This window comes from Phaseolus vulgaris, chromosome 3, assembly GCF_051622355.1.
Source record: "Phaseolus vulgaris cultivar YP4 chromosome 3, ASM5162235v1, whole genome shotgun sequence".
In the NCBI taxonomy this organism is placed as follows: domain Eukaryota; kingdom Viridiplantae; phylum Streptophyta; class Magnoliopsida; order Fabales; family Fabaceae; genus Phaseolus; species Phaseolus vulgaris.
Window position 1 is genome coordinate 31,516,139 of NC_143500.1, and position 72,089 is coordinate 31,588,227.

General features: G+C 32.0%; 3 protein-coding genes, 1 long non-coding RNA gene and 3 other non-coding genes across 8 annotated transcripts; 3 read left to right on the top strand and 4 right to left on the bottom strand.

Annotated features, from left to right (window-relative positions):
* Positions 1–20,650: 20,650 nt before the first annotated feature.
* LOC137807020 (Protein phosphatase 2C family protein) lies at positions 20,651–24,971 on the top strand. Of its 2 annotated transcripts, XM_068607439.1 has the most exons (5): positions 20,651–21,490; positions 22,136–22,506; positions 23,527–23,769; positions 24,413–24,505; positions 24,574–24,971. In XM_068607439.1, exons 1-5 carry the CDS (start codon positions 21,172–21,174, stop codon positions 24,676–24,678), a joined length of 1,131 nt encoding a protein of 376 aa, XP_068463540.1. In that variant the 5' UTR covers positions 20,651–21,171; the 3' UTR covers positions 24,679–24,971. The 2 variants fall into 2 exon arrangements, with proteins under 2 accessions (XP_068463540.1, XP_068463539.1); XM_068607438.1 differs by having other exon boundaries at positions 24,413–24,971.
* A 3,483-nt stretch (positions 24,972–28,454) lies between these two features.
* LOC137807022 (uncharacterized) lies at positions 28,455–36,769 on the top strand. Its single transcript, XM_068607440.1, has 15 exons — positions 28,455–29,092; positions 29,178–29,372; positions 30,295–30,369; positions 30,457–30,624; positions 30,887–31,050; positions 31,211–31,429; positions 33,036–33,162; positions 33,300–33,488; positions 33,860–34,101; positions 34,751–34,870; positions 35,370–35,595; positions 35,676–35,735; positions 35,811–35,984; positions 36,070–36,179; positions 36,307–36,769. The coding sequence occupies exons 1-15, from the start codon at positions 28,916–28,918 to the stop codon at positions 36,470–36,472; spliced, it is 2,412 nt and encodes an 803-aa protein (XP_068463541.1). The 5' UTR covers positions 28,455–28,915; the 3' UTR covers positions 36,473–36,769.
* A 2,137-nt stretch (positions 36,770–38,906) lies between these two features.
* LOC137808843 (small nucleolar RNA snoR118) lies at positions 38,907–39,000 on the bottom strand. Its single transcript, XR_011080742.1, has one exon. It is a non-coding gene; the product is annotated as a small nucleolar RNA snoR118 (small nucleolar RNA).
* Positions 39,001–39,102: 102 nt separating this feature from the next.
* Positions 39,103–39,175, bottom strand: LOC137808893 (small nucleolar RNA R66). The gene has a single exon (XR_011080766.1). It is a non-coding gene; the product is annotated as a small nucleolar RNA R66 (small nucleolar RNA).
* Positions 39,176–47,811: 8,636 nt separating this feature from the next.
* On the bottom strand, positions 47,812–49,567 carry LOC137805523 (uncharacterized). Its single transcript, XR_016519425.1, has 5 exons — positions 49,093–49,567; positions 48,814–49,021; positions 48,475–48,735; positions 48,260–48,392; positions 47,812–48,204 (listed from the first exon to the last, which is right to left on the bottom strand). It is a non-coding gene; the product is annotated as an uncharacterized LOC137805523 (transcript).
* An 8,883-nt stretch (positions 49,568–58,450) lies between these two features.
* LOC137807023 (calcium-binding protein CP1) lies at positions 58,451–59,143 on the top strand. The gene has a single exon (XM_068607441.2). It carries the CDS (start codon positions 58,544–58,546, stop codon positions 59,027–59,029), a length of 486 nt encoding a protein of 161 aa, XP_068463542.1. The 5' UTR covers positions 58,451–58,543; the 3' UTR covers positions 59,030–59,143.
* Positions 59,144–66,575: 7,432 nt separating this feature from the next.
* On the bottom strand, positions 66,576–67,290 carry LOC137807024 (uncharacterized). Its single transcript, XR_016519590.1, has 2 exons — positions 67,113–67,290; positions 66,576–66,910 (listed from the first exon to the last, which is right to left on the bottom strand). It is a non-coding gene; the product is annotated as an uncharacterized LOC137807024 (long non-coding RNA).
* Positions 67,291–72,089: the final 4,799 nt, after the last annotated feature.

Below are 72,089 nucleotides of genomic sequence, written 5' to 3' on the forward strand. Positions count from 1 at the left end.
AGAACTTCCGTAAAATATCATGATTCGAGGAAACAACCGATTGTTTGTTTTGGTACCATAACAGAAAAATTGTTTTATCTTTGACTGAGCTTTAAATGCTTTAAATGATTTAACTGTTTACGCTTCATTCTTTAAATGCTTTGACCAATCATTAAATGCAATGAATAAGTTTGTTAAGATTTGATAACAAACAACATCTTTGAATAAATTCAGAAAAACAGATTTGAGTAACAATATATTTAACAAGTTTTTGAATACAGATTTTGAGTTTTTTCAAAAGAGCTGAGATTGCTTAGAGTTTGTGATTGATTAAAGTGTGTGGAATAGGATTCTGCTTGTATTGATTTCAGATTATCTTCTGTAACAAGTTTAATCCTTGTACTCTGTTGAACAAGTTTCGTTTGTGTGTTTGCTGAGATTTGTTGTGTGTTCTTGAGGGGATCAAGATCAGAAATCTTAGTGTTGGTGTGTTGGCCAAGAGAAGTGTGTGTCTTGAGGAGATCAAGGTCACTTTCTTGGTTTTGGTGTAAGTGATCAAGGTGTGGTTGCTTAGTGGATTTCCTCAGTGGTTTCTGAGAAGACTGGATGTAGCTCTGGGTTTAGAGTGAACCAGTATAAACATCTGTGTGCAATCTCTCTATCCTTAATCTCTTTAAATTCAGTTTTGATTTTGTTTGTTGGTATAAACAACCGATTGTTTCAGCGAAACAACCGATTGTTTTTCTGGTACTGCTGTTTTTGCTTGCTGTTTTTGGCAAACTGGATTCCTTATCAATTGTTTCTTGAGATAATTTCATTCTTGACTTAAAATTTTGCGAAAACCCTCTTTAAACAATTCACCCCCCTCTAGTTTAAAGCCATCCATTCTAACAAATTTGTCCAACATCTATTTCTATATTGTGTTTGGTTTCTTTGTTTCAAGTGGATAGGCATCTTGATGGTACAAAACAAGGACATGAGGAAGCATTTTGAGAACTTTCATTTAGTTCGCATGTCTGATAAGCAGAATCAGATTTGGAGAGGAATGTGGGTAGCAATAGTTTGAAGTATTTGGGAGCAAAGGAATAAGGTTCTGTTCAAGCAAGGGGTCCCTGATGTAGGAGAAATTTCTCAATCGGCTCAACTCCTTTCTTGGCAATGGCTGAAACACAGGGTGAGACCTTTTTCATATGCATTTTCTGATTGGCAATTGAATCCTACTCAATGCCTTCTTAGTGTTCGATAAAAGGAATGCTAGTAAGGGTACATGGGGTTTAATTCTGGGTTTGCAGGTGAATAAGGGACTAGGAATGTGCTGAAACACAGGGTGAGACCTTTTTCATATGCGTTTTCTGATTGGCAATTGAATCCTACTCAATGCCTTCTTAGTGTTCGATAAAAGGAATGCTAGTAAGGGTACATGGGGTTTAATTCTGGGTTTGCAGGTGAATAAGGGACTAGGAATGTCTCGATTATTGCAAGAACCTTCTAGTGGATTGGGTAGTTTTGTGTTGATGCTGTAAAATAAAACATGATGGTGAATACATGGGTTTTGAAGGGCACGAACAGTTGCCGCAAATTGGCTTTGTTCCATTGCTGGCTGGAATAATAGTGTATCTCGACAATTGTTTCAATTTTTAAACAAAAGAAGGGAAATGTTATGTTGGTTCTAGAGTTGGTGGATTGGTTGTTTTTGGATGGCCTTGTGGCAGCTAAGGTTGTGGGCTTTGTAAGGTAGCTTGAAGATTTCTGTATGTTGATCTTTGGTAGCACATATATCTGAAGTTAGTGTATGCATTGGTTGCTGAAGGCTATGCAGACACAAATATGGTTTGTTGTCATGTGAGAACCTATCTTGATATAATCCAAGCCAGCAAGGATATGACCAAGGACTCACATGACCATTCACACTATGAGAAGTCATCTCAACTTTCAAATGAAGACCCCGCCAAGGATCTAGCAGACCTCACCAAAAGAAGAAATGGGCAAAGACCAGAACATCAAATGTTCTTTCTTCTGTTCTTCTTAAAAATAAAACATGTTCTAAATAATTTGGGCTCACTTTAGGGGTCCAAATAGCAAGATAGACTAGAATAACGTGCCTTTAGCATAATAGGGGGTGTAGTTATCATTTTAGTTTGTTTCTAGCCCTTTATGAAGGAAAACTGACCTAGTTTCTAGAACATTAAGCCTAGGGTGCGTTTTTCACTTAGTCAAACCCTAAAGGCAGTCCCTCACACATTTACCATCCTATCATTGCTCATCTTGTTTTCCAAGGCACTCATTCCTATAAATAAGGTGTTTTACTCCATGTATTTTCATGTTGAATTTGAATAGAAAAGTTACTCTACACAAATTGTGTGAGGTGTTTGTGAGGCTTGTTTTCTCTTAGCATTAGGTCTCATCTTGAGTGATTTGGAGAGCTCTCAAGTGGCGGTCATCTCACTTATCTTGGAGGAAGACCACACTCCAAGTGGCTTGACCAAATCGCTTCCATCTCATAAGCATTTCCTTTCTTCATCTCTTCCATTTTTTCATTACTCCATTTATCTTTGTGTTCTTATTTTTCTTCATTGTCAATTCGGTTTCCATCATGCTTTTATGTTTCCTTCCATGTTCATTTAATTTTCACCCTTCATCATCAATCACCATATACTTGTATTTTTCCTTTACCCTCTAGAAGTGAACATTCACACTTACTTAGCCACTTGGTTAAGTTCGTGTCTAGTGGGGATCTTCTTTGGCTTCTCACCTATAATTGATAAAAGTCTCAATCCTAAGTAAAGTGTCACATATAAAATGCCTAAATTTAAAATCAACTCACATCATGTGGTATCCAGAGCTTAGGTTCTTGAGCTTATTTTGCTTTGAGTTGATTTGGCACTTTATTTTTCTTGCACCTTTAATTCCTTGTCTTTACATTCAAGCACCTTTAGTTTCTTATCTTTACATTCAAGCACGTTTAATTTCAGCCTTTTACTTTCTTGCTTTTCAATTCGATCTTATTGTTATTCAATAACTTTGTTCACCTTTTGAATGTTCTTTTGTGTCTTTTATTGTTCTTGCCTCTTTTGCCTTGAGCCATATGTTCTTTAGTGTTCTAGGAGTCCTTCTATTTTGATTCTATTTTCTTTGCTTTTAATTGTGAAAGTTTAAAAGTATTTGGAAGTTTGTTTTAGTAGAAGTAGATTTAAGTTCCAAACAAAAGATTTCAAGTGATCAATTAATTTGAATCCCAAACTTTTTGTGATAATTGGAGGTAAATGAAAATATGCATGACAAAAATTATGGACATCTTATTTCCATAAACCAAAAACAAGTATAAAAAAAAAGTTGCGCAAATTGTTTGTTCCAATCTTTTCAAGAGCAACATTTCCAAAAATAGTGGATTCGTTTTATTTGGCAATTGATTTCAACCTTGTGCAATTTTTATCCTTTTGCTTTGACAATTTCTAAAGAAAAGAAAACTTCATTGTTAAAGGTTTAGTAAGTGTCTTAGAGTCTTTTTGTGTGCTTTTCTTTCTTGTCTTTCTTTAAAGTTTTGTCATCATCTCTTTTTTTATCTTGGTTTAGCTTTTTTGTTTTGAGCTTTTCTTGTTTGTCTTTTAAAATTCTTTAGTTTTGTTGTGGTTGTTTTGAGATCAAGTGTTAAGGGCTTTTTCCTTTTTCATTTGAGAGCTTGCAACACTAAGATAGACCTTTATTGAGAGAAATTTCTTTTTGAGTGCTATGTTCAATTCTCTTCTTTGCTACACAAAAGAGTGCCACAAGTGAGGACAGAGTTATTAACTTTTCTTTCACTAATTGTTTGTTCTCTTTGTGCAATTTTTATGGCTAATCTTTCTTCGAGGGAATCATCCAAACCTGAATCTCCCCAAAAGGCCTTTCTTATGGGTGAGCTTGCAGCAACCAAAAGAGCATTAGCCCAAAAAGAAGAAGACATGCGACAATTGGAAGAGAGATTGCAAAGGTTTGAAACGGCACAAACAAGACAACCAAGAGGAAGGAGGTGGGAGCAAAGGAGAGCCTTAAGGAGTTACTCCCATTATGATAGCCAAGAAGAAGAGCAAGAGTGGAGGATGCACCAATATGATGAAAGGTGCCACCCACACCAACCATCCAAGCCATCTTTCCCTTTTAATAAATTGCCAATTTTTAATGGGGAAAGTGATCCCAATGTATATCTAGGATGGGAAGCTACGGTAGAACAAATTTTCAATGTGTATGAGGTCCAAGATGACCAAAATGTTAGGTTATTTTCCCTAGAGTTTTTAGACTATGCCAGGCAATGGTGGCACAAAATTTTAATGGACATTGGACTAAACAAGAGGCCAACTGTGGTCTCTTGGGACGATTTAAAATTATGCATGCACGCGTGGTTTGTTCCTCCTCACTATAAGAAGGAACTCTTGTTGAAGCTCCAACAGCTTCAACAAGGACCTAGAAGTGTAGACGAGTACTTTAAGATCTTGAAACTACTTTAACTAAAATTGACATGCATGAAAGTGAAGAGTCTAAAATAGCTAGATTTGTAAGTGGATTAAGGAGAGAAATCAAAGATGTGGTAGAACTGTATGAGTATTCCTCATTGGAAAAATTGGTTAACCTAGCCATCAAGGTTGAATCTCAACTTTCAAAGAAAACTCATTTCAAAACCACTCATAATGATGGCTTCTACAAATCATCTTGGAAAGACAAAAACAAAGTTTCTTCAAAAACTTTTCCTTCAAATTTTGTGAAAGATTCCACTTACAATCCTAGAAATTCTAAACCCTCCACTTATACACCTAAGTCATCCACCAAAACCTCCAATCAAAAAAGTTTTAAGTGTCTAGCTTTTAGGCATATTGCAGCCAATTGTCCTTCTAAGAGAAATATGATGGTTAAAGAGAGGGCTGTCATGAGTGATCATAACTCTCAAAGGTCTAGGTCCCCTACCACTTCTAGGAACCAAAGTGAGGAAGAGTGTGAAATTCCATGTGAGGGAGACTTGTTAGTAGTGAGGCGCATGCTTAGCCAAGTCCAACAACCTTTTGATGAAAGTCAAAGAGAAAACATTTTTCACACTAGGTGTCTCATTAATTACAAGTTGTGTTCCTTAATTGTGGATGAGGGTAGTTGTACAAATGTGGCAAGCACAAGAGTGGTGGACAAGCTTGGGTTACCCACCATCTCTCATGCAAATCCCTACAAGCTTCAATGGCTAAGTGAAGAGGGGGGGGGGAAATAGTAAATAAACAAGTCCTCATAGCCTTCTCAATTGGTAAGTACAAGGATGAGGTCTTGTGTGATGTTTGTACCTATTGAAGCCACACACATTCTTTTAGGTAGGCCATGGCAATTTGATAGGAAAACTTTACATGATGGCCTTACCAACAAAATCTCTTTTACCTTCCATGGGCATAAGGTCACACTAAAATCTCTCTCACCAAAAGAGGTCCATGAGGACCAAATAAAAATGAAAAACAAAAGAGAAAATGAAAAAGAGAAAGAAAGAAAAGATAAATCGGGTCACAACATATCATCTTACACAACTAAATCAATCATGTTGACTCGTGCCATGCTACCAACTGCACCTTCAAGGTGTCCTTCTTCCTTATCTTTTTCATTACCAAATAAAACTAATTATTTGACATCTTGGACAAAGAAATATTGAGATGAACATCAAACACCTCCTAAAGGAATCCACCTTTTGAGAGGATTTATATCACCAAGTCCTTTCATCCCCAATTATTTTTTCCCAAAATGGCTTGTATGTAGAGATTCTCCTTTTGAACTCCCCAAGCTTAAAGAACATAAGTTTGTTTCACTTTCCACACCTTGCACTCTTTTATATGTGAACAAAATAACTACGTTATTTGCAGGAGTTCTAAATTCGAGGTTGGATTCTCAAAAACCTAGGGGGCATGATACAATCCAAGCCAACAAGGATATGACCAAGGACTCACATGACCATTCACACTATGAGAAGTCATCTCAACTTTCAAATGAAGACCCCACCAAGGATCTAGCAGACCTCACCAGAAGAAGAAATGGGCAAAGACCAGAACATCAAATGTTCTTTCTTCTAGTCTTCTTAAAATTAAAACATGTTGTAAATAATTTGGACTCACTTTATAGGTCCAAATAGCAAGATAGACTAGAATAACGTGCCTTTAGCATAATAAGGGGTGTAGTTATCATTTTAGCTTGTTTCTATCCCTTTAGGAAGGGAAATTGGCCTCGTTTGTAGAACATTAAGCCTATGATGCATTTTTTACTTAGTCAAACCCTAAAGGCAGCCCCTCACACATTTACCATCCTATCCTTGCTCCTCTTGTTTTCCAAGGCACTCATTCCTATAAATAAGGTGTCTTACTCCATGTATTTTCATGTTCAATTTGAATAGAAAAGTTACTCTGAACAAATTATGTGAGGTATTTGTGGGGCTTGTTTCCTCTTAGCATTAGGTCTCATCTTGAGTGATTGGAGAGCTCTCAAGTGGCAGTCATCTCACTTATCTTGGAGGAAGACCACACTCCAAGTGGCGTGACCAAATCGCTTCCATCTCATAAGCATTTCCTTCCTTCATCTCTTCCATTTTTCCATTACTCCATTTATCTTTGTGTTCTTATGTTCTTATTTTCTTCCATTGTCAATTCGGTTTCCATCATGCTTTTATGTTTCCTTCCATGTTCATTTAATTTTCGCCCTTCATCATCAATCACCATATACTTTTATTTTTCCTTTGCCCTCTAGAAGTGAACCTTCACACTTACTTAACCACTTGGTTAAGTTTGTTGTAAAACAGAATCTCTATTTGTAAAACAGATTCTATAATATTGCAAAACAGAAAACCTAGAAACAAAGTATGTGCAGAAACGGAAATCTGAGTGAGCGCACAAACCTCCAAAACCTTTGTTCGTAGAGGACCAACGTTCGAAACCCTCGTTTCGCAGAGGTTCAACATGGGATAGAGTCCCAATGTTCCGCAACCTAAGGGGACCTCCAATAACGGTTCCTACCTTGAATGGGTCTCTCAGAACGTGCGTGCTCTCAACAAACCCAGATCTGCTCCGCACTCTCCGGGAAGGCGTAGTCTTTCTCTCAGCAACAGCTCGGAACCGCCTTGACCGTGGGAAGCAGAGTTGCTCATGTAGTGGGATGCAGTTACTTTCTTCATCTATAAAAGCCGCAACCCTTTGCTTCATAAATGACACAACTCTCACTCACCTTCTTCATCTTCTTCACCCAACACCATCGTGAAACCCCTCTTCCTATCTCCTTTAAATTTTTAGTTTTCTCTCTCCTCATTATTTTATTATTATAATATTTCTGGGTTCTATTTGGTATTACTCTTTTAAAGAGAAACTTGCTAGTTCTGATCTTCGGAAATTACCGAGAAGTTCCTGTTGTATCCTGGGGGACTTGCGTAATACACCGCGGATAAGTCCTTATGGACAGTGATTACTCACGCCTCGGGAAATCTTTTTGTTCGTTTTAAAGCCTAAATTACTACAATCGTAAGGACTTATGGCTGAAAATACGAACGACAACAACAACGTTGCTCAGGGAACATCAAATGTTGTTTCCACAACGCAAACCATTTTTGTGAAACCATTTCCGGATGTCTCCAAAATTGAAGTCCTCACCGGTCAGAATTTCCGACGTTGGCAGGAACGCGTGTCCACCTTATTGGACATGTACGGAGTTGCTCTTGCACTTACAACTGCCAAACCCGACTCAACCACGGCTGCGAAACAAGTTGACGACTAGATCCATGCAAATAAGGTATGTCGTCACACTTTACTTAGTGTGTTATCTAACGATTTATTCGATGTTTATGCTTCTTATAAGAATGCAAAATATATTTGGGATTCTCTTATCCTCAAATATACTGTCGCAGACATCGTCAGACAAAGGTTCATAATTGCAAACTACTACCGCTGGGAGATGATCGAAGGCAAAGACATCAAAATCCAAATAAACGAATATCACAAGCTGATTGAAGATATCAAAACTGAAAGCATAACCTTGCCGGATGAATTCGTGTCCGAACTCTTGATCGAAAAGCTCCCACAATCTTGGACGGATTACAAACAACAACTGAAGCACAGACAGAAACATATGTCTCTATCAGATCTGATCACCCACATCATCATCAAAGACACAAACAGGAAGGAATGCGCTGCTGCAAAGGCCAAAGCTTTGTCTGCCAAAGCAAACGTGATAGAAGACAAATCAGCTCCAAAAAGGTACGAGAAAAAATTTGATCACAAAAAGAAACCTAATAACAAATTCTCTCGTCCTAGTGGAACTAACCCCACTTTCAAGAAAAAGGGTAATTGCTTTGTTTGTGGAAAGTCAGGCCATCATGCACCTCAGTGCAGACATAGGGCCAAAAACGACTATCCTCCTAAGGCAAATCTAGTCGAAGGGGAAGATACTATTGTGGCAGTCGTTTCACAAGTAAACCTTGTGACAAATGTGAGCAAATGGGTGGTAGACTCTGGGGCTACCAGACACATCTGTGCAAACAGAAATGTGTTTACCTCCTACACAAGTGTGGGGGATGGAGAAGAATAAGTATATCTCAGTGACTCCAGGACAACTCTTGTCCTAGGAAAAGGAAAAGTTCTTCTGAAGCTCACATCTGGAAAAACTCTAGCTTTGAATGATGTGCTACATGTGCCATCAATTAGAGTTAATTTGATCTCTGTGGCATTGCTAAGCAAAGTTGGGGTTAAAGTGTCATTTGAATCTAACAAAATTGTTATGACAAAAAACAATGTTTTTGTGGGAAAGGGATATTGTGATCAAGGCCTTTTTGTATTAAACATTTCTGAAATTATGAATGAATCTAAATCTTCTGCTTATATTGTTGACTTTGTATGATATATGGCATGCTAGATTAGGACATGTGAATTCTTCATATGTTATAAAATTGCATCGACTAGGATTAATCAAAATGCATGGCAAACAAAGTAGTAAATGTGATGTATGCGTAGAATCTAAAATAACGAAGAAAACATGTCACTTTGTAGAACGTCAAACTGAAATACTTGGTTTAATTCATACCGACCTTGCTGATTTAAAACAAACCATGTCTAGAGGTGGTAAAAATTATTTTGTAACTTTTATAGATGATTTTTCTAGATACACCAAAGTGTATTTAATTAAACATAAGGATGAAGCTTTTGACATGTTCTTAACTTATAAAGCGGAAGTAGAAAATCAACTGAATAAGAAAATTAAAAGAATTAGATCAGATAGAGGTGGTGAATATGTTTTATTTAATGATTATTGTGTAAAAGAAGGTATTATTCATGAAGTAACTCCACCGTATTCACCTGAGTCTAATGGAGTAGCTGAAAGGAAAAATAGGACTCTTAAAGAAATGATGAATGTCATGCTTATTAGTTCTAATGCTCCTGATAATTTATGGGCGTGAATCTCTTCTTACTGCGTGTTTTTGGCAAAATAGGATACCACATAGGAAAACTAGTAAAACACCCTATGAGTTGTGGAAAGGTTATCAACCTAATTTGAAATACCTAAGAGTGTGAGGGTGTTTAGCTAAAGTGATGTTACCTGATCCTAAGAAAAGGAAAATAGGCTCTAAAACATCTAATTGTATGTTCTTAGGATATGCAGAACATAGTGCTACCTATAGGTTTTTAGTTCTTAATAGTGATATAATTGAACGTAACACTATAGTAGACACGAAAAACGTTGAGTTCTTTGAACACATCTTTCCTTTAAAGAGTAGTGGTACATCTGAACAACCTATAGATAGTGCTAGTGATGCCTTGAGTGAGGATGTTAGGAGAAGTAAAAGACAGAGAAAGGAAACCTCATTTGGAGATGACTTTTACACTTATCTAGTTGAAAATGATCCAATAAGTTTTTTAGAAGCTACTTGTGCTCCTAATGCTAAACATTGGGATAAGGCCATTAAAACTGAGCTTGATTCAATTAAGAAAAATAATACATGGACCTTAGTAGATCTGCCTAAAGGAGCAAAACCCATTGCTTGTAAGTGGATCTTTAAGAAAAAGTACCATCCTGATGGATCCATAGAAAAATATAAGGCAAGATTAGTTGCTAAAGGTTTTTTACTCAAAAACATAACATAGATTACTTTGATACTTTTGCACCTGTTACTAGGATTTCCTCTATCTGTGTGTTGCTAGCATTAGCATCAATCCATAAGTTAGTAATTCATCAAATGGATGTTAAAACAACCTTTTTGAATGGTGAATTAGAAGAGGAAATTTATATGACTCAACCTAAAGGTTGTGTAGTCCCAGGTCAAAAGGAAAAAGTATGCAAACTTTTAAAATCTTTGTATGGTTTGAAACAAGCACCAAAACAATGGCATGAAAAACTTGATAATGTTTTACTTTGTGAAGGTTTTTCTACCAATGATGTTGATAAATGTGTGTATTCTAGAACTGAAAATGGTGAATATGTCATTATATGTTTGTATGTAGACGACATGCTAATTTTTTGGTACATGCAATGATATAGTTTTTCAAACAAAATTGTTTCTTGGATCTAAGTTTGAGATGAAAGACATGGGTGAAGCAAGTGTGATTCTAGGAGTTAAAATCATAAGGAAGGGAGATAGTATATTACTATCCCAAGAAAAATACACTGAGAAACTTCTTAAGAAGTTTGGTTACTATGACTTTAAGTCAGTGAGTACCCCTTATGATGCTAATTCTAAATTAAAGAAGAACCAAGGAGAATCTATTTCTCAAACTCAGTATGCCCAGATAATTGGGAGCTTATTGCATTTAATGAGCTTTTCTAGACCAGATATTGCTTATGCAGTAGGTAGATTGAGTAGATACACTCAATGTCCTAGTCAGGATCATTGAGATGCTCTTGCGAGACTCATGAAATATTTGAGAGGTACAATGGATTATGCCATTGAATATAGTGGATTTCCCGCTGTGCTGGAAGGGTACAGTGATGCTAATTGGATCTCTGATTCGGATGAGACAAAATCCACTAGTGGTTATGTATTTACACTTGGGGGTGGTGCAGTTACATGGAGGTCAGCCAAGCAAACTATTATTGCAAGATCAACAATGGAATCTGAGTTTGTTGCTCTAGAAATGGCTGGTAGTGAAGTTGAGTGGTTGAAAAACTTCTTATCAAACATTCCTTTAGGAATGAAACCAACCCCATCAGTATCAATGCATTGTGATTGCCAATTGGCAATAGCTATACCTAAAAATAAAAACTACAATGGAAAGAATAGACATATAAAATTGAGACACAATTTGGTGAAACAACTGTTAAAGAGTGGAACGATTTCTATTGACTATGTCAAGTCAGAACAGAATCTGGCAGATCCTCTGACAAAACCCTTAGGGAGAAAAATGATTTTAGAAACATCGAGGGGAATGGGACTTAAGCCACTTGCAAACAAACAAGTGATGGAAACCCAACCTTTGTGATTGGAGATCCCATGAATAAGGTTCATATGGATAAAAACAAGTCACTTGTTAGTTCTGCTAGCACTGATATTGATTTAAAATCAATTTTGTCCATTCCTATGGTGTGTGTGAAAGTGCTAGTTACTGCATTATCGAAAGGATAAACTTTGTGGTTAAAATTTAAAGGTAAAAGAGTTTTAACGATTTACAAAGTTTTAATGATTTTCATATCCCTTATGGGTGGTATATGATTTGCAGCATACACTTGATGAAATCACTTATATGAGTGTCAAGTGGGGCCACTTGCATGAGATCTTGGCAAGATCTCTATAGCACTCATGAATACCGGGCACGTGCATGGCCTAGTAGCGCAACACACCGAAAACAACAAGTAATGTTGGGGTGTATTGTGATTGATAAACCTCTAACACATACTAAGTGTCTTGGTTCATATAGCTTGCTATACCAACTACACTATGTGTTACGTTCATCAATTTAAGACTGGTTCTTATAACTTGCTATACCAGATCTGATGCATTACATCTTAGATGAACCCAGAAATTTATTTTCCTTTTCTCTTTATCTTTTGCAATATGTGGAGGATTGTTGTAAAACAGAATTTGTATTTGTAAAACAGATTTTATAATATTGCAAAACATAAAACCTAGAAACAAAGTATGTGCAGAAACGGAAATCTGAGTGAGCGCACAAACCTCTGAAACCCTCGTTCGTAGAGGACCAACGTTCGAAACCCTCGTTTCGCAGAGGTTGAACGTGGGATAGAGTCCCAATGTTCCGCAACCTAAGGGGACCTCCAATAACGGTTCCTACCTTGAATGGGTCTCTCAGAACGTGCGTGCTCTCAACAAACCCAGATCTGCTCTGCACTCTCCGGGAAGACGTAGTCTTTCTCTCCGCAACAGCTTGGAACCGCCTTGACCGTGGGAAGCATAGTTGCTCATGTAGTGGGATGCGGTTACTTTCTTCATCTATAAAAGCCGCAACCCTTTGCTTCATAAATGACACAACTCTCACTCACCTTCTTCATCTTTTTCACCCAACACCACCGTGAAACCCCTCTTCCTATCCCCTTTAAATTTTTAGTTTTCTCTCTCCTCATTATTTTATTATTATAATATTTTTGGGTTCTATTTGTTATTACTCTTTTAAAGAGAAACTTGCTAGTTCTGATCCTCGGAAATTACCGGGAAGTTCCTGTTGTATCCTAGGGGACTTGCGCAATACACCGCGGATAAGTCCTTACGGACAGTGATTACTCACGCCTCGGGAAATATTTTTGTTTGTTTCAAAGCCTAAATTACTACAAAGTTTGTGTCCAGTGGGGATCTTCTTTGGATTCTCACCTATAATTGATAAAATCTCAATCCTTAGTAAAGTGTCACATCTAAAATGGTTAAATCTAAAATCAACTCACATCATATCTTATGAAAGGCAATTCTGTTAGGAGTTCTTATTTATTTTAGGCCTTCAAGTATTTATCATCTAGGTGCACCAATGGACTTCTCTGGTTGTCACGGGCGATGGATTTCTTGGTGGCTTTGTCCCAAGCTTGTACATATTCCAATAACAAGAATCTAAGAAGTGGTATGGCTGGCCTGCTAGGTCAAGTTTCACTTCAATACCTTTGCCAAGCTACTGAGGTCGTAGAAAGTAAATGTTGTTGGCTTTTTTAAGGCTGCATCACATTCTAATCCATCTCCCGCCAGTGTTGGAAAGAAGAATTTTGGGTCACAATGAATGCTCAAATCTTTTGTGGATGAGTGCCTACTAGTGAGTAGTTCACGTGTTTATGCGTGCTCGAGCTACTAGTTTTCACACCATTGAAAGGTAATTTCTGTTGGGAAGTTGGGGAAGTTGTCTTTGGGGGTTGATGTAGGGGAAACTTATTCTGCTTACGTTGTGCATGGAGGCAAGGATATTGTGCTCTGCTGCTGTCTGCTTTTTAGGATTGAACTGGTATGAAATACATATATATATTGTCCTCGGGTGCGTTGTTTTTTTTTTCTAGTTGGTTCTCTTTGTTGAATAAACTTTAAATGTTAGTTTGTGTGTTTTAAAATTAGAAGTTACTAGAATATTATAGAATGAAGGTTTGGATAGGTGAAAGGTCAAAAGTTGTAAGTGAGTTTTTAATTATGTTGTTAGTGGGATTTTAAGGTCATAATGTAGATCTTTCTAGAAGAGCTTCCTAAAGCCTATAAAAAGGATGCTCTCTCATTTGTAAGATGCACCACAGAAAGAAATACAATAGAGAGAATTACAAAGAAGAGTGTTTCTTTTAGAGAGAATTTAAGTGTGAGTGAGTGTTTGTTTTTTTCACTCTTTAGCTACTTCAAGCATAAAGATGGTGGTAGGTTTGTGTTGTTATAGGGCAGCTTGTTACAAACTCTATTATTCTACTGTTTTGGGTCTGTTTTTGTGCTAATGTTAAGGTATTAAAAGCCTTAGATTAGTTCTCCTTATGTCTAAGGTCTTGTAACTTGATCTTGTATAAGGGTTGGGATACCCCTGAAGTATCCCACTTAATTTATTTAATTCATTGCTGATAAAAAAAACCATGGGTTTAAGAACCTCTGTAAAATATCATGAGTTTCAAAATTTCCGTAAAATGACTTGTCGTTTGAAATAACCTTCAATCTCATTTTTCATCATCTCTAATGATCCTCATGACTTCTCTTTTCCACTGTAGACACACTGCTCTCCGGCACAAGCTCAATGGTTGTTGACATCAGTCCTAACAAGGAATCACAATTCAGTCACACTTATGTCTATTATATCTAAGGAGAAGAAACACTAAATAAGACAATATTTTTTTCTTACTCCAATATTGCTTCTTCTGTCACCTTACTACCCAAACTTGGGTAACAAGTCATTGTTATCTAGCTCGACAACAACTGGTGTTTATCACTGTTTTATATATCTTAAATAATTGCATTATCTATCAGATGTGGGTTTCAAAGTCATGTAAGTTATTGGTTAAAGATTGCAAGAACATATTGGGAGGAAAAATTAACTTTATTGTTTCTCACTTTCACATTGAAATTAATTATTGTATGCATTTTAAAATAAAGACCTTAATTTAAAAAAATTTCAAAATTATGATAATTAAATATTAACAATTATAACTAAAACTAAAATTGCACCTAAAATATACGTACATCAAAAGATAAAACAAAATAAGTTAAATTTTTTGAAGTATGAGCTCGTAACAAAAAAACGATGAATTATATAAATTAACTACCATCAATCATAAAAAATATGCAAATATTGTTAAAATACTTATTATCCAAAATTAGTTGTTGAAATACTTATTATCCAAGGTTTTTTTGCTGAATTTTTAAAATAAATTTTTGAAACTTTATAAACTTATTTGTAATATAAAGTTACACTTTCAAAATTTTAGAGAATTTAGTATAAAACATATAAAATATTTTAAAATTGTACAATTCTTAATTATTTATTTATAAATATATTTAATTAAAATTAATTATTTAAGTTTGAAAAATCTGAAGTGTTTCATTGAGATTCTACAATAAAGCTTTAAAATTTAATGAAGATTAAAAAAAAATTGTTATTTTGTTGAGAATTTAAAATAAATCTTTGAAAATTAACAAAGGTTAAAAAGACTTTTTGTTAATTTGCTGAGGTTGTAGAATAAATTTTTGGAACTTACTAAAAGTTTAAAAAAAAAATCTTTGTTATTTTGTTAAGGTTTTAGAATAAACATTTGGGATTTAATGAAGGTTAAAAAAATCTTCATTATTTTGTTGAGATTTTAAAATAAACCTTTGAAATTTAACGAAAGTTAAAAAAACTTTCATTATTTTGTCGAGATTTTAGAATAACCTTTGGAACGTAACGAAGATTAAAAAAATCTCTATTAATTAAATCAATTCCATGAGTTATATTGACATCCTCTAAAGTAATTTTTTTTTTTTAGTGTTATAAGAAATTATTTTGAAATATTCTTAAATTTTTGTGTATAGCAAAATTTAATTGTTCTTAAGTTATTAACTATTTTTGTTTATATAGAATTACTGTTAGCAAATGAGCTGGATTTAGGATTCATCTTAAAGGAGACATAGAAGCGAAAATAGTTACGAAACCTATTTTTTTCTTTTTCTATGCTGAAATTCTAATTAGCGGTTTGGTGAAAGATTAGAATGATTATCTGTTTGAAAGACTCATCGAAGGTAAACAAAATTATGTTTAAGATGTGATAATATAATTATTGAAATTTAAAATCATAAATCAAACACCTTTTATCTTTTCTAACTAAAAGGAAGCATATCGAAAAAAATTTAAACAAGAAACCTTAGCCAAAACAATACCAGATGTTATGCATACTAAAAACAAACCACCTCCTCCAACAGCAGTCAAACAAAACTTAAAAAGAGTGAATAGAACCATAATAGACCATGTTCTTCTATGAGCTGCACAAAAACAATACCTTTCCCGAGATTGGCTAAGATATGAGAGGAAAAACCAGAAAACAGCATATATAAGCATTGTAGTAGAACAGATGTTTGTTGTCTATAACTGTATAAATTAGTCTTGCTCATTAACAATAACGTGTTAATACCTATAAGAAAATGATAAAAATTTATAAGAAGAAGAGAGGTTTCTTATTTTATTATGTGGGTTATATCACACTTCATGTATAACAAATATATAGGGAGTTTGTCTTCCAAATTACAATCTAATTAGGTAGAATACTAATAATGAGATTCTATCATTATTAAATTAATTGCATATAATTAAGTAGAATAATATTACTTACAATAATTACATATAATTTGATAATTATTATTTTCTTAATAATATCTCAATATTAAAAATATAAACTTCACACCTTAATTAAAGATTTGGACACTTCACACCTTAATTAAAGATTTGGACTTGGTGTCTTCTAAAATTTTGTAGATATATTTTTATTTTTATAATGTGTTTTCAACTTTTTAGTATATATGTTTTCGATTAAAAATTTGTGATTAATTTAGAGTTTTTTTATTTTCTGGTAAATTGTTATTTTTAATTATTTCAATCAAATTTTAAATAATAAGTATATATTTTAACTATAATTTGTTTCTAGACTAACACTTGTGTCTTATAATTAAAAATGAGATATAAACTTGTCTTTGTATAATAATTCTAATAAAACACTCATAACCTTCTAAACATTCATAAGTTTAAGTGGGATAATTAATATTTCTAATAAGATAAATTAAAAGATGTTATTGTTATACATATTAAGTTATTTTATTATAATAAATAATTAAAATTTATAAATGTTACGATTTAAATTACACGATATTATATATTTATATTCTTTAACTTACACAATAAAAATTAATCTTTTTATATATTTTTTATTTCAATCATAAAGAGGGATTGCAATTTATAACCATTGTTCTGGTGAGTTGAGGGGTTGATCATAACCAAAAAAGACAACTCATTAAACTATACATTTGCAGATTAATTAATTAAAGCAAATTTATTTTAGAATGTGTACTTATAAATATGTAATTTTTTAAAAATATGGTAAATTATAAATTTTATTAAATATATTTTTAACCATTATTTATAAACTTAAATTGTAACTTTTGTTTTGTTAGTTTCTAGAGCAGTTAAGCCTGTCCTTTATCATTAGAGTTAGAGATAAAACATAAATCTGGGTTCACAAATATTATTTAAACATGTTTTCATGTTGATGAAAAATTATAGAAACATCTTAATTTACATATCTTAAAAAAAAAATACTATAAATGGATTTTATCTATATTAACTAGCCATACATAAAATCAAATTAATGTGATTAAAAAAATGTCTAAAAAACATTAAAAACATAAATAAGAGAAATTAAAAAAAAACTGAGAAGGAAAGAAAGCGAAATGTGGAATTAGTGCTACATGTCGAAATAAAAGAAAAAAAGTTGATGTAAAATTAGTTTCATCTTACACAGTTCACTAAACAGAATGATAACTCCAAGTCAATTTACATCTAATCCTTGTTTAGTTGTTGACATAAAACTGATGTTGCAGATAGAGAGACAAAGGCAAGTGCGTCTTTCTCCATAATATATATATCATGATATGTCCATTGCCTTATCCTATGATTTTAAAGAGAAACCATTACTTCTTAGTTTCTTTGGATTAAATGAAACCTACTCATTTTTTCTTTGAAAATAAATGAAACCTAGGGGGAAATCTATATACATCAATATTATACTTTTTTTATGATTTCTTTTATTATCATTTTTAATTAGGAAATTTTACTTTCCATTAAACTAAAATAACTTTATTATTAATTAATAATATAAAATACATAGTTTATCAATTTTTATTTTTATAAAATTATTTATATTTTATGTTTTGATCTCATGTATCTTAAAATGACATAGTTAAAATTAATCAATTATTGTAACTGATATATTATTCATTTTAAAATTTAAAATTTTATTTTTTTAAAATATGTATTTAAATGTCATTCACCTCAACTAATATACCATAATATTTTATACCTTAAATTAAAGTTATACTTCTTCTTTTTACATCCAAGATTGTGTGGGAAACGACATCCACATAGTTACAGTTACAAATCCGACCGTTAGTCAGTTATATGTTGATACTAAATCTAATTAATTGTTTGATTGTCAGTTGAACAGTTCTTTTGGCTGTGCTAACTCTATTATATATTCAATCAATCTGTATTCAGTTTTATCATGTCAAATTCACGTACAGTGTTTGTGTTTTTTTCTCTCAAATCATAGGGTCTCTCTCTGTCTATAAAGTTTGTTGGTCTTTACTATAGTTATTCTAAAAGTCATATATATTCAATAAACTCATCAATTAATTCACTAGCAAGAGAATTGTTTAATTATTATTTTTATAGTTAATTTGCTTATGCACTTTGTACAAGAAAAAGTTACACTCTAACAAATTTCAAGAAATTAATGTACTTGACTTGTTATTACATTTTTTTTCCTCGGTCTGATTTTTAAAAACGGTTTATTATTAATTGATATTAAGAAAAATAGCTATAGTTAATTTTTTATGGATAAATAATTATCTGAAGAAAACACTATAGTTTGATCATATGAAAGGGATAACTTGAAGTAATGTGTATTTAAGTTCACAACCATATTTTTTCAAAAACTATAAACTTAAACTTGAACATAATTGTTTACACAAAGAACAACAACTAAAGGTGAGTAAATGAGTCAATCTATCTGTATGTTCTATTCAGTATTTACATATTTCGCCCTAAGAATAACTTGTATAGCTAATATCTAACATGAAACTCAATTATTTTGAAAGGTACCAGTAAGTAAAACCTGAAAACTATATGGACCAACTTGCAAAATCAATCTTTTTTATTCTAAACTAAAATAAAACATTACTAAACATAATTGAAGTGTTCAAAAAATAAAATCCAGCCAAATCCAGATTGAGAATAAAAAGGTTCAAATCTAAATAGTAAGTGTATTGAATATTGGATTACATGATATAATATAAAACAACATATTTTTTTATTAATAATGCTTAATTTCATTTTTTGATGGAATTAGTTCCAACAAACTTTTCACTGTTTAAAAATTTGTCCATTTCATTTTCCATCACATTATAAATACTAATAATCCCCTCATCAATTGGCAACTCCTTCACATGGAGATGGATGTTCTCATTCCCTTCTTGAATATTCACTTTAGCTACAATACTCACCCATTTAAACAAACAAGAAACATAAAAAAAAAAATTTAACTCTGTAATTATGTACATAGCTTATTTTAGTAAGGTGTTAAATTGGCAACATACAAGTTTATTCTAATCAAACTTAGGGTTGTTGTTGATAGATAAATGATCCAATTAAATGTGTTTACTTATTTTTGTTCTTTATGTTAATGTTATCACTATTTTGATTTTTTTTTTCATTGCTCTCCTACTTTAGTATTATACTTTAATATATTTACAACTAAAAAACATTCCAACAAACAGCAATAAAAGTATTTCTTTTATTCATTACACTTATTCTCATTAAGCTTTATCATTAAGTATTTAGTTAAATTATAAAGTGGAAATGAAGGATTGAGAAATGGTAGAAAAAATAAAGTTAAAAAATATAGAAAAGAAAAGAAATAATCTGGATTAAAGGAACAAAATGGGAAAACGAATTTGTTCTTGGGAATGTGCTCAAAGGTTGTTTGGATAAAATCCTGATATTCCTCAACATAAATGATTTGAGTTATTCTCTAAATAAGTTCACCTAAAATAAATGTCTAATACTTAAGGAAGAGCATAAAGATTGTGATAAATATATATATATGAATGGTAGATTGTACTTTTTTAAAGTTAATACTTATAAGTCTTTTTGGAAACGGCTCTTAGATTGACAATATTAAGACTATTTATTGTTTTATATATAGCCGTTTATCAATAAAGACTCTTTAAGTATGTCATTTTATTAATAATTGTTATTGATGATAATGAAAACTCGATTATAAGATATACAACTATGTGGGTATCTTACCTTTATGGCAGTAGGTACATAAATGATTAATTTGATATAAAAAAACAATTTAAAAATATAAATTATAGATAAAATAAATTTTAAATTAAAATAAAATTTTATTATAAAATCCTAATAAAAAATATTTTTAAAAAATAAAGTTATTTTAAAAAATATCAAAATTTAAATTATTTATTTTATTATAATATAGAAATATATTAATAAAATAATACTAATTAAAAAAATAAATTATAAATTACATTCAATCGTATGAAAACTTAATTAGTTATACTATATTATTATTTATTTATATAAAAAATCAATTATAATGTAAAATTTTAACTTTTCCTCTTACTTACATATAAAAAAACCTTAATATTTAACATCATTGAGTATATTTTAAACACAACAATTATACGTAAAAAAAATTCAGTATCTCTCTATCATTATTAAAAAAAGTTGAACACTGAAGCTTTTTTTTTGTATTTTTTAATATTTTACTTTTTCATTTTTTCAATTTTTATTACTCTTCTTACATCAAGCGGAGGCATAAATATTAATAGATGTGAGCTAACATTAATTTTAATCATATAAACTTTAGCAATAAAAGTAAAAATAATATTGTTTAATACATTTTTAGTAATATTCTTTATTTTACTTGGTTAAAATTTGTTAAAATTTTTTAAAAAAAATCAGAAGTGAGACTCTATAAATTAAAAGTATACAATTTTATGATTTATGATAAAGTTAAATTAATAATAAAAATGTATTGTGATTGTTATTAAGAAGTGATAATTAACTTAAAAAACTGTTGAGATAAAATAAAATTAAAGAAAATAAAAATAAAAATGGGAAGGAATTGTGGGGAAGACAGAAAGTGAAGGTGTTTGTCCCAACCCAACTAAAGTATGGAATTTGGTTTTATGAGAAAGGAAAAAGGGAAGGCATAGAAAATAACATCAGCAAACAGAGTCTTCCCCACACCATTTCTCCCCACAAGAGAATGAGCCCGTTCATGTTCCTCTACCACCGAACACACCCCGCCACCACCCAAGGCTAACGTGCGCCCCCTCCTTACCCTGCGCCTCACCACCCTCTCTTCTTTTTTTACCCCTTTTCTTTTTCCCCTTCATAAACTCCGCGTTAACCGTTCCTTCCCCACTCAGATTCGGAGGATCGGAGCGAGGTTGGCGGTTCCGGCGTTGGGGGCCTTAGGGTTAGGGTTTCCGAGCGATGTGGTATGCTCCTTGCATTGATGAATCTGTTCTCGCTTTGTTGGAAGCCGTTCGGGCGCGATGCTGATCGATTGGATTCCATCGGAGTTATCGGGAGCACACTCGCTGGGAGAGAAGGCAGAGACGGCTTGCTCTGGTTCCGCGACGTCGGAAAATATGCCTCCGGTGATTTCTCCATGGCCGTCGTTCAGGCCAACCAGGTTCTCGAAGACCAGAGCCAGATCGAGTCCGGTCCTCTCGGTACCTTCGTCGGCATATACGACGGTCACGGAGGGCCTGACGCCTCCAGATACGTTTGCGATCACTTGTTTCGCCATTTTCAAGGTTCTTCATTCGAAACCCTCACTTTATAGACACGGTTTCATTTGTCTGTTTAATTGTTTATTTATATATTCACTTTCACGGTTGTTGCTGTGTGGATTTAATGCGGCCACGTTTTTAGTGTGATCGTCTCTTCATGAATCACGAGTAGCAGTGGTAGTAACTGTTACCAGTGGTTTTCATCAGTTTGCTTTTTCATGAACCTTTTTTGGAAGTACTTTTATACCTTTATTTTTCTCGTTGATCTTTTTGAGACTGAGATTTCCAGGAACCAAGTACAGTTGAACATTCAGGACAATAGGTAGATACTGTTTGCAAGTTTTTCCTTTTCTTTTTTATGGTTTGTTTTCCCTTTTTATGGTGAATCGATTTAATAGGTGAATTGTTTGTAACTTTTTATTGGCTTTCCTCTAATTGACACGGATTCGCGATTCCCTGGTACATGGTGCTGTAATTAGTTATTAAAGTGTTTTGGTGTCTCGACTTTTGTGTTAAAGGCCCGTTGTTTTGGTGGAGCATTATGCCTTCAATTTTGGTTCCTTCATGGGGTATGAGTGTTGGGGATTGGTTCTTTCTTCCATGTTGTCTTGTTCTGTTGTTAAAGAAACAGTTCTTATGCTAGCTGTCTCAGATTTCTTGTCTGTGCAGCAACATCGGCCGAGTCACGCGGGGTTGTGACAGCGGAGACAATTGAAAGAGCATTCCGCCAGACGGAAGAGGGATACACGGCCCTCGTGTCAGCTTCCTGGAATGCTCGACCTCAAATAGCGGGCGCTGGGACCTGTTGTCTAGTGGGAGTGATATTTCAACAGACACTCTTTGTGGCAAACGTTGGAGATTCCCGTGTTGTATTGGGTAAGAAAGTTGGCAACACTGGAGGTATGGCTGCAATTCAGCTGTCTACGGAACACAATGCAAATCTTGAGGCTGTTAGACAGGAACTTAAAGAATTACACCCTCATGATCCTCAAATTGTTGTCCTCAAACATGGAGTGTGGAGAGTAAAAGGCATTATTCAGGTAATTTTTTAACCTGTGTCCTCTCAGATGTCAGTGCCTCTTATCTTCAACATATAAAAAGCAGTGCTAGCGTGAACCTGGCCAAACATTTATTAGTTCATTCATTATTTTCTTTATTGTTTTCCATTCTTTAAAGTGCTATACAGAAGAGATGTAGATATTGAAATGGAAAGGTGTTGGAAGCTACTTAAACTGTGCCCTGAAGGGCCATTCGTTTGTTTGTTAAAATTGAATTCTACATATGGTCTATGATTTCTGAATCCTTATGTCAACAGACCCAAAACATGTAAAGCCAAGGTCATACATAGATCATAGTTGTTCTTTTACTGTTTCTTGTATATTTTCTACTGTATCATATCTACACAATATGAATTACCAACCTGGTTAAATTTTTTAAGAAGGTTCTTATTATCTGTATTCATCTTCTGCAATGTTTTCACCAGAAAAACACATTTGATTATTTCAATTAGATTGTAGTTGTCCCCTATTCCCTTGTGAAGTTACCAGTACTTAAAATAGACCCTATTCTTATGTGTGTGTACCAAATCCCTAATGCGCGTCTTTATAATTTTAATTTGCCATTTTGTTAAGGCATTGTGGCATGCGGTGTCTGTGTGTTTGCATGTGTATTAAAGAAAGAAGGTGATCCAGATCCATGTAATTAATGATTCGGTCCTTGTTTTGTGTTGTTAAAACCAAATCATATAAATGGAAGCAAACTTTTTATATTTGGCATATAATATTCAATATTCTATCTTTTACATTTATTTGTATTGCATTAGTGTGTTAAAAATGACTACAATGGTCATATGTCAAGGTGCTTTTCAGTTTTATCCTCTGCAGTATTTTATTGTTGAAGTCATATATAAAAATATATTTGTATTGCGTATATATACAAAATTGTTAATAGTTCACAAGTACCCAAGGTTCTGCTTTAATTATTATTTTTATTTGTTTTACTTCCTCGCATCAAAACTTGACAATATCATATCAATACTTCGTTGATTGTATTTGGTGCAGGTTTCTAGATCTATAGGTGACGTATATTTGAAACATGCAGAATTTAACCGGGAACCACTTAATGCAAAATTCAGACTTCCTGAACCGATGCACTTGCACATGCCTATCCTGAGTGCTAATCCCAGTATTCTTTCTCATCCTCTCCAACCAAATGATTCCTTCCTTATATTTGCATCAGATGGTTTATGGGAGCACTTGAGTAATGAAAAAGCTGTGGATATTGTAAACAGCAATCCACATGCGGTAAGATTCTTTTTCACATGTTTTGATTTTCTTGTACTTGTTTCTGTAATGGACGTGGTGATTACACCAAGAATTGGATGAGGATTAGTCCTGTTTCCACGTATTGTTGAAATGTGGAGGATCTATAATATTCATTATGTAGTTTACATGTTGGTCAGGTCAAGTTTTTAAAATTCCCCCGTGAATCTTTGATCCTTAATTTCATTTTTAGTTCCCACATGTCTTTATATCCGATTAAAAGTACTGCTTTTGGTTTATTTGATTGTGTAGAAGTACATGAATAGTGAATGGAGTAACTGTCCGTCTGTTACCTTAATTTCATTTTTAGTTCCCACATGATTCCTACTAGTTTGTTCTTATTTATTCCTTTATCAGGAGTTTGTTTATGAATTGAGTATCTTTTTTTAACTAAACTAAACTTATGTATTTAACTTTGATAGAAGAAGTCATCTAATTTTTCCAAAACTTGAGATATATATAAGTTGATTTTATTTTAAAATTCAAATCACGGTGTATTTCCATTTTGTCAAGATATAATGTGTGGATGGTGTTGTTCTGTGAATTCATTCGGTGTTGTTTCTTCTTCCTGTGTCGATTTTGCCGACTCCCTAGTTAGGTACTCAAATTGTGTCTCTACATGCAGGGTAGTGCGAAGAGACTTATCAAGGCTGCCCTCCACGAAGCAGCAAGAAAACGAGAAATGCGGTATTCAGATCTTCGTAAGATTGACAAGAAGGTTCGACGCCATTTTCATGATGATATATCTGTTATTGTTTTATTCTTAAATCACGACCTTATTTCCAGAGGCACAGTGCTAGACTCGGCACTTTCACTTCGAAGCGCTCTCGATCACTGACTTGTATCATTGTAAGCAGTAAGCAGTCTTGTACGAGTTTTTGCCATACCTGAAGAAGATACGCCCATTCGTAGGTACCTACCTGGCTACAATATGCCATTGATGTGGCACATTTGCCTTCTAGTACCCACATACATCATTCTGGGCCACTACAATTTATTAAGTTATAACATATTGTTAGAAATTTATTTGTCAAGAGGAAAAAAAAAATAAAAAAACAAAACACAAATATCTTATTCCCTTTTCTAACCTTATAGTTTTACCCCAAACACTGGATTTATTTATTTGTTTATTTTTTGTTTTGCTTCATATAAGCTAATCAAGCAGTATGTTCATTGAGTTCAAATTCAAATTTATTTGACGACAAATGATGTAGAAAATTCATATGTAATACTGCCCTCAAGTTGTTATACCCGAATTAAAAAACATTTTTAATCTGCAAGCTGAATTCTAAGTTCTATGTTGGTGGACGACAATAAGCATTTTTAAATAAAATTTCAAATATTGTGGGATTAGAACTTGAAAGGGTTGCTACTTTGTTTGATAGAATAGAGGATCATTTTCGTACACTACCTGTGTAAAACAGTTGTGCAAATTATGTTTATGCCTCATTATATTTGTCAAAAAACGTGCTTGGTCGGATGGGTCTGTCCTTAAAACAGGTCAGGTTAAAAGTATTATGATTTTAATTGAATTAAACAATATGTCGAGAAAAAAAATTGGGATATAAATTAATTTGGGTTATATTTAGCTAATTTAGTTCGTGATGTAAAGTACTTTATTGAGTTGATTATTATGTTTTGGTAAAATAATAGTTACATATTTAGAGGATGAGAATATTATAAAAAATTATAAAACAAGTATTCTATAAAATAAATATATGTATTATAATTTACATATGAAGTCATTATAGTTAAAATTATAATAAGTTTCATATATTAATTTTCTTAAAGCGCACAGAATGTTGGTTAAGTTGACTATGTCGAACCATTTATTTCGTCATCTTTATTGATATTTAGTTATAATGCATTCTATGTCTTTCAGTTTTAAATATTATTTTGGTCATCTTTAAGTGATGATGTTAAATAACTTTATCACAGTTTGGTGTTATTTTGTTGCCGAGGGACTGCAGACATCCATCAAAAGGAATTGAAATTCTTATGGCGTTCTTAAAGGATAAAAATCAGGTCGGGAATACTCATATTGGACACTTCTAATTTTGTCCAACCCTTAAAGAGTGTCCATACAAGCATAAGACCCATTGATTCAATAATGGCCTTTTTACTAGTCCCTTCATCCAACATCAATAGTTTACACAAAAGTTTTCAATTTGCAATCACTTCAAATTTTTTGCACCAAACTTAAGGAAGAAAAGTTCGGTTAAACTCGTCACGCAGAATTCTAACAATTAACAAGTTTCGCTAGGTATGGAAAACAACATAATATCATAGATAATATATAATAAATAAACTTGGAGGGGGTCAGTTCTAGGAGGGGAAAAAAAACTACACTCAACTAAACTATTCAAAACTGAAACAAATTCAGAAAATAGTTCATTCAAACTAAATTTAACTACAAAATAGTTTCAACAAACTAAACTAAATTTTTATTTAGCTCTCTAATTTTTATTTTAACTATTTCAAATCAAACTGACTTTTAAATGAAATTAAATTCATTTTTACTGATTTTGTAAAAAAATACAAAAATATATTTTCTGTTTCTCATTATTGTCTCTTTCACTCATTATTTGGTTGTGAAAATAAATTTTTAATTTCAATTTAAAATAACACTGATAGTTAAACTCTCTGTCTAGCATTTTTCAATAAATTCACCCATACAATTACTAAAATTTTGATACACAGAAAACTGAAATAAAGTAAAACAAATTTGGTGATCTTAACTTGTTATTAAAAATTTTACATTATTGTATCGGGATATAGTCTTCCTGGCCATTACATCAAAACATGTCACTGTTTTTTCTGTCTTTACTTTTCCATTGACATCTCAATTTGACACTAATTCATCTAACAAAGATTAAAAATGTCTTCACATAGTGCAATAAACTATTTTACAGAACAGTTTTAAATTTGATTTTAAAAATTAGTATAAGTTTTAAATAATGTATTTGGCTTAAAAACTAAATTACAACATAGCGTGTATACTATTAGATTTAAAATAGAATATAGTTCTACTAAGTCATTAAAGAGATATACTATAGAGGTATTTAAAAGTTCTTTTTTTCCATGGATTGGATCATTGTGCAATATTTTATGTATTAAAGAAGTCAAGTAAATAAGTTTCAAATGTTCTATACTCTTCTTTTCTCGATGCAAATGGTGTATGGTTATAGACCACTGCATTTTGGAGTCAGATGTCAATTCATCTTAGAACGTTTTAAACTCTTGTTTTTTCAACAACTCGTTTTTTTTTTTGCATATTAAAATAGAAACAAAGAAATTAACAAAAAAAAACAATTAAATACTATAATTCTATGTAACATTTATTAGTACTGAAGGAAGACCATTTATGTCCACGCAAAAAAATAATAATTTTATCTTGAAACAAAAGAATATAAATATGATATATTTTTAATTTTAATTACAAAACCATGATGTAATTTTAATTAAATAACCCGTTAATACAATTTTATTAATTAGACCAACCCAATCTTGTACTTACTTTGAACCAAATGGGCCAGTCCATGATCAGTCTTTTTTAAAATATAAAAATTCTTAAATCATAAAGAACTAAATTTTAAAATTTAAAACATATTTGCGGTAAAGCATGGTTTGTATGAAGGTTTTTGCTTTCCGCACCTCCATTATTGTGCGTATTCATAATTTTTAAAATAATTGTTCTACTTTTTATCTTATATTTCAGTGGTAACTTTTACTATAACAATCTTCTCAAAACAAAGTTTTTAGAATATATGAAATGTTTTTTAGAATAAGTTTTTCGGTACATATAAAATATTTTATAAAATATTTTTTTTGAAATAAGCTTTCTAGAACACTAAATAAGCATCCATGTTCCCTTTCTGGATTGAACATTATGAAAAATATTATAAATTGAACAATGCACAAGTTTTTTAAATTAGACAATCTAAAAAAAGAAAAAAAACTATGCTTTCCTACATCTCTACCAAATTTAACAAATCCAACATTTTTCTCTCTCTCTCCTTTCTCTATCATGTAGAGGAGGATAAAACTTATCCTAAATAGTCATTATTAGGACCAAATAATTATAAAATACTGATAAATAATAATGATCATATACATACATTAAAATTAATGTGCTATTTATAACATCCAATTTGTAAAATTGTAATAAACTGAAATTGGTGTCTCATGATATAAAATAATAAACACTACATTAATATATAAAAATTGAGATTAAGTTAGTTAGTTTACTTCGTACTAGACATAACACTACAAATAAATATAGTTTGTGAAATGAAAATTACACTTTCATACTTCAGGTCCACTGTTCTATATTTTGAAATTCTATAATTTATTTTTAAAATTTTGGAATTTTGTGATACATTCTGAAATATGTCATCCACAATAGTTTTTTGAGTTTGCTTTTATATTTTGAAAATCACTTTCTAGAATAAACATCGTACAATTTTGAAAATATGATTATGGAATACAATGTAAAAACCCAAAACTTGATTCTAGATCATCTGTTTTGAAACATAGCACATAATTATGAAAACTTGATTCCATAATTCAATCGATATCCTAAAACACACATTCTGAAAAGTGTTTTTTCAAACTTTAATTTTCAAAAAAGTCATTTTCACCATTTTATCAATTATTACTAAAATAACAATCCTTCCTAATTAAAATCACAAACCCTTGCTTCTAAACAACATCACGTCCACCACACCTCTTACCTCCACCACCCACCTTCAGCCAGCACTTTCAACAAAGTCTCTTCCATGGAGATTTCACCATTCAAATAAAAATCTCAAGGGTAAATTTGGTATTTCAAAGTTTTTGAAGGTGCAGGTTCAAATTGAGGGGTGCAGTAAGCAACTTCCTTGAATTGGATCCAAAACATGGTTTCTGTCGCTGGAGCACAGTCGAGGACATGCGTTGTTGCAATTGGCAGCCATCAGGTCCCGGCGAGTGGACTCCCCAAGAACACTGACCATAGTTGTTGTGCGAGTCTCCCACATGGCTAATTGATTCCTCACAATCTCGCAGTTGCAGCAACACATGTTCCTATTTCAATCAAATCACTAACAATTCTCACATTCCTGAACTGAATCAACCACCGAGCGAGGTAATGGCGCCTCGTTCACTCCTACTCGCTCTGCTGAGTCTTCTCCTCACTCAGTCCGAGTCGGCACCGCAAGCCTTCAAGAGAGAGCCCGGCCATCCTCAGTGGCACCACGGCGCCTTCCACGACGTCGGCGACAGCGTCCGATCAGACGTCCGCCGCATGCTCCATTCTCGCGCTGAGGTCACTTTTATTTTCCGTGAAATTAAAATCAACATCATACTCCAATTAATTGATGTGTTAATGTGCGTGTTTGTGGTTTGTGTAGGTTCCTTTTCAAGTTCCGCTCGAAGTGAACGTGGTTCTGATTGGTTTCAACGGAGACGGAGGTTACAGATACAATATCGACGCACATCGATTGGAACAGTTTCTCAAAACTAGCTTTCCAGCTCACAGACCTTCGTGTCTGGAGACTGGGGAGCTACTTGATATTGAGCATCACATGGTCTATAATGCATTTCATGTAAGCCACGTTTAGTATGCCTTGTACACTATTTAGGCTAATTGTTGTTTCATTATCCCTATTTGCTTGCTGATTGAATTGGATTGAAAGTGAAATGCAGTTCCCAAGCTTTAGCGTGGTGCTTACTGTTTAGCTGTGACTCTGTGGTTTGCTAGTTTGGGAAGGTTGAGTTAAGCGAATCAGTAGAGTTCTCATTACCGATGTTTTGGTCTGAAATTGGATAATTTTAGTATAGGCCTAAGTTGTGGAATATTGAAATGCAGAGCACGTTCATTGGAGGAGATCCTAGTGCTTTCTTGAACTGCATATTCTAAAAGATTTGTTTGGTTAAGCTTCTTTGTAAACACTTACAAGAGATGAAAATAGGAAGATAAAAATATGCAATGAGCTCTCCTAAAATGAGCTTATTTATAAGTTAATTTGCAGAAGTTTTTTCATATTAACTTCTCCAAAAACCTAATTTTAACTTAAGAAGATTTTTATTTTATTTTTTCTTCCTATTATCTTTAAGTACTGTGTATTGAGAAATTTATACCAATAGATCCAAAGTTAAAGGTTTCAAACCATATAACTACTGATTAAAGTTTGATCATGTCCATATTTCTATACACGAGAAAAAAAATAGTCAAGATTGAATTCCCAGCCTAGGAAGGTCGAGAGAGGAAGAAACAATGAACTTTTGTTTAGATGAACTTAAATACCCCTGTAAAGAATTACCAGTTGGCTTTGTTTGAGAATCAAACTGTACTTTAGAAATCTTATGGTTTGACTAAGACTGTTCTATTTGGCATTTTTGTTGAAGCATATTCTACAGTCGGACATTCTTTTTGATGTCATTGTCTGTTTCTTTGTATAGGCGATCATGTACAAACAACTAGATAGATATGAACTCTAATAATTTAAAATCTAATTCTCACTGCAGGCTGGGCAGCCTGAACTTATAGCACTTGAGAAAGCACTGAAAGAAGCAATGGTTCCTGCAGGAAAAGCACGGGAGGTAACTGTGTTGTCCTTTCTTTTTCTATGCCACTTTCTTTTGTTTTTATTGGATAGGACACTTGCTAAAGCTTACCACAACTTGCAGACTGAGTTTGGAAGGGAGGTACCTTTGTTTGAAGTTGAAGCAACAGATGTGGAACCAGTATTTCAAAGGCTGTACTCCTACATATTTGACATGGACAGTGTGGGATCTTCTGTAACGGAGATGGACAGACCAGTGCCAAGTGCAATATTTATTGTAAACTTTGACAAGGTATAATCAATAAGCAATACCTTTAGTTACCAATATTAGATATATCTTACTTTAATTTCTATAAATTTGGTGCATTATATTAACTCTATGTAACACATAGTATAATTGATAATTTTGCTTTCACGAATTACTAAGGGGGGAGATATGAGTACCTGGATAAGTTCTTCGTTCTTCCTGCGTGTTCAATATCATATTTCTCTACTACTGTGGCAATTGTATGTTTTTTAAATATTTTTTTCTGCTAATTTAAAATTACTTGTAGGTGAGACTCGATCCTAGAAATAAGGAAATCGATCTTGATGGTTTAATGTACGGGAAAATTCCTGACCTAACTGGGGAAGATATGAAAAAACAAGAAGGAGATTACATCTATCGTTATCGTTACAATGGTGGAGGAGCAACTCAAGTTTGGCTAAGCTCTGGCAGGTATGTGATTGTTTTGTATTTTCTGTTAAACTTTAGTTTCTTCTCTCAAAAAGTTTCCCTGGGAAAAATTGGTTTAATGGTATATTCTGTATCTCAAGAAATTTTGTTAGCCCATACATCATACATACATGAGCCTGACTGTTTTTGTTTATTCATTCAGATTTGTGGTGATTGACCTTTCAGCAGGGCCTTGCACTTACGGTAAGATTGAAGCTGAAGAAGGAAGTGTCTGTTCTAGAACTCTGCCAAGATTACGAAATGTGATCCATCCTAGTAGTATGAGCACAACTTCTCAACAGTCAAGCAATGATATTTTTCTTGGACAGCTTGCTTCTTTGGTATCAACCACGGTGGAACATGTTATTGCACCTGATGTGAGGTATTGAGATCTATAAGCAAATAACAACTGCTAAGCCTTATCCCACAAGGAGCATCTTCAATAGAGTTTTCTATCTACAAGAACCATTACTATTGAGTTTTCACCATTGCTCCAATCACATGTGGCATCAGCGGTGTAAGAACTGTCCTTGTTTTAGCAACTAATTCCTAACATTAAAAGCCCATAAAACTGATATTGGAAAGGAGTGCTCTGCAGGAATCAATCCAGCTGCCAGTCAGTCTCTTTTGACAAAAATTAATATCAGATCAACCATACACATTGACCGTAACTCTAGCAGTTGAAACATGACTAGAATATTATTACCTTTTAAGTTTAAATAAAAACAAATATAATAAAGCATATCATATGAATATATAGGGTATTACATCAGACTCATTTTAAGTTTTTGCAAGTTGCACCTATGCTGTAAAATGTTGCTAGGGTTGTTAAATGTGATGTGGAATAGTTGGGTCCATTCAAAGAATGTTAAGCAACACTACCTTAGCTGTGCCATTGGAGATCCTATCAGCAGGGTCGTCAACTACACAGGGATCCACTGGATTCTACAACAACCTTAAATTCTGTAAAGCACTTTAGAGTGAGGTCTTTTATATTATTAGTTTCTCTTGAGGTTTTCTTTGTTCTTTGGCCCCTTTTAATTGGAAAGCCTTCTATTTTGCTTGTCTCACATAACCAAACCTCTGCATGCAACTTTTCCTCATTATCTCTTCAATTGGTGGTCTCAGAACTTTCTCTTTATGATATGCATTTATTCTTATTTTTAGTTTTTCTTTATCCATTAATTTATCTCATGATTCTTATCTTTTATTTTAGTGGGGGTGGGACATGCTTTTGTTGACTTTTCACTGCCCAAACTATCTAGCTTAGCTGATTTTATTGTCTTCTGCTTGAATTTCCATAAGCTCATAAGCTCTTTGCTTAAGCAGAACCATTTTAACTATCTAGGTTGGAATTTATACATGGCATCCTAATTGTGTTCCCCTTAATGTTGTAAGATGGGTTCTGGATGCTCAATTTTTGAAACTTGTGGTATGATACCAACCTTAATTTTCATCTCCAAAACATTGTCTTAGAAAGTGGAGTTTAAGTCTAACTCAACCTTACAAAATCAGCTTGTAAGATGTGGTTTGCATCCATTTATATACTATAATTTTGTTTTATCTCTAGTTGATGTGAGATTTCCAACACACCACCTCACGCTAAGGACTAGACATCTCGAGCGTGAAACTAAATATTTGTAGATAGTCCAATAGCAGCCTGACTCATTAGGATAGACTTTGATAACCATATTAGAAAGTGGGATTTAAGCCTAATTCAACCCTAAAAAATTGACTTAAAATGTGAGGTTTGCATCCACTTATATATTATAATTTGGTCTTACTATAGTCGATATGGGATGTCCAACATATTGTTATCCTTCTCTTGTGCCCCTTTGTTATTCTTTTGTTTAGTATTCTATACTTTTATGTAATTTAGGCTGTAGTTGTCTCTAGAATGTGAATAGTATGTGCACTTGAATGATTTATTAACTGATCACCAAAGTATTAGCTCTAGAGTTTAATTGTATTGTTATTGATTTGTTCAGGTTTGAAACTGTTGATCTTACTTCAAGACTGCTTATACCAATAATTGTCTTGCAAAATCATAATCGATACAACATTATGGAAAAGGGCCATAATTACAGTATTGACATAGAAAATATTGAGGCAGAGGTTTGTAATTTCCTTTAGGGCAGACTACCTATTTTTGTTAACTCGGTTTGAAAATTGCCTTATGGATTTTCTAGAACTGAGGTTTTTTGTAATTTAGTAGGAACATCATGCAACTGTTACATTTTTTCTTTCCACAGGTGAAGAGTATGCTTCATGATGGGCAAGAATTAGTAATTATTGGGGGTGCACATTCATTACATCGCCATGAGAAGCTAGCAATTGCTGTTTCAAAAGCTATGCGTGGACATTCCCTGCAGGAAACCAAGAATGATGGTCGTTTCCATGTTCATACCAAGACATATCTAGATGGTGCTATTTTAAGAGAAGTGAGTGCTGCCTTGTACTCTTTGTTGCTTAAATCTTCTGTTTTTAGTTTTTCATATGACTTGACATGGGCAATTGATTTCTTCCTTTTCATGGGGTAATTAATTGAAAAAATTGTACTAACCTAGTTAGTTGTTGATCATGAGTATCAGTTTGTAACCCCTTTTGTTTAATAGACAAATTTGAATGCTTAGTAGACATAGTGCTGCTCATATTATACTTTAAGCCTAAGCGATCTTCTGAAACCTCCATAATTCACTATCCACATAGTTGAATTAAATAGATCCGCATCTAAGATGCTAAATGCAAATTAATTCTATTACTATATTAGCTATTTATATATGGATAATGGACTTGAAACCTCATTTTACAGGAGATGGAACGTTCTGCTGATGTGCTTGCTGCTGGATTGCTTGAAGTGGCTGACCCATCTCTTTCAAGTAAATATTTCCTCCGCCAGAATTGGATGGATGAATCTGACGAGTCAACTGATTCTATTCTTAAGCATAAGCCTCTATGGGCTTCATATAACTCAAAATATGGTGGCAAAAGGAAAAAGAAAGTAAAGAAACAAGGGGATCTACAACCAACATATGGAACTAGAGTAATTCCTGTGTGCGTACACTGCTATCTTTTTTCCTAGATGAACATTGAAATACAACCGTAACATCTTAGTGTCTTTGTTCTTGTATATTCATATTTAATAACACCTTCTTTTGTACTTTTATTATTTCCAACTGATCTCTCACTTAGGTCAATTAGGACACTTGAGGTGAACCTAGGCCTACAAATTTGCAGTTAGATGCTTTGGACTTCATAAAGTTGGTACCCAAAATTTGGTGGTGAAAATGAATACTCAAATAACTCAAACTCAAAAGACGAAAAAAGTTATCCCCTAAAAGATATTATATTGGTTATATGTAGCTCCCAACATACAAAATATATTTATTTGTATTTCAACAGTGATTGGTCAAAGTTGAAAAAATTGTTAGAAAAAAATCTTAGAGAGTTGAACTTTTGTAAGGAAAGTTTTGGAAGTACTCCTCTGTGTTGATCTATTATATCAATCAATCACATAGTTTGGGAAGATTTAAATACTTGTGATTAGATCATTATATTCATTCTGATGGTCTTTTTTTAAATGAAATGCATCATATTGCACTTGTTATATGGTAAAATATTTTGATTGTTATTGATGACATTATTTTGTTTCAAAACCAATTCAGTGCTGAAATTTTCGAATGTAATGCTTTTTAATATGCAGCTTTGTGCTATCACTAGCGGATGTGGATCCAAACCTTATGATGGAGGATGAAAGTATGGTATGGACAAGCAATGATGTTGTAATTGTGCTTGAGCATCAAAATGAAAAGATTCCCTTAAGGTGAGTAAATATAAATGTTCAGATATCCAGTTCTTTCAAATTGAAGATTTATACATACTACTGTAGACATTTTGATGCGTATATGGGAGAGGAAGGAATAAATGGGCTGCACACTGCTTATTATGACTTATTCCTAACTGGCAACATCTATACTATTGCAGGCTCTATAAAACCATCTTATGTTTCTATGTGGAACCTCTAATCCTTTTTGTCCATAAAGTTTCCACATCTCAATTTAATAGTGCCAATGATTTTTACCTTTTGATTATTTTCAAATGTTTGTCTGTCTTTTTGAGGATATGTTGTTAATGCATTGTGATACAATCCACTTAGTTTTTTAGAAAGCTAAGTGTACTCTCTTTTCATGCTGACTGTATTTGGATTGTTCGACTCAAAGAAACCATTTCAAACTCTGCTTTCAAATACCATGGGTTTCCTCGTTATTTATCAGTTTTGTTTTGCAAAACTTAACACCACTCTTAACTGTCTTGTTTGACAGTTACGTTTCAGAAACACAGAAAAGGCATGCTCTTCCATCTCAGGCACACCGTCATATATTGGCTGGTCTTGCCTCAGTTGTAGGTGGTTTAAGTGCACCATATGAGAAGGCTTCTCATGTACATGAAAGACCTGTTGTAAATTGGCTTTGGGCAGCTGGTTGTCATCCATTTGGACCATTCTCTAATACATCTCACATCAGTCAAATGCTCCAAGATGTTGCTTTGGTTAGTGCTCTCTCTGTATGCCCTAGTGAATTTTATTTACCAAAAGGTATTTCTCTTATTATCTTTTTATTTATTGACAGAGGAACTCGATATATGCCCGTGTGGACTCTGTACTTCATAAAATTCGTGATACATCAGAGGTAATTCATGCTTCATTTGAGTTTAAATAAATACCAGTACTTGATTCCATGAAATTACCTGTCAATTCTATGCAGACGGTACAAACTTTTGCAGCAGAGTATCTGAAAACTCCCCTTGGTGAATCAGTAAAAGGAAAGAAAGAAAAGTCAAACACTGATTTGTGGTTAGAGAAGTTCTACAAGAAAACTACTAATTTGCCTGAACCCTTCCCACATGAATTAGTAGATCGCTTAGAAAAATATCTTGATGTAAGCTTTACTTGAATGGAGTTCTTGACCTGATTTTGCAGGCATTTGTATTCTTAACATACTGCAATTTGTTTACATACACCAGGGCCTTGAGGAGCAGCTTGTTGATATGTCTTCACTGTTATATGATCATCGGTTACAGGATGCCTACTTAAACAGTTCAGATATTCTGCAGAGCACGATGTTCACCCAACAGTAAGTTACCCTGTATTTTAGAACGTCTTTATTTATCTTGTCAAAATGGGGAGAACTCATTCTAGTAAACTGATATTTTTCCCATGATACTGTTCAAGTCGGTTATTTACAATTTTGTGAATTGCAGATATGTTGATCATGTCTTGGCCAGCGAGAGGGATAATATGAGATGCTGCAAAATTGAGTACAGATATCCCGTGCACTCGTCTCAAACTTATATCTATGGGGGGATACTTATTGCTGGATTCATTGTGTACTTTGTTGTAATATTCTTCTCAAATCCGGTGCGCTGAAATCAGCAACCAAAAACTACCCACGCCATATCACACCGGGTAGAGCTTATCACTGCTATACCAAAATCCAATATCAAATGTATACAATTTTGAATTCGTAGCGATCAATGCAGGGCAAATGAAAAGAACAAAATTACTACAGTAACATTGTCTAGATTATGTATTTTGGTAGGTACTGGCAGGGCTTCAACTTTAGTTTACTGACATTCCTATGCAATTCGTTGCAAAGAGCTGTGATGGCTGAAACCCTAAATTTAATGCTGAAGATTCGAATGAATTTGGGAGCTAAAGAAATAACTTTAAAATGTTCTTATAATGTGAAAAATAAAACTATAAAACGTTTCTGTGCTTCTAGAATATTTGAACACAATATTAGGAAAATAAATAAGATCTTTGGTTTAGATATAACATTACTCCATGATCAAATGCTTGAACATTGACAGTTCTTTGCTCTAACGTTGCGTTGTTAATAGAAGTTTATTCTGTAAGTAATTTTAGTATTTTCGTTTTAAGTGGATAGTTCATGTAATTGTGAGCTTAGAATTTGGTTTACATGAAGTGTTAATCTGCTAGATCTGTCAATATAATAGTTTTTGTGGCTTGGAAGCTCCTTGTATGAAGATCAAGCACGGCTCGGAAGAGGTATGTACCATTTGCACTGACTGTCAATTTTAGGACTTGCAAGATTAATGGTATTACATCTCCACTTTGGTCTAGGTATATCCGGTCTAGGTGCTCAATGATATATAGCTATAGAGAATTGCATCTAATATGTAACTATGGAGGGCTGCATCTGATATATACAAGTATGGAGGGTTGCAGCCGGGCTAAAGTTCTCTCAGCTGTCAACTGTAAGGTGGATGATTTCGGGGGAAGACCAAGCACATCTTTTGGGTGGCAGGAAAATAGGTGTCTGGTAGTGATGGTAGTTAGAAAGATAGGTTCACTGAAGTAGTGCTGTCCAATTCTGGTCATATCAGCTACATTTTGTACTGTGGTCTGCATGCTGTGTGGTTGCATATTTGGGGAAGTAAAGAAGGTGGAGGTTGCATAAGGGTGAGGTTCTATCTGCGAATCCTTAGGATTGGGTGTGAATGTAATCTGGACAGTTTTTCTCCTTGCACCTGAGTAATATTAAATGAGTAAATATTTAAATTGGATTCTCAAATATGAATACGCAGATTTTAATTAAAATTTGTATAAATATATGCTTATTTTTTTTATATCAAATACTATGAAAAATTTGTATGCAAGAATCTATTACTCAGCAAACTCATTTCAATTGGTATTTGCTCTTTTAATAAATAAAAAATTGTATCAATTAAATTCAAAAAAATATAAAATAATGAAGTTTGGATGATAATGTAGATATTAAAAAATTATTAAACATAATTAGGTGTCTATAGAAAATGTGGCATAAGAGGATTTTTCGACATAAAATCCATTTGCGTGGGTTGCTCCATTAGAGTTCTTTGTTGCTGCATTTAGGATGTAGTTTGGATTTTAGTATCAGAACCATTCTTCTTGAGTCCAACGTAATTTGGTAAATGGCTTTTGGAGGCAAGATTAAAACTGCCTGATTTGGTAAAAGCATTTTTCTGCATAATGTTTTTTCTGTATTGGAGTATTTCAGCGTATATCTTATCTCATACTGCTACTTAAGGTATCAGGTAAAAGCATTTTTCTGCATAATGTTTTTTTCTGTATTGGAGTATTTCATCGTATATCTTATCTTATACTGCTACTTCAGGTATCAGTAGGTAGATCTTTTATACAATGCAGTGCCAGCTGGATATTCATCAGGATAATTGTACAATGTATAATGATGTTTCATGTAACTGTTTTTTGATGATATTTCCTTTTCTGATATAAAATTATTTTATAATATTGGGTAGAGGAATTCGTAGTCCAAATCTCATTAACTCCAGCTGGTAGACTTATAATGTCAATAATCATTTTTCCTTTCCCCCAATATGCAGGATTTAGGGTTTATAATGTCAATAATCATTTTTCCTTTTCCCAATATGCAAATATTTATTACATTAGTATATTTTTTTTCTATATTCTTTCATATCTTTACAAAATAAGAACGGGCGTTCTTTCATTTTGAAAGAGGCCAAAACCGTGATATTCAAATATAATTAATCAATATGAAAAAAAAAATTGAGTACATTCTTTTGAAAACAAAAGAAAAATCACAAAACCCACTTTTTTTTTACACTCTCATAGTATAATATTATTATTTTAATAGTTACTCATATTTCTAAATTACAAAAATTTACTTTTAATTATATTTTTTTTTGTAAAAATTATCACAATGAATGAATGTATAGAACTTTCTCGTTGTGAAGGTATAATTTGTCCAACAAAAAAAGCATAAAACTTTAAAAACCCAAATACATTGTTAAAAAACAAAAATATAAAGTGAAAGAAATAGTCAGACATAGCTTTCTAGGCTAGCATAATGCATCAGTATAGCAGTCCATTATCGGAACTGCTCAGAGCCCAGTGCATATTTCATCCTCCAGATCTATTTTCACTTTTCCTATTACTCTTCCAAATTACAATCATACATATCCAACAACAACACCCCCAAAAAAACTGAACACATGTTTCAAGTTTTGGATGGAATCCTCAGCAGTATGCTTATAGTTGTCATCAAATTAGACAATCAGGTCTCAAAGATTTCATGCCATCATTGGATCCCACAACCCTAGACTCAAAAATAAAATCAAAATACCATAAGTAATATGTAAAAATAAAACTACATGAAAACAAAACTTTTTGGAAGATTGAAAACCGAAAAAGGTGATTTGGCAGTTCAATAATTCACTGCGCCTGGATTGAACAAACGAAGGCGAAGCGACTCAACATTCCTGCGAAAAATCTACGCCTCTTTCATCATTGATTAGGAGATAACCCATGAGACATGATCAATGAATCAAAAGCATCTCAAGAGGCAAATGAAAAACGGAAAAAAAAAAAAGGTAAGAAGATTTCAAAGACTTGGCCGTTCGCAGAGTAGCTTGGAATTACAGAAAGGAGGGTTCTCTTCAACCTGTGAGATGTAAAACAGGCCTCTGGCTCTGACTTATATAACGGGAATATTAGAATTAGGGTTTTTACTCTTACTGAAAAGACTAAATACCCCTCCTTATTTTTTTGAATTACGGCTTTGCACTTTGTGTCTTTCTCTTTTTATTGGTCCAACCAAAAGCCCTAGGAAGCCTCATTCTTTTTCTTTTTGAACCTCCATACATTTCTTTTGTACACTGTATCTTCATAGATATGAATTTTCTTTTCATAGGTTTTAAAAAGTATCTATTAAGATCGCATAATCTGGAAAAAAAAAATTAAAATTCGAAATTGTGCAATTTTCTCCATAAAATAATAAGTGAATGGTCACTAATATTGTGTTGGATGCTCGCCACCCCTTCCTTTAAAGTTGAACTCTACCATCTAAGTTTTTTTTAAAAAGAAAAACGATTTTGGAATTATGTAATCCTCAAATTAAAAATAACTTTTAGATTATTCAATTTGAAAAACATGATTTTCAGATTAAGCTAACAATGACAAAATAGGAATTCTAATGTTTATTGCAGAATAAATGTACGGTGGTGCCGGAAGAAATTCTCAAACTTTGAACTGGTTTGTCCATTTTGGATTCTAGCCCATAATAATTTATATATTTGCCCATTCAATTTAGAGAAATTTGAACAGGATCTAATTATTTAAAACTTAAAATGAGTTATAAAAAAAATCAAACTTTGGTTGGCCCGTCGATTTTGTTTTTCCACCACAACTTAATAATTTTTAAATAGTTCATTGGATAATTTAGATTTTTGTTGATGATTATAATTTTTTTCTATGATCCACTGGTATTCTAAGATCGTGTCCTAAGCTAATCAAATATTGTTTCCATAAAGAATTGAACTTCACTTTAGTATAAATTATTTATATATATTTGATCATAACTTCTAATTTGAAACCATAAGTATATTTTATATCAATTCAAGTTTTTAAAATATTGTTTCATAATCAATTTTGCGATGATTATAAAGATGGAATAATTGAAATCTCCATATAATAGCAAGTTTAACAAATATAAATCATTTATTGTTTATTTTTTATGTAATATTTTTTCTCGTGTTTTGGATTAAAAAGTAATCTTATCTGTAGGAGTGTGATGGTGATTTAAGAAGAAATCAAACCCATTTTTTCAATTTATAACGATTTAAATATATTCTTTATTTTTGTACTGTAACATGAATTTGGTTATTGTTCGGATTCAAACTTTAAATCAATCATATTTGTAATTTGAAAATAATTAAAATAGGTTATTTTGTATGAGATTGATTCAATTTAAAGTTTCATTTCATCAACTTATTTATTGTAGTTATAGTGGACATCCATTTGCATCAAAATAATAATGAATTTAAAAAAAAAATCTTTAAAAGAAATTAACAATCATTTCACATAAAAAAAACTAATTTCAATTATTTTTATATTATAAATATATGGATGAATTAAAGTTTAAAAAATATAAAAAGAAAAAATTAATTTTATATTATAGTAGATGAACACATTTAACCTATTTATAATTATTCCGAAAAATATAAAATATATAATTAGTGTGTCTACATATTATATTTGATAATATAAAGTGTATAATTAGTATGTCATCGACATATTATATTTGGTAGTATAAAGTGTATAATTAGTGTCTCATCGACAAAGTATAAAGTGTGTGATGGACATATTGTATTTGGTATTTGAAGATTTAAATGTTCTTATGTTTCCGTATATAAAAATGTGTGTCACTCAACATGTCTTATACTACACATCATCTGTAAAAAAACATATTTTTTTCTCAGGAATCAATAATTAATATTTTTTTTCAAACTGATATTAGTGGTAATTGAAACACTAAAATATTTAATGCAAGACATATACCTTAATTAATTTAAAGTTTTATTGACCAGAAATTGTGAAATGTCAATTTGCATATTTATACTTGTACACCCAAGAGGCATATTATTTCTAATGCTCCAAAAACTATATATCTATATATATATATATATATATATATATATATATATATATTTGTAAATTTATATAATGAAAAATCTACTTACCACAAATACACTGTGAGGAATACATTATATAAACAATATTTATAGTTACTAACTTACTAACTTTTTAATTATATATATATATATATATAAGATATTCATTTATTTAAAAAATTAGTGAAATAACTTACTATTAATCTTAATTTTTATTTATTTGGAATTGATTGTTCAGATTAATTAAATAATAGGTGCAATTAATTAATTTTTAGAAAATCATTAATATATTTTTTATAAATTCTCTCTCTTTTCTCTTTATTAGTATATATTTAATAGTTATTATACTATGAAAAAGAATAGTACCAAAATCTTCCTTATTTAGGAATGGACACTTCATACAAAAATTAATTTTACGAAAGATCTTACTTTATTTTATAAAAAAAATATGTATATATATTAACTATTATACAGTAACATTATAATTATTCTAAAATTTAATTCTAATAATATTATAATTAAATATATTTGGATGTACGTATTTATAACGTTAACATTTGATACTAGTTATAATAATTAAATATAAAATTTTAATATAATGTTATGAGCTTATTAAATTCATTAACTTATGTCATTTTTTATATTTTAAATAATTTTATAATAATATAAATTTAAATTTTTTAATAATTTAAATTTAAATTTTTTAATAATTTAAATTTATATTTTTTAATTATAGATAATTATATAATAAATAATAAAACATATTATTACAAAGTGAACTTTAAGTGTAACTCAATCCCATAAAATCGGTTCATGAGATAAGGTTTGCACCCACTTATATATAATGAAATATTTTCGTCGACGTGGATTTCCAACACATATATTTATACCATTAATTTTTAAATAAATAATTTTAATTTCTATTAGGCATGCATTATAAATAATATAACTATATTTAAATATTTATTTAAAATATAATTTTAATTAAAATATAGATTTGTTTAGTATTTTTTTACAGGATCAAAATTAAAGAAAATATTTATTTTTTATTTAAACTAATTCAATAGGAACTTTTTTTCTTTTATTTTAATTAAATATATAATATAATATTACTTTTTTATTATTTTTCAAAATTAATAAATATAGTATTTTATTTATAGTTTTTTGTAATAGATTACTATACTTGTAAATAATTAAGTAAAAAATGTATATAAATATATGTTTTATTCTTTATTATATAATTATCTATACAAAAAAACTGATTAATAATTAAAATCAATAAATTTTAGATTATTAAAAAATAAACATAAATAAATACTACAGACGTTAATAATTTTAATTAACTGATAACATTGTATTAAACTTTCATGTTTAATTATTTTAAATAATATTATCTAATTATAATATTATTATAATTAAATTTTAAAATAATTATAAAATCTATGGATTTTATAAAATAAAGTCAGATCTGTTTTAAATATGATTTTTTATCTACAGTGTAATTTCACCTCAACTAAGATTTTCATAATATTCTCGTCATAATTAAATAATAATTAATAAATACATATTAATGAAGAGGGGAGAGTGTTACAACTTACCATGTAAATAAATAAAAAACAGGTAAGTCCCTTTCACCATTTTTTTTTTCTTTCTTCTTTCTCTCTCCATCTTTTCAACCCTTTCCTTTTCTTTTCATTTCCCATTCCATACATCATTTACTTTAGAATCTGATCGTACCATGTTATAGCTGACCCGATCAAATTTTTAAACATAATAAGTTCATTTTTACTTTAAAAATCATTTATTATTTGTTTGTTCAGAATTTAGTCATCAATCTTGGTGGGGTCAGTTTAGAAGAGTAATTTTCTCAACTTATTCTATTATATACTGAATTTCTGGTTTATTTGGATAACTTGCAATAGACCTTTAAATCTTGAAACTTATCCATACTGAGAGGATAAAATTTTAGAAGTTGCTTGGAAAGCAAGCTTTAAGATGAGGGAAGTTAACTTTAATTTTTAACATCTTAGGCTAGAAGATCTGAATATAGAGAGGACATGGTCTTGATATTCAATTCTGGATGTAGTGTGTTATATATTGTGTTGTTTGTTTATATATTATTTAAACTTGTAGAAATGTTAGATTTTGATGGTTTAGTATTTAAGTGTTGTTTTCTATGTTAAATAGACTTTTGAATGTTATGGATCGCATTTTGAATGATATTGTATGATGAAAATGGTATAAATACATTTAGGATAATGTATGGACTAATGTTTCTTTGTAAATTAGTATTGATGCCTATGTGGCAACAAAGATCTCTGAGTTTCACTGACGATCTAAGTCACATAAACTAAGATATCAGGTTGTGAGAAGTTGACGGGGGAGTTCATGCACACCGTGACATATGGGTTGTATTAAAATTACCATGATCCTTTCTCTTGGATTCATTGGTAATCTTTGGATCAGGTGTTAGTCTCTAGTAGGACTTACTTAATACGGGTCTTCTGTAAGACGTGAGTTGTTATTATGTTTGTTAAATATCTTGGATGTGTAAATCTATGTGAGATCTACGTGATTGTTTTATGTTGGGATTTGAAGAAAATTGAATAATTGAGAAATTGATCCATGTAATTTGGTTTTCTCTTTTAATTTAATTGTGTGTATTGTAAAATTTTATTTTCACTAGCTTACCCTTGTTTTTCTTGTTGTATTGTGAACTGCGATAATTGTACTATGTACACGAGCAGATGATCATACATGTGTTGGAGGGTTTGGAAGGCTTTAGGATGTTGTTTTGAAACTTGTATTGTAAATATTTATATTTCTATAAGCTTTAATTATGTATTAGGAATGTTTTGAAAAACTTTAAGCTTGTATAGAAATAAGTAGAACTTGTATTCTAGTAGTTAGATGTTTTTTAGGGTGTTACATTTAATGGTATCAGAGCGGATCATCCTTAAAATAACATGAGGGTAGTGGGTTTATTTTGTTTCTCCTGCGTGTAGATTTTTGTTTAAGTCTAGCCTCAAGACTTTAGTTAAAAGTTTCCAATAAGGTGTTTGACAAAGTTTTTTTCTTGAAATCTTGTTTGTGTTTGAGTCAAATTAGTTGTTATGAATAAAGGTGAAAGTATTAAGAATGAAAAGAATCTTGATATAGTGATGAGGGTGCACACTCATGACTATATCAAAATGATTTTCTACCTTAATTCTAAATAATTATAGTACATTTTAGAGATAAGTGTTGATTGGTTTTTACCTGTTTTGTGTGATTACTTCTTTTAAGTTAATTTGTCTTAAAGATGTAGTTGGAAATTTTTAGTAATTTCTAACCCAATTCTTTATGTGCTTAATAGATGACATGTAGACCATTCACTCTCCTCCACCAGTAGATGTGTCCAACTTAACTCGGGCAATAAAGATGATGGGTCTTGCAACAACAAAGTGCTACTATGGCACAACAACATCAGGCCGTCCTTCATCAATTAGAAACAACTAGATTACCAACAGAAGCATCTCAGCTTCATCAGCAACCCCATACCTTTAGTTTGAAGGATTTTCTGAGACACAATTCACCCAAATTTAATGTAAAGGTAAATCCAGATGAAGCAGACCAGTGGGTGAGAGACATAAAAAGAATCTTTGAAGCTACTCAATGCCCTGAAGAGAGAAAGTTATCTTATGCCATTTATATGCTTATTGAAGAAACTGACTTTTGATGGATAGGTATGAAGCAGATGATGGAGGACAAAGAAGAAATTGTCACTTGGGAGAGTTTCAAAGTAAGATCCCTGTAGATGATGAAATTTGGTTTTCTCTTTTGATTTCATTGTGTATGTTATAAAATTTTATTTTTACTAGCTTACCCTTACTTTTCTTGTTGTGCTGTGAATTGCGATGACTGAGTAGATGATCATACCGTGTTGGAGGGTCGGGAAGGCTTTAAGATGTTGTTTTAAAAGTTATATTGTAAATATTCTCTATAAACTCTAATAATGTATTAGGAATGTTTTGAGAAACTCTAAGCTTGTATAGAAATATGTAGAACTTGTATTCTAATATTTCGATGTATTTTTGGAGTGTTACAAAGATAAAATTGTAATACTAAAAAAAACCATCCTAAAAAAGATGTTAGTGATTTCCTAATAAAGAACTAAAGTATTTATTATCTAATTAATCTAAACAGTTAATTTAAAAAATTATTTGTGAAAATTGCGCTTATACTGTGTTTATTGTGTGAGGATTCAAAATTTCTTGTTTTCAGTAATTTGAGTGGATTGACGAGTGTGTGGAAAAACAGAAAAAAAAATTTAAAAATCAATTCATCAATGTGCATGAAGAAAAGTGAAGCAATGATACGAGTTATTTTACATTAATATTCTTCATTATTTTATTTAAATAAAACATTAAATAATTTAGAATTTATATTTATATTAAATTTAAATAATTTAGGAATTTTATTTATTTCAATTTTTTATTTAAATATAACATTAAATAATTAAATAATTTTATTTATTTTATATTTTTATTTAATAAAAAATTAAATAATTTAGAATTTATACTTATTTAGGATTTTGAATAATTTAAAAGTTTAATTTATTTTAGATTTTATTTAAATAGTACATTAAATAATTTAAAATTTGTATTTATTTAAAATTTTGAATAATTTAATAATTATTTTTCTTTCATATTTCTTAAATACGTCATTAAATAATTTAGATTTGTATTTAGTTATACAAATTTTATTTGTATAATTACCTTATTGTTCTCGACATTTGGGATCAATATTCAATTTAGTATCATGATTTAAAAAAAAAATCAATTTGGTCCCTTTGTTTTTTAAAAAGTACTCAAATTGGTCCTTTATGTTAAGTTCCACCTAACGACGTCAAGTGCGGCTTTTGAGACAGAGAAAAATGTTGATGTGGACTGTCAATTTAAAGACACATCAGATTGGGTGTTATGTGAGGTGACAAGTGGAGGGGTTTGGTAGAGATTAGTAAAGTTTGGGGGTTAGAGTTTCTTGTACTTGTTAACGTTTTTGGATGGTGGTCTGCGAACGAATATGAGGGTCATTTATGGAGGTGGTTTGATTCTAGGGTGTGTGTTGGAGGTTGTGGTGGAGTTTGATTTTGTGGATTCATTGGTGAAAGGAAGGAGTTGGCTTTTGTGATTCGTTCTTGGATTCGTTGTTGTTTAGTGTTTCCTTGAGTGAGAATGTTTGGCTATAAGTCTACATTTGCATCATCATGCACCTGTAATCGGAAGGAAGTGCAGAACTAGTCTAATTGTAGCCATGGTGGTGGGAGCAAGACCATATTGGTTGCTCCCATTTGCGATTGTGGGAAATTTGCGGTTTTGAGAACAACACCAACTGTCAAAAATGGTGGGAGGCAATTTTGGGGGTGTTCATAGTATAAGGTGAGATGTATTGAACTGTGTTTATGAAAAAATATGCATTGTTATTGATTATTTAGGTTAACGTTTTGTTCAATACATAGTAGGAGTGGCGTAAGCATGGATGCAATTTCTTCAGAGGATGCATTGAAGACATTGGGATGACAAAGATGTAATTATTGCTAGACAAAGAAACAAGATTTATAGTTTGGAAAAACGTCTCAAGGTGTCAAGAAAGTGGATTAAGATGTAGTCAGTAGGGTTGTTTGTTGTTGTTGTTGTAATAAACATTGTCAATTTGACTATGTTCTTAAAATTCCCATGACGTATGTGTTTCTTTTGGGATTATGATTGAATGAGTTAATGTAATATGTATTAGTGTGTTGAGTCAATGTGTTGAGGTTATCCCGAAATTGTAATTTTTATTTTAGTATCAAGTAATGCAAAATAAATTTTAATGAACCAAATATTTGAAGTAATGTGTTCTATAATATTTCAATATCAAGTAAACCAAAATGAATTTTTAATTTGTATTTCAGTATCAAGTAATGTGTTGTATAATATAAAATTTAACCATGAAAGAAATGAAGTAAGAAAAGTCATTTGTAATGAACCAAACTTAATTATCATACAACCTGATAACATCAATGTACTGCGAAAATTACCAAATACATTGGCGACATGAACCTAAATTGTCATTCCAAAATACATTAATAGGAGCCTATAATAATTGTTTTTTCAAAATAAGCAGTTATAAACTGAAATCAGTAGGTTCCAAAAGCAGTCATGGCTTCCAAAACTGCCCTCTCCTGGACTGTAACTTAAGCTTAAGCCTCGTGTTGGGTCTGCCAAATTTTGCACTTGATCTTGTTGTCCTTCAAGTTGGATGAGATGGTTGTGAATCTTTTGGTTGAGTAGTGGGAGATGGTGGAGGAGGTTGGGTTGGAGCTGCCCGACATGGAGCTTGCTGAGATGGCCCTGGGTCAAATGGACCTGCCTCACTTAGAGGTTGTTGAGATGGTTTTTTGGTGCAGGACTTTCTGGTGTGGCCAAACTTATGACAGATCCCACATTTTTTCTTTAATCTAGTTTGGCCTAACTGAATCTTGTTCTTCATTACCTCCCATTCTTCCAACCTTCTCTTCTGTTTTGGTCTTCCAAGCATTTTCTTTTTGGAAGGTGGCACAACATCTGGCATTTCAGTTTTCTCCCACACTTGTTCACCGTTCTCTAGATAGATAATTGAGTTGTACACCTCTGCATATATTTCCTACTTGAACCAAAATGAAATGAAGTTAACTGCATCCACATTCACAAATCATTGCACATAATGCATGACAACAAGGTATTGCAATCAACATCCATTTCCGACAGTTGTAGTCATGTATTTCCAAGTTAATCGCAATTTTTTCTCCAATAATAGAGATATGCCTCACTTAGAATAAGTGATGTGCGGAGGTGTTGTGATCATCCAATTTGTTAGAAATATCTAACAACTAACACAATAACTTTTTAAAATACCATATGAATGTTGCCATCTAACTTGGGTATCCAATATCAAGTTTGATTTGCTTCCTTTTGTAATCTGCTTAAAATCTTTGGACATATTGATCCTTCAAACGAGGCAATTTTCAATATGTTCTTTGCCCATATCTGCATTATATAAGTCCTGATATCTTCTACCATGGTAATGATAGGTTTTGCACGTACAGCTAGAAGCACACTATTAAAACCTTCACAAATAGTGTTAACAAGTGAGTCACATTTTGGAGTGAATGTGAACCTTGATCTAGACCATAACCTAGCAAAGGAAAACAAACATTAGTTAAATACTTCAAAAATACAGGTGAGTACAACTATGTGCTTTATGAATACTTGCTTGGGAGGTAGTGAAATTAGATGTTTGAAAGTCTGATTATTGACTTCCTTTACAGCCTTCATCTCCATCCCCCATGTTTGGGGATATGTGTTGCTGACTACCCTCCACATTAAGGATTTCAATTTTTTTTGAAGTTCGAGTACTGGTGCCGAACACAAAAGCATTAGACAACTGTAGGTATTAGATCTCGAATGACAGACAACAAACCCTGTGAAAGGTCATATATAATACTTAAATGAAAAATATACACAAACCAATAATGGACAACAAAGAAAATACTTGGTCAGACATGAAAGTGATGCCTACACATACTTCTACACCCCAATATCTTCAATTAAAAGCTGCAAAAATCAGCTCCAAGAATCCTTACATTCAACCCTAACCACAACATATACCAGTGGTAACATTTGATCGTTTGGATCCCTCCCAACTGCTATCAACATAAAAGCCTTTTAAGAAGCACACATCCAAAACAATTATGGGTCTACAAGATATAAAGGTATCCTTGCAGGCTTTTAAGAAAACATAAAATTTGTTAAACACTTTGAACCCATTCATGTCTTCAACTTTTACTTTCACTGTGAAATTCGGAGCGCAACAGCTCATGTGCATAGTCATAAATTCATTTGTACTACTCCTAAAATGAACCATGGACATTCTCCAATGCCATAGCCATTACCCGTTGAGCTTTTGACTAACTTATGTCGATGTTCCATTTTTTAACAGCTTTATTCCTTACATCATTACTTCTCATTTTTGGATTCTGACTTAAAGAAGACTCCAACCTCCCACTCAACCATTTAGTACTCAACAAATTAACCTTAAATTGCCTAACACAGGTATGTACATCATTTATTTTTCTTAACTGCCAACATCTTGTTTAGGGTAAGTACCCACATTATGCATACCATTGACAATGTCCTTGGGCTCCACTACAGCATACACAAACTCTTGTATTATCATTTTTACTAATGTCATTTTCCTCCCTGAATGGACAGCATAAGCTCTGATGGTATCTTTAAATGCTTCATTGTCTGTAAAATAGGTACCCAGATCCTAGGAAAAATTTGCCATGCTCTTCGGCATTTGAAAGGATGGAAATTTACCACCAGTACTAATATCCTCCTCACCATCTTCAACTTCGTCCATGTTGTCTAACTCCTCTGATTCCCACTTTGTATCTGACAACCCTCTGTCATGCACAACTGTTCCTTTACTTTCATCGTCATCAACACCCAAATTCTGCAAATCATCTGTAGAATTTGGTTCTAAACCTTCTATGAGATTATTTGTCTACCTTTTACTTCTGCGCCTCTGCCTACTCTCAGAAGCCCTCAATTCTTCAACCTCAACAAATGTCTCACCCTCACCTTCACCCTTATCTCTAGTACCCTCACCATCACCCTTGTCTCTAGTACCCTTACTCTGAACTTGAATTTTACCTTCAATAAATTCAACTTCCCTTAATCAAGAAGAATCTTTTGACATATACCCACCATCATGGTCACATTCCATCTCCTCTTGCTCACCAATATCCTCACCATCATCATCTTCAACATCACCTTCCACACCAACACGAAATTCCTCATCATCATCATCTTCCTCAACCACACCTTCCACACCATCATGCTCACCAATATCCTCACCACCATCATCCTCAACATCACCTTTCAAACTAGCATGAAATTCCTCCTCCTCGTCATCATCTTCCTCAACCACACCATCCACACCATCATGCTCACCAACATCCTCACCACCATCATCCTCACTATCACCTTCCACACCATCAAGTTTCTCATCAACACTAAATTCCTCCTCTTCATTATCTTCCTCAACATCACCTTTCACACCATTATCTTCCGGATTATCATCAACATCATCTTCCACACCATCAACATCACCAACACCATCTTCCACACCGTAAGGCTCACTAACATCATCTTCACCCTCAACCTCACACTCAAATCCATCACCTAAAACCAACATAACTTTTGCCTCTGATACAACGTGCATTAAAAATAAGTGAACTTCAAAATATGTATTTGCAACTTTTAGCGTATCTATTGCACCACCATCACCAACCATAAGCTGCAATCTAGTCTCCAACACTTCACAACCTCCACGTGAATGCCACATCTCATGTATTGTTAAAAATCCCATCTCTTTTACAATGCCAACTATTTCAAAGTAACTCCATGTATCAGAAGCACATGACCATGTTGATGTATCACCACCAACATATTTTCCATCAGAAAATGTCCCACTATAATGACCACAAGCTGAAAAAAACCTTTTGACATGATATGGAGTTTATAACAGATATCCCTGTAAAATATACATGTGGCTACATATATCAAACAAATTACAAACCAGTCCTTCATTTAATTATGTCAGAAACCAAATGTTGGACCACACACAATTTTTTTTTTTTTTGCATATGGTGGGACCCTACATCATAAACTACTCTATAAATGTTCTCTTAAAGTAATCAAATACAGAATATACAACATATAAAATAAAGAAATCAATTAAACAACATTTAAAGACCCCATAATCATTGAACCAACACAAAGTAAATGAAAAATTCCTAACCTTAGAAAGGAGCAAACACAAAACTGCACCATGTTCAACAATTATTGCACCTCACAAAATCGTTGTCCCACGCAATCGTACTTCACGGGATCACACTTCACCAATGTTGAACTATAACCCCAATCGTCCAAACTCATTGGTTACCATACTGATTGCAATTAAAAAATCCTAACCCCAATCGCTCACTCATTGATTGCAATTCAAAAAACCATAATCCCCAATGTTCATTTTTACTAATTTGTTAATCCACTCCACTTGTCACCTCACACAACACTCAATCTCACTTCTCTCTGCTACATAAGCAACACTTATCGCCGTTGGGTGAGACTTAAAAAAAAGACCAATTTGAGTACTTTTTAAAAAACAAAGGTACCAAATTGTTTTTTAAAAAATCATTGTACTAAACTGAATATTGACCATAATTGTAGGGACCATAAGGTAATTATATCAATTTTATTCACTTTATATTTTATTTAAATACGAAATTAATATTTTTTACATAAATTTTATTTTTTTTATACATAAAATAATGTAATCATATTTCATTTTAATTTAATTTTAACCACAATGACAAATTTATCAATCACACCTATCACATAACTCACAAACTTTCTAAACTTTCCTTTCATTTCTCATCGTATTTCCCTTAATCCAAAAAATCTTACTCTTCACTCACTTTCACCTTAAATATACTAAAACCAACTACCTCAAATTCATCTTTAATTTCAAACAAAGCATTAGTGCAATATAAATTTGCTTGACGAACTAAAAGGAAAATTTCATCATCTTCACTTCAATATCTCAAAACACACTATCATCGCATATTTTAAAAAAAAACACCGACAAGAAAGTAGGGTAAGATAGTGATTCTTTAAACCTTCAATAAAAATTTAGATTTGAATCATCCAATCACAATCACATGAATCATCACATTTCATTCATTCCAAATATACTAAACAACCAAGTGTATGTAAATATTTCACGTTTCACATCACTCATGCCAGAAATCCATTGACATAGTTCAATATCACTCCCGTTAGAAAATTGACATCCACACACAAATACTTGACTCTACTTCCAGAAAACCAATGTGTTGAAATTAGTATTGAGACCTGCACCTGTCATACTACTCGTTGTGAATCCATTCAACTATGAACATAGTCATTTCAATATCAAATCACCTCATATGACATGGTAAATCCATATGATTACCCTGATTAGTTCTTTCAAACCTCATACTCAGACATATGAATGTCATTTGACTTTCACCACTTAATACTCTTCATCGATGTGATTCTAAGATACTAGTAGAGTCAGGATTATCCCTTTTACAAAGTACTCACAAATCAATACATTATCCTAACAATTCCAACACAATCTTTTCTTTCTTGAAAATATTATGCATCGATCACATTTCTTATGCACTACAAGAAAATCATTAAATAGAAACCAATTTTAGATACACAAAATAATTAGTTACTATATTGACTAAATTAGATATCGTTTTAGAGACTAACAAAATTATTGGTATCTAAAGTAGTTTTTATTAATAATAAAATTTATAAATTAGTTTCTAAATTGGTAGCTAATTAGATACCAATTTAGAAATGATAGCTAATTAGATACATATTTAAAACTAATTCTTATTTTGTCTCTAAATTTGATTTCTATTTAATGATTTTCTTGTAGTGATGATTCTCATTTCATTTCATTCATCAACTTATTATTCCATCATACATAAATTTATACTTTTAACACAATTATAATATATCAACAATAGTAACAAAACATTAAATTTCACAACTCAATTAAATAAATTGGTTTAAAAAATAAGTTGCATGAACGCATGAGATTTGATTGAGTGGATTTGGGGCAAAGAACACCCCAATACTGCATCTCAGATCCACTAAGCGTATGGAATTTGGCTTAGCAGATTTGAAACAAAAGCACTCCAAAATTTTAACTCAAGTTCGTTGAGCGAATTTTAGATAGAGGATACTCAAAATTTGTACCTCAATCAACTTAAGCTTGTGGTTGAATTAAACCAACCTTATAAACAAAATCTAAATTTATACTTTAAATATAATCTTTCCAATAATTCAAATATAATTTTCAAGTTGTATTTAAAATCAGTTGTGTGGAAAGAGATTTTCAAAGTCAATAGTAAAATTACTAAATTTATGAAATCCTTTTAAAAAAATATCAAATAAATGTGAATCCTAATTTTTCAGGTATGATCAAATTTTAAAATATGTGGGATTTGGAATAAGAAAAGTAAGGGAAAAGGAAGAAGAAATGAAAAAGTGCGTCTTAAGGTGATACATATAGGATTGTTGTGTTTGTATGTGCTGGTGGGTTTAGCTTAACTTTTTATATATATATATATATATATATATATATATATATATATATATATATATATATATATATATATACACGCTAGCAGTTGCATAATTGGGGAGGAGGAAGATGGCTAAGATTCACACACATTATTTTTTTTAAGTATGGCGGTTTACATTGTTTTGGGTTGGGAATTGCTAAGAGGTTACACTAGTTATGTGTGTAAATATACACCTAGTGTAATATTTGTTTTAAGTGAATTTTAAGATTTTTTTTATAGATTAAAAATGTATTATATTTTATTGATTTTAGTAAAAAATTATGATTTTTTCTTTTATAATTTTTATATCATAATAAGTGTATATAAACATAAATTAATTACAAATTAAGTAACAGATTATAGAAAAAGCAAATAATATTATTTTTAGTTTGGAATATGACAAATGAAAAAGAAAACTTTAGAAGAGGAACCGTATTCAAATATAAACAACTTAAGAAAGAACCGACCAAACGAAGGAAGCACGAAGCACAAACCCTAAACCAAAAAGAAACGTGTTTCTCTAATAAACTACGGCGTTCCCACTTCCATTATCTACACGTTTAGACAAAGCACGGATAAAATACTTTAAAAATTTAAATTCAATTACATATTATATAATCACATTTTACTATTATAATTAATGCTAATATTCCAATTATTATGTTTAATGAGTTTATTAGTTTTAAAAAATTAATTTAAAAGTTATCTTTTACTTGCTTTTTTTTTTATTAATAGTACATGAATTGGCCTTTTACAGATTAAAGTGTTTATTTATTTTTATCATGTTATTAATTGGTATAGAAAATGAAATATTTATTTTTGTTGGTAATTGGTTCAGAAAATTTTATTAATCATCAAACCTCTTATTTTAATTCTCAAAATTTTTACCTAAAATTTTATTTAAAAAGATGAGTTGTTTAGTATTCGGATCCACAGCATGTTGGTAAATATAAGTGAAGTGTGTATATAGTTTAATTTAATTTAATTATATTTTGTTGTTAAATGAAAGTCTTATAATTTTTAAACAAATATTGAATATTCAATCATTTGTTTGAAAATTATAATTTTGATTATTTGTTTCGGAGAAAGATCAATACTCTCTCTCTACCTCCAATATTGACTTATATTTTGCTCCCTTCTTGCATATACGAGAATTTTTGGCACGCAACTTAAGACACTGTGATTGATTTTAAATTTTAAAATTTAAATTACTGTTATTATGAAAATAAATTTAAATTAGAATGAAGTTGTATTAATTACTATTATAAATATGAATTAATTTACATTAATTACTGACTTTACGGCTCTACTATTATATATTTTATTCAATTTCAAATTAATCTTAGTAGTCCTTTTTTAAAATTTGAGTGTACTTATGATCCAATAGTAGTGTAAACTTTTTTATTCCGACTATAAATTAAAAATAATAGTTTTGGTATCAGAATATTTTTTATATTTCAAGAAATTATGAATTTGAAAATTTATTATCTCTATGATCACTAGATCAATTGTTAGATATAAAAAGGTTACCAATTTTTCTGATTAATAATATATAAATAAATAAAATTAAAAAAATCATATAAAAATATTGTTTAAAGTCTTAATATCGTCTAAAATTTCAATATCAGATGGAAAAAAAACCTTTATTAGTCAACCTATTATGTAAAGTTAGATATGATATATATGAAGATTTCTCTGAATAAAAATAAGAGTACACACATATATATGTGCATTTCTTTGTGATACTCAAATTTTGTAAAACTTTGTATTATCTTTTTTAACGTTTCAGTAAGAAAATCTGAACTCATATTTCTCATTCGTCTACTTTTAGATGTTTTTTTTTACACCTTTCCTTCTTTCTTTGAAAAAATTCTGCAAGTGACTATTATGAAAAAAAAATACTAGCGGTATATGAACAATACTTATTATAAAACTATTTTTAGCGAAGTTATGGAAATTTTCATGAACTAAACTTATTCTTAGTGTTTGAGACCAAATTCTATAAATTTTGTTTTTTCTCTTTCTTGAAATTTTGTTTTGAAAAATACAATTCAACTCATATTCTTGTATATTTTATTCTAATAATATTGTTAAGAATATTTATATAATTTTTGTTCCCGTATGCCAATACAGTCCCACATCGTTCAGGAATCGAGGCCAAGGGCAGTTTATATACTCCCTCCTCCCTTCACCCTTCGAGACGCCTTTTAAGGACAAAACCGTGACGGAGCACCGACCTCCAAAGCGGACAATACCTCGAATGCGGTGATTGACCCTAGCGATGCTGTCCAACGACTTGAGGTCGGAACATTGGCGCCCACCGTGGGGCCGAAGAGGCTCCTTCGCCCCTCAGCTAGGGGGACAAACTCCCCTTAGACCTCGACTGGGGGGCTTGTTCCCGTATGCCAATACAGTTTCACATCGTTCAGGAATCGAGGCCAAGGGCAGTTTATATACTCCCTTCACCCTTCGAGGCGCCTTTTAAGGACAAAACCGTGACGGAGCACCGACCTCCAAAGCGGACAATACCTCGAATGCGGTGATTGACCCTAGCGATGCTGTCCAACGACTTGAGGTCGGGACAATTTTTCTCTATAAATAAAAACTAATGTATTATTTTTGCTAAAAATCTTTAATTTATTATTAAATTAGACTATTTAATAACAGTAACATGTTTTTTTATAAAACTTTTATTTTAATTTGAGAAATTTATATTTTTAACTCTTTCCATGAAAATATTTTAATGGTAATGTTATTTTTTAAAAGATAAACAAAACATAAAAAAATATCATTCCAACATCAAATTCCCATAATAAAACCTAAATTTTTCCCGTCTACTAAACGTATTGTTAATATGATAAGTTAAGACTTTTGATATAGCTTATCTACAAACACTCATTAAAAATAAAATATTTTTTACAATTAAAATTAATTTATGGAAAATTAAAATATTTAACACTTTCTTAAAAATTGGGAAAACGCATTTTTTACACAAAAGGGAAAATATTAAAACGTTGGAAAATGTTTATGTGTAATAATTAGTAAATTTTAATGAATGTGAAGAAAATTAGTGTATTTAGTATATAATATTTGTTTCAATTTTTTATGAAATAACATTTTTTTTTAAGAGAAATATTTTATTTTAGTTACGACTATTCTTTACAACAAATATTGAAATGATACAGTTGTAATCACATACCAAACAATAATAAATAAAACTTAAAATCTACTATATATAATAATAATAATAACACTAGTGTGATATATATTAAAAAAATCCTAAATAATAATAAAACAACCTAATAATGTAAAAAAGTTTGATTACAATGTTCCGATGTAAATGAGCATGATACCTATAAATAAAGGAGAAAACTTGGCTAAGCTTTTCATAATTTCATGGAAATTTCCTTCGATTAGTACTCTATTTCTAGGCTGACAAGATATTTTGTTTTATTAGTTTCATTTTTTTCTTAGTCATTTTTGTTTTGTTTTACAATTCAATCGGTTTATGACATTATTAATAATTAACGTTGCACGCTAAACAAGTTAAAGTCTTGTCTTGAAGTTATAGAAGGTCAAATCTCGACAAATTGATTTTCTTACAGCATCTCTCGTTTCTTGGAAGAGTACAATTTGTTTCTACAATATATTTACAATGAGAGTTAGAAATCAATTTATTGAAGAACATAAATTTATTTAAGAATTGGACCTTTTTAAATATACTTTTTACATAGTCAAACTTAATTATTTTTTCAGAGATTTGATAAAATTCTAGTATATAGTTAAAAAGTAGGGTAAAGTATATTTTTTTAGTAATTATATTTTTATTACAAACCAATCTTTATATCACAAGGTAAAATGTACTAAAGTTTTTTATAAAAATGGAATAATTTTTGTTCTTTATTATTAAAATAAGTTTATTTTTTAAACTTTGAAAGTTATGTCAATATGAAAAAATCGTAACAACATAGAAAAATTATGTCAATATGAAAAAGATAATAACAACGTAATACGATTTCATTATAAAAATAGCCTAAAAATTCATCCCAAAATGATATGAATTTATTGTGTAATTTAAACTTATTACACATAAGTCATGACATGTTAAGCAAGATTTTCTCAAACTTTAAAAAAACACTTTTTTTTTAGTTATTAATGGAAAGTTGTTTGAATTGTGTGAGATGGGGATGAGTTGGAAAGGTTGGCAAGGAGAGGATTTGAGTTTGATTTGGAGGAAGAGAAAAGAGATCAGTGAGAAGTGAGGAGAAGCGCGTTTGGCCATGGAATAACGTCAACTTCCATGAAGACTTTATTCTTCCACACTATCACGTTAACTTGTGCTAAAAATATATTTATTTAAGAATCATATTACATGTGAATATTTGTGCAATATATAAACATAATAATGATGTATTAATTTTTTTTCAAAATCATATTCGGTGTTTTATGCAATATTCATTCTCTTATTATGTCTTTGCTGAACGAGTAGTGTCCACGAAAGTTCTAGAATTGGAATCGAAAAGAAAATGGAAAGCCCAATGACGTCAGCACATACGTAATCTAGTCAGAGCATGAGGTCCAACACCTTGCAGCCCAAGCCCCGTGATCCCAACTCCGAAATCGTGGGGCCCAAAATCTGGGAGCCTCGTCTATTTAACACAAGCATCTCCTTTCTTCTCTCTCAACAACCACAAAAAGCCAACACACACAAATTGCTTTTCCTCGAATCATCATCGTCCAAACGCGACACAACAAACCATGTGCCCTTCTGGCCGCATTCTCACCACCCACGCCGCGGCCTCCGACTTCCGCCCCGCATTCGAAGTCCTCGACGCCGACCGCGACGGCAAAATCAGCCGCGACGACCTCCGCGCCTTCTACGCCGGTGTGCATGGCGGAGTCGGCGGCGGAGATGAGTTGATCGGGGCAATGATGACGGTGGCGGACACGAACAAGGACGGGTTCGTGGAGTACGAGGAGTTTGAGCGCGTGGTGACGGGAAACGCGGAGACACTACCCGTGGGTAGTGGGGCCATGGCGGACGTGTTTAGGGTCATGGACAAGGACGGCGACGGCAAGCTCAGCCACCGCGACCTTAAGGCTTATATGTCCTGGGCGGGCTTTCCCGCAACCGACGAAGACATCAACGCCATGATACTCTTCGGTGGCGGCGACAAAAGTGGCGGCGTGACATTAGATGGTTTGCTTCGTATATTGGCGCTTGATTCTGCCTACCCTAATTAATTAATCTGTTCAATCCCTATGATTTTTATTTCTGGAAACATGTTTAGGAAATTGTGGGAACAATCGGAATACAGAATAAAAGTTATGCAAGGAGCCATCTGACATTATTTCTGAGTTCGTGTTCTTATGTTTCTAACTTTTTATAATTTTATTTGTGGTTGAGATTCCATTGCCTGGTAAACAACATTATTAATGTTATTTCATCTTTAATATATATAATTAAAGACAAGGTTTTTGTTTATTTCATTTTCATAATTCTAACTTCATTACGTATTCAATTTTTTTTTTAATTACTGAATTTGCTTTTACTCAGTAAAAGCTTATCGGTCAGTGTTGTAAGATATTACTTAATTAGTTAACTTGTACCTTATAAATAAACTCCTTTTTCTTTTTTATATCGTTGTTCATTGAAACAATAGAATAGTAGTGGGAAATCGAATGCAAGTTAATTGAAAATGGTATGTTGAACCTTCTTTACCCTCTGTGCCTTTTTTTCATTTGTCTTTTAAGAGTTTTAAGCAAAAATCAATAAATATAATTAATTTCAATATTCATTTAAAAAGTAAAGATATAATTTACTTCCTAAAAATACAACTAATGTTAATCCAAATTTTGTAAATGGTAATAGACAAAAACAAAATTCTTCCTAAATTAGGAAATGGAGATGATAATAATTGAGAATGTAATATTTTGTTTATAGTACTTTGACTTGACTTTTCTTTCTTTGCCAAAATTTAAATTGTTTCGTTAATATTTTAATAAGTTTTACAAATTGTAATAAAATGCTAAAAATATATTCTTTAAATAATTGTTCTATTTTAATTAACTCAAGGAAATAATAATGGAGCCCAATAATATTTTATAATAGAACTTTTTCTTGACTATTTTTTCTTTTCCAAATTTAAATTTATTCACTATTAATATTTTAATAAATTACTAAAAATATATTCCCTAAATACAAATTATATAATTGTTCTATTTAAAAAAAATATTTTTTGAGGAACAATTTTTTTCAAATAAATAAATAATTAAAACTAATGTAATTTATATTATAATTACTAGCGGAAACACAGGCACTGACGTGTTTGTGTATCCGTATTTTTTATTTTTGTTTCTTTAGTATTTTTTTATTTTTCATAAACAATTTCTCTTAATAAAATTAAAATGAGAAGTTAAAGAGTATACAATTAAAGAGTAGATTAATAAAATAGTGGAAAGCGGTAATTAAAAGTTACATATGACAAAGAGAATGAATGAATTTATTTATTTACATGAAAGTGAAAAGGAAAAGAGAAAAGAAAGTGAGAAGTATGATAAAAAAAGAATGTGTTATGTGTATTGGAGAGAGAAAGTGGGGAGTAGATACCTATATATGAGAGAGAAAGTGGAAAATAGGATACACGTGGGTTATGTGTAGTGGATAATCATAAAATCCCTTTCTTAAATCAATTTTAAAATTCTACCATTTTAATAAAAGAGAATATCAGATTAAATAAAAAAAGTAACTGTAACAAATTTCCACTCTCAGTGGTCCACAAAATATTACAAATATTTTTAATTTTTTATTTAATAGAGGAGAAGATCTTTAAAACAGAAAAATAACTAATCAATCTATCCACTCTCAGTTAAATAATAACAAATAAAATAAATTTTAAAGTTTTAAAATTATTTTATTAATTTTTGAAATTATAAAATGTCCAAATAACCAAAATAAATTAATACAATAAATTATTAAGTAAGGATAAAATGGAAAAAAAATTAAGAGCAGTTAAGAGGGGAATAAGAAATGACACAATAACCATAATACAATAATAAAATTAAATATTAATATAAGGATAAAATAGGAAAAAAAATTAAGAGCAGTTAAGAGGGGAATCCCCTTTATATATAGGTATAGATTTAGTGAAAATTACATTATATAATAAGACCGAAAAAAATAGTCTTAAGACCGAAAAAAAATAATCTATAAAAGTGATATAATTGAAATGATATATAAATATTTTATTATTAAAGTTGAAAAAAATATATAAATAAAAAATTAATATTTAAGTTTCATTTTAAAATAATCACCATTTTTTTTCCTGTTTTTTCTTTAAGATTCTAACTTTTTCGCTTATCAGTTTGACGATTGGAGTCTGTCATCAGACTCTTAGAAATGAATACTACAAGACTGTCCGATCAAAATCTTTAATAGAGGAAACTCATTTTTGTTTTCTATGTGACTCAAATTGGGTTTTAGTGATATAGTTATATTTTTTTCAGGACTCTATGGTGCAGGTTAGGCTACCATTGAACTTTTGGTAGGTTTGAAGTTCTTAGGAAATATTTGTTCAAGTTTAGGTAAGAGAAGCTAATTTTAAATTTTCAATAGAACCTTAGATTAGAAGATCTAAATAAGGGGTGATGTGGTCACCAGTCTTTTAAATTTTCTTGTAGGATTGTCTCTTTTAAGAATAAAGTAATATATTGACTAAAAAAATTTATTTTGAATATTATTATATAGTGATTTTTAAGGTGAATAAGATAATGAAAGTGTTGTGATTGAGAATTGAAAGTGTTTGAATGGTAATATAAATGAGTTTAATTGTATTTAAATAGTTTGTTGAATTATTTAAAATCTGATTAAAATGTGATGTTTGATGAGAATATGAGAATTTGTTGTTTGATTTTAGACGATGTTTAATTTATAAAGCATATTTGAGTAAGAACTGACATTTTTAATGTGAAGATTATTAAAATTATGAGTTGAATGACAATTAATTCAGCAACATAATAGGATTATGCAGATTCTCTGCATATCTCGTTTATGCGAGAAAATTTTCGTTCAAGGAGAAAATTTTCGCTCAAGCAAGAATAAAATGAAGAGTGAGGTGCTCTCGGGTCCTTTTTCACCTAATCGAGAAAAAATCTCGCTCAAGCGAGACCTGAGATAAAAAAAATTGTGCTCTCGGTTCAATCTCGCTCAAGCGAGACCCATTCTCACTCAAGCGAGTAAATTCTTGCTCAAGCTTTTGAAAATCTAGTGTATTATTGCTTATTTCTTTTGAGTGGAAAGTATAAATTTTATTTAAAAATATTATTAAAGGAACTTAATTATATGTTTAAGTGAATTTTGAGATATGTTTGGATGGTTTATAAAAGTTTAAAACAAGATGTGATTAAATGGTGCATTTATGTATTAAATGATGTATGTAATGAGGTGAAAGTGTGATCAAGACATTATTTTCAGAAAAGAAAATAACATGTTGAGATTGTTATTAAGGTGTATTGATTTGTGAGTGTCCTGTGAAAGAGACGATCCTGACTCTACTGATATAATGGATCATATAGATGAATTTATTCAGTTGGTGAGAGTCGAAAGAGGTCCATTTGGCTGAGTTTGAGGTTTGAAAGAACTGATCAGAGCATATCTAATAGATTTACCTTGTCATATGAGATGATGAGATGATGAGATGATTATGCGCATGACTGTATTGATTTCAAAGCGAGTAATATGACAGGTGGAGGTCTTTGGATGCTAATTTCAATACACGAGTCTTCCAGAAATTGAGTCAAGTGTCTATATGTTGTGAGTGAGTAAAAGTCTGACATGAGAAAGATGAATCGTAAATTTTTGATAGACGCTTGATGGTTATGTGAAATGCATGAGAATTAATGGTTTTTTTTGTGAATGTTTAAAGTTATATTATAAGTTTTAAAAATAACTAGCTTATCCTTCGTTTTGTTTTGTGGTTGTTTTCTTTAATATGTGATGATGGTGTATTTACACGAGAGTAGATGATGTTACAGGTGATCGAGTTTCTCAATAAGAAACTGGATGATGAAAATGTTATATTTTTTTTGAATATTTGTATTAATTTTATGTAAATATTTAAAGTCTTATATGTTTTGAAACATGAAAAAATTGTAAATATATTTATATTATGTTTATATATTTATTTTAATATTTTTCATACATGTTTATTGGATTAGAAAAATATAGAAATGTTACTTATTATAAATCATTACATCAGTGTATTTTATAATATCTAAAAGAATAATTAAAACATAAATAATTATTAATTACATTAATAGCTTAGTTAAACTCATCAGTATATTAAACTTTCATATTTAATATAAATAATAGCAATTATAATGTCAATGTAATAAATAGATACATCTAAATATATCTAGTTATAATATCATTATAATTAAATTTTAAAATATTTATAATGTAATTTTATCTAATCAAAATGTGTGTATACATATATATTAAATCTTTTATAAAAATGATTTTGTTTAAAAATATTAGCAATGTGCATATAGTTAAATACATAATTTTTTTAATTAAGTTAAAGGAAAGTACGAGTTAGTACTTTATTTATAGTAATCTGACTTGAATTTTTTTCTTTGTAAAAAAATAAAATTTACTCATTAATGTTTTAATAATTTACCAAAAATGTATCTTCTAAGTATAAAACGAAATATATATTGTTTTGTTCCTGCTAGGGAGATGGGACCTAGAGAACTATTGAAGTCTTCTTCTCCTTCCTTCGGTCGGGCAGGTGACTGGGTGATGAACTGAAATTCTTCTCGTCCTCCTGCTTATCCTTCGGCACTCGGCACACGATCGTCGGGTGAACACCGGATGGTGGGGGTACCTGCGAAGGCACTCCGACGCTCAAGTTAGTAAAGCGGGTGGTCAGCTCTCAGGTAGGTGAACAGTAATAAATGACGTACCTTGTTGGGCCCGTTTATCGAGGTGGATATCGCTTAGGGTTGCATTACCTAATTCTTGATGATGGATTAGCTTCACTGATCTTGGTTTGAGAATTAATTGTGATGGGGTTCGGCCATCAGCCAAATTCTCATGGTGAGGGTCGGCCACCGGCCAAATCCATGTGGTCTTCGACCGTCCCAGTTAGGTCTTCCAAGGTCTCGGTCTCTCGGCCAAGTCTCCAAAGGTCTCGGCCACTCGGTCTCTCGGCCAAGCCTCCAAAAGTCTCGGCTACTCGGTCTCTCGGACAAGCCGACTGGGTATCGGGCAGCCAGGCTGGTCCTAGCCTCGCCCAGTACCGGTACATGTTTAAAATAAAAGTACTTTTAGGAATTATTTTAAAATAAATAAATAATTAAACTCATGATTTGTATAATAATTACAGGTTATAATAAATGAATGTATTTAATTTATAAATTATATTTTAGGTTTATGACAAATAATATATTATTATATATTTATTATTATTTATATTTTAAGAAGAAGAATAATGAATTTAAAATAAATACGAATGAATAAAAATTAAAGTTTTTAAACTGGAGTTGTAGTGTCCTTTGGAAATATGAATTCTTGCATTGTATTGTGATTGAATTTCGACAAAGGCATTAAATACAAAGTGTCATTTCAGCCATTTATTTAACAGTCAACATTAATGTCAACACGTGGTGTGTTGTCATTTTCACTTTTTGCCAATTAAATTTATATGTTTTATTTGAATTTGAAGATATGTTTGAGTTGAGAATTTAAGGAGAGAATGAGTACAAAAATATAGTTGTTTCTACTAAAAAAACAATTATAAGAAATGAAGGAAAAATGTAAAAAAGTGTGTGAATAAGATGATAAGTTTAATTAATAAAATATTTTTTTTAATTGATAAAAATGTAAGATTATAAATATATTTTTTGATTAAAATTAAAGTAAATTAAATATAATTAAATTATTTTAATGTAAATAAATTAAAATTTATGTAAAAATATTTTTGACATATATGTCTCATATAAATAAAATTTTTAAATTATTAAAAATCTTAATTTATTTAATTTATAACTTAAATAAAATTTAAATTAAATAAAATTTAATTTATTCAAAATTTTAAATAAATACAAATCTAAATTATTTAGTATTTTATTTAAATAAAAAATTTAAATTATTCAAAATATTAAATAAATATAAATATAAATTATTTAATGTCCTATTTAAATAAAAAACTGAAATAAATGAAATTTTTAAATCATTCAAAATGTTATATAAATACAAATTTAAATTATTTAATATCATATTTAAAAAAATATGAAATAAATTAAATTTTAAATTATTTAAAATTTAAAATAAATACAAATTATAAATTGGTTAATGTTTTATTTAAATAAAAATCTAAAATCAAAAATCAAAATTATTCAAAATTCTAAATAGAAATAAATTCTAAATTATTTAATGTGTCATTTAAAAAAAATCTAAAAAAATAAAATTTCAAAGTTATTCATAATCTTATATAATTACAAATTTAAATTATTTAGTGTTGTATTTAAATAAAAATTAAAATAAAGAAATATTTTAAATTATTTAATATTACATTTAAATAAAAATCTAAAAAAAAATCATAAATTATTTAATATTTTATTTAAATAAAAATATGAAATAATTTAATAAAATACATTTGAAACCAATATACATAATATATATATATATATATATATATATATATATATATATATATATATAAAATAGACTAACATCAATTATGATATATCAAACATCGATTATATGAAAAATATGGCAACATCAATTATTGACACACACCATGAATTACCAAATGAAAAACAAAATTGATTTTAGAAAACGCAACCTCGATATTCAGTCTGCTTTTTGTATGAGTACATCATTTATGAGAATTTTTATTGTGCCCCTGTGAAAGAACACACGATTTTAATGTCAAGAAGCAAGGGTAGAAATGTAAAATAATGCAATTTTACTCTCATTCATTCCTCTCTTTTCTTCATGCATCAGATTTTGGAGAATCCTCACCTTTTCAGGCTCTTCAAATCACGGAATACAAACGGATGCATTATTCTCATCCTATTTTCGAGTCCATCAATTATTTACATTTGATTTAAAAAATAAAAAATCATTTAAAACTTTATAAATAAAATTATATATTTATATCGGAGGATGGTTAGCAACGTAATTCTATATATAAAAATATTCTATACATTTGTAACAAGAAAAAGTTGGAAAAAGAACTCCAATAATGGTTAGAAAATTTGGAGAGATTATAAATAATATGATTTTGAAAAGAAAATAACCTTTTAAATACCTCTGTCTTCCACGTTGAAATTTCATTCAAAATTTTCATTTTATCTTCCAAACTCAATTAATAATAAACACTCAAAACTAATTACCATTGTCGAGAATAACATAAAAAAAGTCCTAAAATAGTTCATTTATATAATAGAAACCAATATAACTTATGCACACCATTTTAAAAAAAAAGTATATATTTGTTCTTTTGACATTACTATTTCAGCAACAGTGTAACCTATACGATGGAAATATTAAAGAAGAGAAATTTCAGTAAGACAATCTTTCGAATACAAATTTTGCTATTAACCAGAATTTGTCTTAAAATAAAATTGTGCTAAATCTTATTGGGTTCTGAGTTTATTCAATACAATTTTTTGTCCAGATTTTGTGGACTTTGATAAAGTTTTAACCAATAGAGCATATTGTAAAATAGTTGTTAGAATGTGATAGGCTTCTTCTACAGCTACACTTAGATAATTGAACACTAGGTAACATCAAAATTCTTCTCCTTTCATTACTGTTAAAAACTGATCTAAATAGAAGTTGTATGGACTAAATTGGCCTTACATTGTTTCATAAACTTTCTAATAACACCTGATTAATTACATAATGTAAGCCTTCATTCATTTGGGCTTAATAATATGACGTTTGGGCCTATTATTGTTGGGCCCTGATATCTCAAGTTCCTACACTACACCTGCCAGATTTTAACTTGCCTTTTGTTGTGGAAACAGACGCGTTTGCAGTAGCCGTGGGGGCTGTACTCAGCCAAAAGGGGCACCCGCTATCCTTCTTCAGCAAGAAAATGTGTCCAAGGCTCCAAGCTTCATCTGTGTATGTCCGAGATATGTATGCAATCACAGAAGTAGTAAAAAAAATGGCGTCAGTACTTGTTAGGGCAACATTTCAAAATAATCACAGATAAAAAAAGTTTGAATACACTTCAGTCACAAAAAATACAAACTCCAGAACAACAAAGATGGACATCAAAGTTACAGGGATATGATTTCCAAATTCTATACCGACCTGGTAAACAAAATGTGGTTGCAGATGCTCTCTCACGCCAAGACACAAATTCGTCTTCAATGTTGCTTGCACTCTCGTCGCCAATACCATTGTTGTTTGAAGAGTTACAACAATTTTATTCCACCATAGAAGGAGCAAAATTAGTTGACGCTTGCACTAAAGATACACAAGGACCCAGCCTCTTCTCGGTCCGTCATGGTCTACTATTCTTTTGTCACCAAGTGTTTCTTCTAGATACCAACAATTTCAGAAACCGCATCCTCCAAGAACTACATGAATCGCCCACAGCGGGTCATTTCGGCATTAACCCACCCTTGCTCGCATTGTTGCTGCCTTCTACTGGCCGAGGTGGACTAGAGATATCAAGAACTACATTCAACAATGCACAACATGTCAGCGTAACAAGTATTTGCAAACAAAGCCCCATGGATTACTCACCAAGCGATTCTCAGTTGAGATTTGTCGTCTGCATGGGCTGCCAAAAACCATTGTCTCAGACCGAGATCCCCTATTTGTCAACACTTTTTGGAAACACCTATTCAAGGCACAACATTAAAGTTCAGTTCTGCTTACTATCCGCAAACTGATGGACAAACAAAAGTTCTTAATCGAAGTTTGGAAGATTACTTACGATGCTTTGCTGGCGAACATCCTCACACTTGGTTCCAATATCTTCATCTAGCAGAACTTTGGCACAATACGACTTACCACTATGCCATTGGAACCTCACCGTTCCATGCTCTGTACGGAAGACAACCTCCCACCGCCCTAGATCTGTTGCACAGTCCACGCTCAGGCACCACTGTTGCTGATTTATTGCACCAACACACGCTGGTTCTCCACGCCCTCAAACAAAACCTTCGTCGGGCCCGTCAACGAATGTGCGACCAGGCCAACCGCCACCGATCCGAACGCTCTTTTAACCCTGATGACTGGGTATGGGTACGTCTTCAACCTCACTGCCAGCAATCGGTGAAGCGTCGTACATGTTCGAAGCTCGCCCCTTGTTACTCGGGGCCTTATCAAGTGCTCCGCCGCATCGGCGCTATGGCCTACGAACTCTGTTTACCAACCACCTCGCGAGTACACCCGGTATTTCATGTATCCCTCCTCCATGCTTTCAAAGGAACCCATGTAGCCACTGACATTAATTCACTCTCTCACGCGGATAGGGACTCGCCAAACTCTTTGAATACCCCCACGCCTAACCCTAAAAGCCTTTCAAATGTCCAACCACTTCACTCACCTAACTTTGAAACCCCTTCAGAAGAGCAATTAATGCCCCTATCTAACTCTGCATCACGTGACTCAACACTTTCCAACCAGCATTTAATAGCCCCACCTAACCCTGCAGAATTTTTAAACCCGCCATTAAGTGACTCACCTAACTCCCTGCCCCAACCACCCATTCCAACCACTCACCAAAAGCCATGTAATGACCACACTACAGATTCCCAAATCCAAGACTTCACTCCTAACAATTCTATAACGTTCCAAAACAATCCACAAATAGGCCAGCCAAATGTTCACCCTTTACACCCAACACATCCTCAAGCCCAATCCAATAATTACTCTTCAGCCCAAATCAATCCAACCACTCAATTTGAGGACAGAGTGTTGGAACCGGCGGATGGTACTGATACAACAGGGCCCAACAATAATAGGCCCAAACGTCAGATTATTAAGCCCAAATGGATGAAGGATTACTTTATGTAATTAATCAGGTGTTATTAGAAAGTTTATGAAACCATGTAAGGCCAGTTTGGCCCATACAACTTCTATTTAGGTCAGTTTTTAACAGTAATTAAAGAAGAAGAATTTTGATGTTACCCTAGTGTTGAATTATCTTAGTGTAGTCGTAGAAGAAGCCTATCAATTGGTGCTTTCATTGACCTTCTCAATGCCTCCTCCTAAACCCCAAACCAAAGACCTAGAAGAAATTCTACAATCCATTCAAGAACATCTGTCATGTATTCAGGTGCAGATGGAAGATAATCACACCTGCCAGGCAGCCATGGAGACACATAATGATTCTGTTCAATCCACCCTCACCTTTCTCATGAATCAAATTCCCTCCACACACTGATGAAAACACAAATCACCCCCTGGCAACACCCAATATAATAGCAACCCCCTTCCACTATCCGACCACCCAAACTCCAGTTAGCCTTTTTTGAAGGTCCTGAACCTCTAGATTGGCTCTTCCAAGCAGAACAGTATTTTGCGTTTTATCATATTCCACCTGAACAAAGGATTTCTATGGTAGCTTTTCACATGAAGGGAGAGACTCTCAGTTGGTTTAAATGGTTGCATCAAAGCAACCTTATCACAGACTGGCCTTCCTTCACTCGAGCCTTGGAACTACGTTTTGGACTGTCCACCTACACTAACCATCAAGCAGAATTATTCAAACTCCAGCAAACCACCACGGTAACAGATTATCAATCCCGTTTTGAGAAGTTATGCAACTGCGTAGTTGGACTCATTTATGATATTATACTTAATTGCTTTATTTCGGGACTCCAACCTGAAATCCGCAGAGAACTCTCTATCCTCAACCCATATTCTGTTTCCCAAGCCATTGGTCTAGCCAAACTCATTGAGGACAAACTTCGTGACTCCAAACCTAGACCCCAACGTTTTCTTACCCCCCAAACAACCCATCCTTCCCCATATTGCCTAACAAGAAATCCACTATCAACCATCAAATAAATCATTCCTTGCCCATTAAACGCCTCACACCAACCCAGTTGCAAGAACGTCGTGTCCTTGATTTATGCTACAACTGTGATGAGAAATTTACCCCAGGGCATAGATGCACCACTTCTCGTTTCCTTCTTCTCTTGGATGACTCAGACACCACGTTAGAAACTATTGAGACTGCACCAACAAACACTGAATGCCCAAACACCATCCATGTTCATTTATCACCCCAAGCCCTCACAGGCAACACATCTCCCAAAACTCTAAAATTTACCGGCACAATCCACAACCTGCCTGTAACGGTTCTCATTGATTCAGGCAGCTCCCACAACATTCTCCAGCCCCGCATAGCTCACCACCTCCATCTACCCATTACACCAAGCCCCCCTTGTCAGTGATGGTAGGAAACGGGGCCTTCATACAATACCAAGGGATATGCCCCTTAGTGGACATCTCTCTTCAAACTTCTACATTCACCATTCCTTTCTAGCTATTACCTATTGAAGGAGCAAATGTAGTTTTGGGTATTGAATGGTTGCGCACTCTAGGGCCTATTCAGGAAGGTTTCTCTATACCCAACATTGCTTTCACTCACCAGAACAAACAAATCACCTTACAAGCTGCCACTCCATCTACCCCAATTTTAACCACTTACCACCAATTTTGTCAATACCTATCCACCCATTCCATTGCATCCCTTCACCTGCTTTTAATAGACAACAACCTGATTCCATCAATGACCTTGGACTCTGACTTACAAAACCCATCATCTCCATTATATTCCCTTCCTTTTTCCATTCAGTCAATTCTTCTACAAAACAAAACAATCTTTCAAAAACCCAAAGGTTTGCCACCACCCAAACCACATGACCACCACATACCCCTTTTGCCTCATACCCCACCCATTAATGTTAAACCATATCGTTATCCCTACTCCTACAAGGAAATTATAACCCACCTCATCTCTGAGATGCTTCAAGAGGGTAAACCCAGCACAAGCCTGTCTTTTTCCCCTGTCCTCCTCATAAAAAAAAAAGATGGTAGTTGGCGCTTTTGTGTGAACTACAGAGCCTTAAATGCAGCCACCATCCGTGACCTCTTTCCCATCCCTACCATCGATGAATTGCTCGATGAACTAGGCTCAGCTATAGTTTTCACTAAGATTGATTTATACTCAGGGTATCATCAAATTAGACTTATTCCTCAAGACACTCACAAATCAGCTTTTAGAACCATTGATGGACATTACGAATTTTTAGTCATGCCTTTTGGATTGACTAATGCACCCTCCACTTTTCAGGCAGCCATGAATGACCTTTCAGACCTTATTTATGGCATTTTTTCATTGTTTTCTTTGATGATATTTTGATTTATAGTCCCAGTTTGCAGGAACATATTGTGCACTTAAATATTATCTTAGAAGTTTTGCATACTAAGAAATTTTTTGCTAAGTTATCTAGGTGCAGTTTTGCCACTTCTCAAGTAAATTATTTGGGCCATATCATTTCGGCTAAAGGAATAGCCCCTGATCCAGAAAAAGTGATTGCCATACACAATTGGCCGCAGCCACGTTCACTCACGGAATTACGTGGTTTTCTCGACCTCACAGGATTTTATAGAAAGTTTGTTTATCACTACGCCACTCTCGCCGCTCCTCTCACCGATTTGTTGCATAATAAAAAATTTACATGGAGTGTCTCGGCTTAGGAGGCCTTTACAAAATTAAAATTACAAATATCTCAAGTTCCTACACTACACCTGCCAGATTTTTCCTTGTCTTTTGTTGTGGAAACAGATGCATTTGCAATAGCCGTGGGGGCTATACTCAGCCAAAAGGGGCACCCGCTATCCTTCTTCAGCAAGAAAATGTGTCCAAGGCTCCAAACTTCATCAGTGTATGTCCGAGAAATGCATGCAATCACAGAAGTAGTAAAAAATGGCGTCAATACTTGTGAGGGCAACACTTCAAAATAATCATAGATAAAAAAAGTTTAAATACACTTCAGTCACAAACAATACAAACTCCAAAACAACAAAGATGGACATCAAAGTTACAGGGATATGATTTCCAAATTCTATACCGACTTGGTAAACAAAATGTGGTTGCAGATGCTCTCTCACGCCAAGACACAAATCCACCTTCAATGTTGTTTGCACTCTCGTCGCCAATACCATTGTTGTTTGAAGAGTTACAACAATTTTATTCCACCATAGAAGGAAAAAAATTAATTGATGCTTGCACTAAAGATACACAAGGACCCAACCTCTTCTCGG

Bases quoted from the DNA above. Each gene is read 5' to 3' on its own strand.
- LOC137807023 (XM_068607441.2), top strand. From the start codon at position 58,544: ATGTGCCCTTCTGGCCGCATTCTCACCACCCACGCCGCGGCCTCCGAC.
- LOC137807020 (XM_068607438.1), top strand. From the start codon at position 21,172: ATGCTCCTTGCATTGATGAATCTGTTCTCGCTTTGTTGGAAGCCGTTC. The intron at 21,491-22,135 runs GTTCTTCATTCG...TTGTCTGTGCAG, and splicing joins CTTGTTTCGCCATTTTCAAG to CAACATCGGCCGAGTCACGC. The intron at 23,770-24,412 runs GTAAGATTCTTT...CTCTACATGCAG, and splicing joins TAAACAGCAATCCACATGCG to GGTAGTGCGAAGAGACTTAT.
- LOC137807022 (XM_068607440.1), top strand. From the start codon at position 28,916: ATGGCGCCTCGTTCACTCCTACTCGCTCTGCTGAGTCTTCTCCTCACT. The intron at 30,625-30,886 runs GTATAATCAATA...AATTACTTGTAG, and splicing joins TTATTGTAAACTTTGACAAG to GTGAGACTCGATCCTAGAAA. The intron at 34,102-34,750 runs GTGCGTACACTG...TTTAATATGCAG, and splicing joins GGAACTAGAGTAATTCCTGT to CTTTGTGCTATCACTAGCGG.